The sequence below is a fragment of the Dermacentor albipictus genome, chromosome 9 (assembly GCF_038994185.2).
Source record: "Dermacentor albipictus isolate Rhodes 1998 colony chromosome 9, USDA_Dalb.pri_finalv2, whole genome shotgun sequence".
NCBI lineage: Eukaryota > Metazoa > Arthropoda > Arachnida > Ixodida > Ixodidae > Dermacentor > Dermacentor albipictus.
Window position 1 is genome coordinate 103,149,271 of NC_091829.1, and position 72,089 is coordinate 103,221,359.

General features: G+C 46.5%; 1 protein-coding gene across 1 annotated transcript; it reads left to right on the top strand.

Annotated features, from left to right (window-relative positions):
* Nucleotides 1-32,977: 32,977 nt before the first annotated feature.
* Nucleotides 32,978-60,251, top strand: LOC135896819 (ATP-binding cassette sub-family A member 17-like). Its single transcript, XM_065425305.2, has 4 exons — nucleotides 32,978-33,093; nucleotides 33,190-33,303; nucleotides 48,859-49,072; nucleotides 59,964-60,251. The coding sequence occupies exons 3-4, from the start codon at nucleotides 48,860-48,862 to the stop codon at nucleotides 60,144-60,146; spliced, it is 396 nt and encodes a 131-aa protein (XP_065281377.1). The 5' UTR covers nucleotides 32,978-33,093; nucleotides 33,190-33,303; nucleotide 48,859; the 3' UTR covers nucleotides 60,147-60,251.
* Nucleotides 60,252-72,089: the final 11,838 nt, after the last annotated feature.

Below are 72,089 nucleotides of genomic sequence, written 5' to 3' on the forward strand. Positions count from 1 at the left end.
CAGTGCCCTCCGCAACTGCCACTGACGTTTCAACATTCCTGCTGCAATATGTGATCCTGCGACATGGTCCGCCTCGCGTGATCATCAGCGACCGTGGACGACAATTCACAGCAGACGTCGTAGAGGAGTTGCTTCGTTTGTGTGATTCCCACTTGCGTCACTCGACACCATACCATCCACAAATGAATGGGCTTACGGAGCGCACCAACCGAACAATTGTAAACATGCTATCTATGTACGTGTCATCCGACCACAAGAACTGGGATGACGTACTGCCTTTTATCACGTACGCGTTCAACACCGCCAAGCACGAGACCACCGGCTATAGCCCTTTCTTCCTGCTGTACGCACGGCCACCCCGGTACTCAATCGACACTGTTTTCCCCTTCTGCAGTCACGAAAATCCCACTGTCGCCGAGACTCTCTGCCTCGCCGAAGAAGCTCGTCGTATTGCTCGTTTGCGCACTTTGGCATCGCAGGATAGATCAAAAGCACGCTACGACATGCGCCACCGTCCGGTAACCTATCGCCCTGGTGATTTATTCTGGCTGTAGACTCCAGTACGGAAACGCGGGTTATGCCAAAAGCTTTTGGCCACCTACGATGGACCGTTTGTGATTATTGACAGACTCACGGAAGTCACGTATAACATAGCTCGCCTCACGGCGAGTGGTAAAAGAGCTGCCAAGACACAAGTGGTCCATGTCACCCGCTTGAAATTGTTCACGTCAAGACACATGGATTGACTCGCCCGGCGGGCTTCGTCTACGACGAGAGGAATGTTACGCATGAAGAAAACGAAGACCAGTGAACGTGCTTGCGGTCCCGGGTGGAGGAAGGAAGACGAGGATGACGCTCAGTGGATAAACCAGCTGACCGCTCTTGCGCTCACCTCCGCGACTTCATGTAAACGGTCCCCTTCATCCGTAATGGTTACAAACGGTCTCCTTCGCACGCAACAATATATATATATATATATATATATATATATATATATATATATATATATATATATATATATATATATATATATATATATATATATATATATATGTGTGTGTGTGTGTGTGTGTGTGTGTTTGTGCTTCTGTGTGTGTGAACTAGAACAAAAGAAACCGAGAAACCGACGGGCCCGATTTTTATTAATCACAATTATAAGAAGCCAACAGGCAATGCACCAAGGATACTACTTGCCGATATATATCCCTGGAATAATTTTTACTATTATGACTGTAATATTTTGCCCACAAGATTTACGGCGCATTGGCAAGACACCACGGCAACCTAAACTGGTCATTACAATGAAAACTTCACTGGACACACATGACTTCCCAAAGGCAGTAACTTTTGCCTCGCAGAAGCTACATATTTGGTGTTTAGTTGATATGGTTCTATGAAGAAACCGAATAGATTCGTCTTATTAAAATACACGATTATATAAAACAAAGGATGGATATTTCAGTGCCAAAATTACGATATGATTACCGGGAACGCCGTATTGGGGGACTTCAGAATAATTCTGACCACCTTGGGTTCCTTATCATTCATCCAATGCACGGCAGACAGGCGTTTTGGATTTCGCCAACATGAAAATGTGACCACCTCGTTTGGAATTTTATCCCGCGTCAAAATCCATGAATATATGAATTCTTCTCACAGATTAACACTTATTTCTGCTAGCTTACGTTGTGGTTCATTTCTTTGTGGTTCATGTCTTTGAAACAAATTATAAATGTATCTACGTTATTGAACAACGTACATTTTGAGAAGGCTTAAGGTGGGGGGGGGGGAGCAGAAGGGGGTCGTGGTATGTTTGTTACTAAGGGTCACGTACTGCGAAACTTTGAGAAACACTGGTCTAATTGTTACGAAACTCGCTCGGTAAAATTTGCTTTCTTCAACCGGCATACTGGGTTTCTGCAGTCTTACGACGTCCACACCGAGTTTCTAGCTACGAAAGACGATTTTGCAGTGATAGCAATTATATCGACACTCCAGGTGCATTTCTGCCATCGTCGTCACCGTCGCCGTGAGGATGCGTATAAATTCCCAGGGCGACTAAATCGTCGGCGCGCGCTGTATGCAGCATCTGCTTGTGAAAGCCTGCGAGGGTGAGCCCGCGATCGCGGCTCGTTCTCGCACACGCAAGCGAGGAAAGCGGGGAGGAAGCGCGCCGTCTTCCTTCGTGAGCAAGGCGGCGGGGGGAGGTTAGGATGACGGGACGCGTTCTACTACGGGCGGCCGCATGCGCCCGCCCGGGCTGCTGTATCTCGAAAGCTATTTGAGACAAGAACAAAATGTCGTGTGCTGTTTTTTCACGGCTTAGTTCGCGTTGATTGGAGAGGCCAGCACGAAGGTGAATTCGCTCGCTGCTGCTGCCGCACTTCCTCACCCCAGTGTTTTGCCAGCGAATTTCCGCGGTCATCAAGCGAGATGCGTTCATGTTTTCTTTTGCGCGCGCGACACTATGCTTTGTAATTTAGTTACTGCGCTTATGTTTACACGTTTACACGGTCGATAAAACTACTATCTTCACTTGTTATAGCTTTCCACTAATGTTCAATCGCAATCGATGCTTCGCCTTTCGGGCGAAGCTGCTACTTTTTTAACAGGCTCACTGCGACAGTATTTTTTATGTCTCGATTCCTGTGCCTCATTACCCCTGTGGGTCACTGGCGATATCTCTCTGCTGCATCGTGACCCATTGCTGAGTCAACAGGGAGTTACGCTCCTTTGAAACTTCCTCTACGTGCACATAGATTACACTGGGACAGGTCAAACAAGAAGCAACAAGAATTTATTTATGGGTTTATTTATAGCAAATATGCATATTGCGCACTGCAGGAAAGTGCTGCACATCCGCAGAGTAAAAACAGCTGCCGTTACCAACCCATAACCTTTGCTGTAGTGAAAGTGTTAAAGAGGATAGCTCTGCACGAGTTGCCAGGGGATCCGCACCTAAGTCCACCTTGACAGCAACTACAGCGGCAGATGCAGCATATCAACAAAACGCAACAAATAATACTCCTTATAAGAATTAGTTTTCGCTTTTTATAAAATGTACGCAAACTTCTAGACTGCTGTGGCCTTTCTATAGATTCGTTATTTTCTCTGTGCAAAATCTACACTCTTGCTGTAGCAAAAGATGATAAGGTACCTAATACTATTTATCTACTCCTGTTGTACACCCGGTCTATAGACGAAACTTGATAACATGGTTATTCCTTTTTGTGTCTCATCCCACTCTATAGACTACTTACAGACAAACGTCAATGCATTATCTACTTCTTTTTGCTCATTATTAGTCTAATGACAATCTATAGACGGAAAACAATGATGTGTTGATTATTTTTCTCTGCTCCTGGTTATACATTGTCCATAGACAAAAGTTGATAAGGTGTATATTTATATATACGTATATTTCCAGTCTATAAGGGCCTCTAGACCAAAGTTACCAAATTCTCTCTTTCGTTTAATCAACATTGCGGACTACAGGCTGTCTATATAGAGAAGTTCTCCAGTTGTCTATTTCTTTAGCCAATTCCTAGTTTAGTGAATGCCTGCCGACAAAAGCTGTAAGAGTACCATTTCACCTGTCTTTGAATTACACCGTTCATAATTGTTATTTTATGAATTCGGTGTATAACATAACTATATCACATAAGAAATTACCATAATTAGGTGTTTAAAGATCTGTTCATAGAATTTCAACGAGGAGTGTACTGGTTTTAAACATATAACCTCTGGTTCAACATAAGCGGGGATGCTTTCCCGACGGTGAATTTTACTTGTCAACCACCCGAGTACTGAATATATGCATCCATACAACTGCACGTATTTTCTACAGTTTTTCATATCAACTCTCATTGAGAGTAAGGTGGGACGTCACCAAACGTCCTGTTAAGTTGAGCGAATGCCATGTATACCTCCTGTGGTAAGGTATGATCAGAAGTAAAAAAAAAACTGACACTGTAAAATACCTTTTTCATCAGGTTTACTGACCTTATATACATTGTCTATAGACAAAATTTGGTTATCTCGGACGAACCCGGCAACCCTGTAATCAAGTGGATGTGCTAGTGGAGCATGCAGAGCTAGATTAGATACGAGCCACTATGGTTTTAAACTGCTGAGATTGCTCTAAAACCTTTTTGAACATTGTTGTGACTTTATTACATACATTGTGTATACCTCCATAGTGGCTCTCAGTATCCACAAGACAGTCTTCACAGTTGCCGAAGCATGACTTTGCGACAGTAGGATAAATAAAATAAAACTCTGACCTTATCTTGATAATTGATGCAATGAGTACCAACTTCAGCGATAAGCGGACGCCAAATAAGCATCAAGCTAACAGCACAGAGCCTCATCATGTTTCTAGCTGCCAATGCAGAGTTTGTGAGCCTGGGATGGACTGATGTCTCCCATGTGGTGGGAACGTGTCGTGTCATTCTCAAATATTTTTCACGTTGTCCTCACATCTTGGCTGCATCACTAACACTGGGCGGTTTTTCGTAGATTGATATTCTGCACTAAAAATCATCAAATGTTCTTGTTCATTTAAAACATATGTGTGTGCCCAATCCTTTGCGCCCACCCGGCCCTTTGCAGGCGGTATGCATGTCCGACTGAGCATATGGGTACGCCATTACCGTATTGGTTGGTATGATGTATCACCGAAGCAGATAAATGCGCACTAACATGTGTGCAGGTAACTCATATAGCGGTACACTATAAAATGCTTACACTAGCGACAAACTGTATCACTCATCGTCGTTAGTGACAATGCATGCGCCTGACGTGCCTTCTAGCGGCTTTTAAAACAATGCCTTCATTCAAGTGGACGCTCCAGACGAGAGCCCACGGCGTTGAGAAAACAGCGCAAAACGCATTTCCTCTCTCCTTGGAAGGGGGAAAGGGGAATGGAATGGAAGGGGGAAAATAAACCAATGGACGCACATATAACGCAGACAGCAAGACAGAAAAGTCAGTTTACTCCGAAAGGCGAAGCATTGATTGCGATAGCAACTTATTAGTTAGTTAAATTGGGTTTATTGACACAAACGTGACTTGGGCTTTGCTGTGCCAGACACAGGGTGTTAGAAAATCAATGGTAGAAATATTGAAACCGGCATTATTTAAAGTCTGTTCAGAACACCTACTTCATCTAAAAAAATTGCTACATCTGTAAAAGGCACAAGTGAATCATCTCCCAAAATGACAGTGGGCTCTAGTGGTACGTGCAATACGTATATATCGTGGATGTGTTTTTGTCTTTTTCTTTCGGTATGTGGGTATGTAATTAGAATGTGTACTACTGAATGTGGTCCTTGACATTTATCACATATCGACTGTGCTTCCTTTGTGAGTAGATAATTTTGTGTGAAGTGTGTGTGCCCTATTCGTAATCTGGCTAATATTAGCTCAGTGAAGCGTCCTTCGTGATAGCATGTTTCCCATTCACCTATAGTACCCGTTTACTGAGGTGCAATTAGTTATTGTCGTTCATGCATTCCACTGACACTGATTGCCACTTGTTACTCAGATCTCTGCAAATTGCCTGAAGCCAATTCATCAAGGGCACATTTATTTTAGCTATAGTTTTGTGTTTCGCATTAGCAGCATATATATCCGCCTTTTAATTTCCCGGGATTCCAACGTTACTTAGAATCCGGCAGAAACGAAGTGAGTGATTTTGATTTATGCATGACAGTGGGCGTAGGATGTCGCGGATGAGGGCTTCTTGCTCTCATTTTAACTTGGTGGCTTTAATAGCACTTACAGAGCCTGTGAAAATGACAGCTTTTTTCGTTTTTCATTACAACTTGTTGCACTGCCGTCCACGGAGCATAACATTCGGCTGTGAAAACAAACGAATAGCAGGAGTCTAACAGTCCGTTCCTATGTTCCTCATATATGTTTCCTTTAATGGGCCGAACTGTCGCACTATGTGATCCTGTGGGGTACCCCATTCCTTAAGGTGTGTCAGTGAAAATGTATAACTCGTCTCAAGTCGCACCAGGGAACTAATCTGGATGGCTTATCTGCAATTTGAAGTGCTTGTTTTAGAATATAACAGTCGCGACGCTTGTTTTTCATACCGAAGTAGGGGAGGTTAGGTGGCATGGGGTTTATTCGCCTAGTGTATTCTTGCGTTACAGCATGTGACAATGCCATAGCGTATGTGTTCTGGTGATGAGTGAACTCTGAGAACGCAAGTCAGCATGAGTTGTGTTCTTAGTCCCAGGGATAGCTCCTTGGTTTCTGCGTTTAGACTAGGAACAGGGGAAGTTCTGTAAGCACCAGTTGCTAAGCGTAACACTAGATTGTCTTCTGGATCTAGCCGCCTGAGGTAAGACCGTCTGGCCTGACTCATAGACTGCACAACCGCAGTCTATTTTGCTGCGTACCAAATACTGGTGTATATGCAGAAGGCATTTCGGTGGAGAGCCCCAGTGTTTCCGTGACGAAGCTAAGTAGGTTCATTGTATTGTTCGCTTTAATCTTCAGACCGCTTATGTGTCCTAGAAAGTATAGCTTCTGGTAAAACATAATGCCTGGGAACTGGCGTTATTTTTTATGCGAAGCATATTACGAGAGCTCAACCCAGCTCCTCAGGCGCGGCGGTGTCGCCATGAAACCACGTGACACCGTGACGTCACGACAGAGGAGAAGTGGCTTTGTCTCAACTCTTGCAAGACGGGCTGGGTGGGAATCGAACCAGGGTCTCCGGAGTGTGGGACGGAGACGCTACCACTGAGCCAAGAGTACGATGCTTCAAAGCGGTACAAAAGCGCCTCTAGTGAATGCGGCGTTGCCTTAGAAACGAGCTGTTTCTAAGGCGTGCGTCTCTTGCTCAGGCGCACATTTCGTTGCCGCGCCGAACGCTGCTTTGCTCGACGCTCACCGCGTCCAATGCGGGGCGCGTAGTCGCTGCCCTGTAGCCCATTGTCTTACACCCCTTGGCGGGTCGACGGGAACGCTGTCGCGTTCCACTCTTGAAGGCGAAGCAGTAATGCATGAGTTGTTTCTTCGTCTAGCCGAACCAAATATAGCCAAGCAACAGCAGTTCACCAGGCTAAACAGTGGTTCAACAACTAAAATAAAGGCTAGTATGCTTCGCATCCTGGGCTTAACCTTACCTAAGCCACAGCCATTTTTAACTGGTAGGACATATTGGCACATGTTCAGGACCGGGACTAGATATAAGCAGCTTCTTTGGGAACCGATCACAGCGACATCTTTTAAAAGAACCTTTCTATTTCTCATTGAGCGCCGAAAACGCACTGCAGGAAAGCAAACTTACACATCTGCGTAGACCATTACAGTTTACACTCGCAGTGCCGCGCCAGCGTCGACTGGCCGGCCGGTCAGTGCCTCGTAGTGACCGGCGGGAAGCCCGTCAACACGTCAGACTACAAGCATACATCCCCCTGATTAGAACTAAGCTGGAATAAGCATCGTCCATCTGGAGCCCTCATCAAGAATATTTAACAAATGTCATCGAAGCTGTACAAAACTGGGCTACCAGATTTATTCACTCTTTCATACTCATACGACGTTAGCATATCATCTCTAAAATTGCAATTTTAGCATGCAATCAGGTTTGTGTGACCTTTCTGCTCGCGGTCACATTGCGAGTCTTGTTTAATATCACAAGTTCTTTTATTCGACCCAAAGAAAAGAACCGTACATCTGCGCACCCCCACCACGCAGGCCCCACTGCATCGGTCACCCTCTACAAGTTTTGCGTCCACGCGGCCGTACTGCTGCCTTCATGAACTCATTTTTTTGACGAACGGCAACTGACTGGAACGGCCTTCCCCACCATATCGCTGCCATAACCTGTCCGTCCACATTTTCGACTTCTGTAAACGCCTGCATCTTGTAAACCACCCCACCCCCTTATCTAAGACTCCAAAGGGGTCTTTAAGGAAAATAAACTGTTGTGATGTGATGTGATATGATAATGCCGCAAAGCGAGGAGCTCAGCAAGAGTTGCGCATGCACACAAAGTTCCCTGGAAGCGCAAGTTGCGTCTGCTACGCATGACACCGCCCCTGTCGCGATTAACTGAGCTTCCCTGCTTATCGGAGACAGCAAGTGCGCGTCCACACGGGTTCATCTTAGGACCTGGAAAAAAAGTCAAAGCCCCTTTCCTAAAGAAAGAAGGTTGAGCGCCACGCTGCCTAGACGAACTGTATATATCTGCATTACCAGCGTCACGCAATGCATTCCCCGCTATCACTATAGGTAAGCCACGGGTGCTGCTCACGGCAGAAGAAGAGGCTGCCGAACGCGAACATAAGCGCCAGCGCGATCGTGGCCGTAAGGCCCATAGCGTGTACCGGCAACGGCATGCAGAAGCCCTCTGGGAGATGCTTGTGCAGTCTAGATGCCTACTGGTCTTGTGATCATCAGCGTGTACGCAAACCGAACGCGTCTCATTGTGACGCGGAACGTTCTTGTCAGAAATGATGAGGACCCTAAAACCACATAGTACGCCGATCCTCGTGTGCGGTGACATTAACATCGACATCAAAGAGCACGCTAAATGGATCGAGAGTTTCTAGGTCGATACTCGTTGAAACTGAAGACGCTACAGAAACGCACGACGCAACGCCGTTCCTGCATTGATCTCACGTTTGTAAGCAGGCCGTGTCACGTCGCGATGGCAGAGCTTCTGACCTTCTGCCACAGCGACCACAAGGCAATACTGTGATAGTGTAGAGTCGTCAGTGAAAGTGAGTGTGTGCGTGTAATCAACGACTTCGTGGTATAAAATAAAGGCTATGCAACTTAACGAAATGAGTCTTCATACAACTTCAACGTTGAAAACGTACAATACTAAACAAGCAATCAAACATCACATATGCATAGCATCGGGTCGCTCAGCATTTCTTGGGTTCGTTGCGTGGTCGTTGGCTTTGGACTTTGATTCATTTTCCATTGGGAGAAAGCTTCGCATTGAACCATGTTTATATAAGGGGTCTTGTATTTTTTTTTCAATGGAGAAACAAAAGCCATTTTCAGTTGCCCAATGTGTGAGCTTATTTAATATGATTTCAACTTGTCGTTCGCAGGTTACTATGTTCGATCCTCACCACGCAATTTGGAGATCATCAACATATAATGAATGCATGAGAGAAGGTGGGATTATTTTATTTACGGAGTTCAAGCTGTGCTTAGTGTACGTCCTTGTGGCCCACCATTTTCCTGGACGAATATGCGTGAAAACGCTGTTCCTAGACAGATTTGACATGTTCGATCAAACGTAAAGTGGGCTAGACATTAGAGCATTTTCCCACAGATGTCTAGATCCGCAAGATCTCTTATTATGCCATATCTCCAAGCAGTGTCGTACGACTTTTCCAGGTCAAACAAAGCTTAAAGCAGTGTTGTTCATGTAGAAAAGCATTCCGTATTTCATGTTCCAGTGGGACAAGATGATCAGTTGTTTAGCAGTTCTCTTTATAACTGCACTGGCGGATGTCACATTCAAGAGTGAATGATAGCCTTGTATTTATGATAATTTCATAGGATTTTGCTGGAGAGCTTGTGAGGTCAATGGGCCTGTAGCTGCTGAGAGATGTAGGCGGCTGCCTGGCTTTCAGGAAAGGTACTATCATTGCGTTTTTCCGCGATCTTGGTATCATGCCTGTATCCCATATTTTGTTGAAGCATTCTAGAAAGCGATTTTACAGATGCAAGTGAAACGTGGGGTAGTATTGAATAATAAATGGGGTCATGGCCAACTGGCGCCTTTTCGCAACCAAAGGACCCTATTTATTTTTTAAGTGTTAGGGGAGCATTGTCAGTGGCTTTATATAGAAAAGAGCTTGAATTTGTGACATAGTGGGCACGTGGTGGTGTACTTGCGTGATCTCCGTGGCTGGGTATATATATATATATATATATATATATATATATATATATATATATATATATATATATATATATATATATATATTCTCAGGATATGCAATAAAATCCTTGTTGAAAGATAGCGCTTGTCCTGTCTCAACTTGTCTCTCGTCCTCACTGCGCTATGTTACTTGTACCACGATGAATAACCAACACGCCCATTATATTCCCTTTTGTGGAGTTCATTTCATGTCCATGCAATGGGCAATCTCTGTTTTTCTGCAGACTGTTTGTACTTTAGAAAGGCATCAAAGTAGTTCGCTGAGTTATAAACATTTTAACAGTATTCCCTAGTATGTGATCTTGTTCGTGTAGTGTTGTCTATGTATGCCTGGAGCTGTGAGTGAAGGCGCTGTAGATGATGAATAGTCTGCAATGAACATCCTGAGCTGATCCTACAATTTTTTGCATCTGACTTAACTATTAATTGAGGGCACATATTATTGCCATCATGACTTTTCCATGACTTTTGGCGCTCGTGGTGTGTTTGTTTCCTTCCGCTTGTCCTCCTTTGTTATATCTAAGTAAACAACTACGGCCAGTTTGTTGCTACGTTATGCGGTGTTTATCAGTTGTGTAAGGACCGGAACTGCCGAGGAAGTGGATCTTTGGGGTCGGAAACCGTGCTGATTTGGACAGAGGACAATGTACTTAGTTAAAAAGCTCAGTATTCGCTTGCAGAGCACCTTTTCGAATACTGTAATCATTACACTTAATACCACAATTGGCCTATAGTTTGATAGAATGGACCGTTCACCACCTTTACAGACAGGCGTGAATTTAGCGGCTTTGAGCTCATGCGGATACACTCCACTTCTCAGGGAATTGTTAAAAAGATACAACAAATGGGTACTTAGAATATCAATATTGTTTTTTATAAGTATCACAGGTATTGCGTCTAGGCCTGCTGCTTCATCTATTGAGAGACTGCTTACTGCCGCTGTCACTTCCTCTATCGATAAGTCAGGCAATGCGAAAGTATTGTCAACACGCCCAGGCATTCTAAACGAGGCTACGTCAATATTAATCCGTGAAGCCAGTGAAGGTCCTATGGAGGCAAAATGGGCATTAAATAATTGAGCCGTGTCTTCGTTAGCTGATTCAGGCAAAACATCCACTCTTGAACAAAGGAAAGTTGCGTCATTAACTATGTCCCACAATTTTTTCGCATTACCCCGAGTCTCCTCTACAAGTGACGGAAAATATTCTTTTTTCGTCTTCCTCATGAGAGACAATGGTTGTGGTAGCGTTTAAAGTGGCTTAGATAATCGTCAATAGTTCTTTAGCCATTAGCCCTCTGCTATTGGTCAAGCAATTTCGGCCTGCATTCACGTCTCCTGTCCGTCACGCGACGTCACAAAAGCATGAGAACTCACCCGGTGAAAGTGACGTATACACGTTAAAGTCACATTAAGGTGCCGAAAGAAAAGTGTTTTTTTTTAATAGTCGTGCAGTGTCCTGTTCCAAAAATAATAGAAGAGGGATGCCCGTCATCGCTCGGGCATTGGCAAGTCGGCGCTACTACGGAGCAAGGATTTATTTGCTGTTAATTAAAACATTTACGTGGCAGCATAACATTATCGAGTGCTTCCGGCGCATATACGGCATTGTTTTGTTCAATTGCATTTAAGTTTATTACACACAATAGGAATGATACATAGTTGTGCATATGTAGAAGGTCTCAAGGTTTAAACACCGCTGGCAGGACCTCCTGTGAAACAAAGCGTGTAACACTGCAAACTTAAAAACAAAGCAAACGAAACAGAGAATATATGTTGCAAAATAAAATGCATATACAAATGCATCAATAGCGTTCATTGGTAGATTGATTACTTATAGTTAAAAAAACTTAATTTGTTTCGGGTTTTTCTTAAACATATCCAAGGATTATACAGATTCCATATGAGTGTGTCAACAATTCCAAAATGTTACTGAAGAAAGCACAGTGCATCTACCACAGTTAGTACAGGTACTAGCTAAGATCAACTTCCGTTGGCTAGCAAAGCGAGTATATTTGAGATCAGAGATTGCTTGTTGTGGGAAAATGTCCGAAGTGAGGTTGTGGTTATAGATATTAAAGAATATAATGCCTATATGACGGAAATAAAGGCTAGGCGAAGGCAAAATATGCCTTTGCCTAGCCTTTAACTGAAAAAAGAAGGTAGGAAGTGTGGAGCGAATTTAATATGGCGAACTGCTTGTTTCTAGAGTATAATAAATAGGGAGAGGAGAACGGAGTATGTATGGCCCTATCAAGAGATGCAGTAGTGTATATGGCTGTGTATAAAGGCACAATATAGTGTTGTAAGTACAGGAAAGCGGAAATAAAACCTGGTTTCAAATAGGGCCCGTATGCCCAAAGGTATTCTAAGGCAGGCTAACGAGACACGACAAGAGGCCCTTAAGGCTATCGCATTAAAACACCGTAAAGGTGCCTAGCAGAACGTTTACGGAGGAATGCTGGCCCAAATTTTCTTGCTAAGCAATACCATCGATCTTGTGAGAGGTCACAGGGGGAACGTGGATGAAACAAAATATATTTTAAAAAGCAGTTCGCATAAGCAATTCGTAGGAATTGACACATGTACTTGTTTATGACGCACATGTTTATCGGGTGACCGCGTTTCACCGTTTAACCAATCTTATCGCTAAGCCCAGGGCGCATCAGCTTGTATCGGAGGTTTCGCAAATACTTTCGGTGGTTCTATCCGCTGTCAGCTGTCACCAAACCTTGTTTGATCGAATTACATGTATGTGCGACGTGAAATGTGTAGTACTCTCTGGAAGCCACGCGGGTACGCGCGATTACTGTAACACCTTCGATGACCCATGTATAAAAGCCGGCGTGCTTGACCCGCTGATCAGATTTTCGACGACCATCGACTGTGTTCGTCACTATCGTTCCTTGAGTGTAGCCTGTTTTTGATTGCACAGGATCGCCCAATAAAACGCTAGTTTCGTCATTCACAGTTTCGCTGTCTTCTTCACCGTCACTACTAGGCCCCCGAAAATCCGTGATCCAATGCGGCACCCGGAAAACCGCACCAACGTCGCCCCGTACCATCGAGCAAGCTGCGCACTACGTATCTTGCCACCGGAGCACTGTCTTCAACCCAAGTAGAGTAGAAGGATCAAGACCAAGTCAAGAACAATGGTGACAGCCGCATGGCCATGAAGGACAGTGCTTCAAGAACTCGGGGAGCCACCTACCTTCCGCGGAGCTTCACCAGAAGACCCCGAAATCTTGCTGAAGATATTCGAGAGGCTGTCAGCGCACAACGAGTGGAACCCTGAACGTAAGTTGCGTGACGACTATTTCTCATTGGAAGGCTCGGCCATTACTCGGTTAGAAAATCGAGAGCCCTCATTAACAGCATGGCAGCTGTTCTGCAGCGAGTTCCTCAAGAATTTCACAAGCATCGTCACAAGAGAAAGGGTCGAACTTCATCTACAAGCCCCAGCGCAGCTCTCTAACGAGAACGTCATGGTGTTCACGGAAGAGATGACTCGTGTTTTCGGTAACGCTGACCTACAAATGTCTGAGCAGAAGAAAGTATATCTTCTCCTGCATGGTGCAAAACAAGAACTCTTCGCCAGACTTATACTATACGGTAGCATACGGTAGCATACGGTAGCATACGGTAGCATACAGTAAAATAGCATACGGTATTCGCGTTCGAATTAAAACTCGTCCCTACTTTATACATAATACATTAATCTCGCTATACTACTCATTCATTCACTCTCATATTAACTACGGCATACTATGCTGGGGTAACACTTACAACACTCACTTGGCATCCCTCCAGGTAATCCAGAACCAATCCATAAGAATAATTACAAGCAGTTCACGCTTTGCTAATGGAAAATCCGTACTACATGAAAACAACATCCTAACCATTTCAGAACTGACCAAATATAATCTAGGAATTTTATTCTACAAATATATGACTAAGGAACTACCACCAATCTGCTTCTCATCTTGTGACCTAATAGCTCATAGTCACACTACATTTGCACTCAATAATAATTTTCTTCTACCTAAAGTGCGAACTAACTATGGTAAACAGACTGCGGAATTTTTCGCAATATCGCTTTGGAACACTTTACCCCCTATCATCAAAAGTGCAAAAAATTTATACCAATTTAAAAAAGAACTAAAATCATTCATAATAAATACTTACTGAAACTCTCCTCGTTTTTTTGTATTCCGTTTTTTTATATTGTCCTGCTGTTAACAAGTGTTCTTATTACTCATATGCTATAAACATGTTTCGATATTACTCTTAGTTCTCATCTATACTACTGTTGCTTTAAACTTTGTATAACATCATAAGTGTCTTTAGCAGGAGGTCCCGATACAGTCTTTGACTTTGGGACCTCCTTATGTATACTACGCACATGCAATTATCTGTATTTTTACTAATAAATAAATAAATTGAAATTGAAATTGAAACCCACCCACAACCATAGCCGAATTGCTGTTAAAAGCAACGCCGATACAGAAGACGTTAGAACTCCGCACCAGGCAATTCAATCGCCGCTCAATGCCATACTCTACAGACGTTCAAGCACTCTCTTCCGATGACTCGCGACACACAATCAAACAAGTTCTCTGCGAAGAACTCCAGAAGATGTTCCCAGCATCGCAGTCCCAAGTTAATGGGACTGCTGACGTAATTTGGGGTGAAATCCAGTGGTCGTTGGGAGTTCCCAAAGCGCAGCCGGAATCGCAATATCGTCAGCCGAAAGCAATGACCTGCGTCGCCGTCACGCGCCACCAGGTTCCAACTTCACGTCCATACCAGGGCCCTGTGATGCAGCAATACCGTAGCCAAGCGCCACCCCACCCCCCTCTCCCCCCGACCCGTCGGCAAGCTATACGCACCGAGGTAGACAGACATTCGGCGCACCCCCGACCACAGCCCACTCTGCTACCATTGCGAAGAAGATGACCATGTCTACCGCCGATGCCCAAACCGCTACTTGGAACTGCGAGGGTTAGCCGTCAATGCTTGCGAAGCGACCTCGTGACATCGCCGACTACCTCGCCGCCACTCAGTGTAGCCGTCACAAGGCCCCTACTTGACCCTACAACGCCAACCTTACACTGGCCCAGCCCGGGGCTGGTCTGCGACCCCATATACGGAAAACTAAAAGCAGCAACCGATGGAGGTACAGCTGCTGTACTTCGAACTGACGAAGATCCTCCGCCGCCGACGAAGACGCCGAGAAGACTATCTCGACGATGTGTGAACGTGATGCTGTCTCCCCGACGAAGCCTAGAAGAAAAGGATACGCCGGAAAATGACCTGACGACGCGATGTTCCAGACACAGTTCAACATGACGTAGCCCTGATCCGATGCCAAGGCATGATTGCAATGCAAGAGAAAAAACCAATGACCTCGACGTGCTTCTCGAAGGCCAGCCAGTCAACGCCTTAGTGAACACAGGTGTCCACTACTCCATCATCAGTGGACAATTCATCGCGAAGTAGAAGAAATTCAAAACAGCATGGGATGGCCCTCAACTTAGGATGGCTGGTGGACACCTCATAACGCCAACGGAAATCATCACTGCAAGAATTGTAGTTCATGGGCGGACCTACCCTGTAAAGTTCGTTGCCCTCCAACAGTGCTCACGACACTTCATTTCGGACATGGATTTCCTGAACCCACACTGCGCAATCGTCGAGTTTTGGTCAAAGTCGATAACGCGGTCCGCAGATCAAGTGATACCAACAAAGAGGCCTTAGAGTCAGTGTGCCTTGAGTGTGTTTGAACACCAAGTCCGCATCCCGTCTCATACCGCTTTAGCGAAATACCTGCAGACGCAGAAGGCGTCAAAGAGGGCGACGAACGTATAGTGCTAGATCGAAGAATTCTCGTCGCAATAGAGATTGCACGACTGCGCGGAGGAAAAGGGACCGTGATGCTAGCTGCAACCAGGACTTCAAGCACGTCAAGGACACGACGATCGCATGCCTCGAGGAAATTTAGAAAACCAGCGATACGGTTGCCCTGTCAGATTCTGCCGAATCTATCGCGACGGCCATAGTTTCCGAACTGGTTTAAGGCATCAATCCAAACTTCCCCATGAATAAGCACCAACCGCTCGAAAGCCTCCTTCGACAATACACACTGTTTTTCAGAGTCATCGAAAATTCCGCAATGACAAGTTACAAATCATCGAATAATAAATAAAAAATTGACTCGACTACTCTGCCAGAGCCCTTATCAAGTGTAAACGAGATAGAAACTATAGGACAACAAGTTGACGAAATGATGCTCGACCATATTACTCAGCCGTCAAAAAGCTGTGGTCTTAGTGAAGAGGGATGGAACTCCGTGTTTTTGCTTCGAATATCACAACTTTCATAAAATAAGGAATGAGGACGTATACCCCCTCCCGCGGATAGACGACGCCTTACACCGAATGTGCGATGCAAAGTACTTTTCATCGATGGATCTCAAGAGTGGTCTTTGAAGAATTGAAGTCGACCAAATATATCCGGAGAATACTGCGTTCTCACGCCAGATGGCGTCTTCAATTTCAAGGTGATGCAATTCGGAACTCACTCGGTGTCTGCAACGTTCCAGCACGCGATTCGCACAATCTTGGAACGATTGAAGTGTCAGACTCGTGTCTACTTGGAGAACGTTGTAGTCATAGCGTTTAATTTCAAAGATCATGTGAGCTTGCGACAGTACAAGAGGCCATCAAGTCATCAAGTAACACTGCGAAGCCGGAAAGTGCCGCTTCGCTTACGATGAGCTTCTGTTCCTGGGCCACGTCATCGGCAAATCTAGAGACCGCCCCGACTCGCAGAAGACAGCTGCCATCACATAGCTCCAGCAGCCGATCGATAACAAGGTGGTGCGTAGATTCCTAGGCATGTGTACCTTGTACAGGCGCTTTCTCAAGGACTTTTCCCACATCGCTGAGCCACTGGCCGATCTAACTAAACGTTATGTCGAGTTCAAGTGGGAAACGCCAGGGGCCAACTTATTTCAAGAACTCAAACGACGCATGCAGCCACCACCGGTACTGGCCCACTTCGACGAGGAGGTCGAAAGAGAAATCCGCACTGACGCCAGTAGCCTAGGCCTCGGTACCTTCCTAGTTCAGAGAAAAGATGGACTTCAACGGGATAAATTTTACAGTGGCAGGTCGATGTCAAAAGCGGAACGCAATTATTCTATGACTGGGAAGGAATGCCTCACTATCAACCGTGCTACAGCGAAATACCACCCTCCCCTATATGGCAGGCCTTTTAAATTCATCAAAGACCATCACGCGTTGTGTTGGCTAGCTAGTTTAAAAGACCCTTCAGGAAGCCTGGTACAGTGAAACCTGAGACTGCAACAATATGAAATAACTCTAATCTAGAAGTCTGCAGTATAACACGTTGTGAGGCTAGTTCGTTCATAGTTTTCAAAAGATGAAGCACCAACAGAGACAGTACACTAATGAAGCAAGCACAATAACTGCACAAGGCACTTTGTCCTGTCATTCTTTTTCTTCATCAGTGTGCTGTTTCTGCTGGTGCTGCCTTTTTTTGAAAGCTACAAATCCGGATTAAGGTACTCTGATGCCGACTGCCTGCCTCGTGCTCCCGTGGACCCGACGTCCTATGGTGACCAAGTTGAGGACGCGTTTCTCGCTACAATAAGGCAGACGAATTTTACAAGCAGCAGCAACCGGACTCGTGCTCAGAAAACTTGCTGAGTACTTGCAAGAGAAGATCGCCTTTGTCCCGAGACTATTTGCGCGAGGATTGTCTCCGTTGTTCTTAAGAACCGAGGTACTGGTGAAGTACTTTTCGTCAGCAGGCACAACCTACCTTTTCATTGTGCTTGAAGCACTCCGGTTAGAAGTCCTGCACGCCCTGCGCGATGATACGACAGCCTAGAACTTTCGGTTTTCCCGTACGCTCGCAGGACTCCAAGAGAAGTACTATTGGACATGCCTGACCACCACCGTCACCCGTCACGTCATGTAGAGACTTCCAGAGGCGCAAGACACAACAGACCAGGCTGGCAGGATTGCTACAGCCGATCGAGCCTCCTTGATGACCATTTCAGCAGATCGACATGGATTTGTTGGGGCCCTTTCCAACGTCATCTGGAAGCAAGTGAATTGTCGTGGATACCGACTACGTTACCCACTACGTGATAACGAAACCGCTGCCATCAAAGTCGTCCAGAGCCTCCTCCTACGACATGCTGCCCTAGAAGTCCTCATAACCGACGTAGGAACGGCCTCCACTGCAGAGCTCACCCAAACCATTTGCCTATACAGGCAGACAAACCACCTGCAGAGGACAGTTATCCCAAAGCAGCTGATATACACACTAAAGAAAGTTTACATCCTTTCGGGTGTATATCTGCAACAGAACGATAATCGTCATCTGCCTTACTTGGATTTCCTTTCTTGAAAACGCCGCGTCCACTACTTTCCTGTTGGCATTGCTATGACATGCTGATAACGAGCATGCTGGTCCTTGCTGGGAAGTACCGTGCTCGCAGCTTTAAAGAAAAGAAATGCGGACAATATAGATGACGTGTATTTTGTGGCAAGATATGACTCAAAGGGTGAAAACTTTTCTTAGAGTGATATATGCTTGCTATGTACGTCGACGTCGAACACAACACGTGAGATGCCGTCAAGCCATAGGCCACCTTCCATTACAAAAACGTGGTGCAAGAAACAATGCAGATCACGCCGTTCAAGCTGCTTTACGGAAAAGCCCAATGACGACTCCTGACTCCAATCTGCTTCACGTCACGCACGAAAAGAATGTCAACGTCAGCGCCTATCTACAGCCTGCCGAAGAAGCACGACAGTTCGCCAGCATGCGCATCAAGAACTGGCAGGGGACCGACAGCCGGCACTACCATCTTCGGCGATGCTACGAGAAATGCCAGCGCGGTGACCATATTTGGGTCTGGACTACGATATGCCGACAAGGACTTAGCGAGAAACTGTTACATCGCGTTACCGGACCCTTCAAGGTCTGCCGACGCATTGGTGGACTGGACTACGAAGTTGACCAAGACGGCATATCGCCATCACAGCGGCGCCGCGCACAACCTGAAGTCACCCCCGTGGTTCGCCTTAAGCCTTTCTACGCCCGCTGAGGAACTTAGTGTCACCGCCCGCCATGGTTGCTCAGTGGCTATGGTGTTGGGTTGCTGAGCACGAGTTCGCGTTATTCAATCCCCGCCATGGCGGCCGCATTTCGATGGGGACCAAATGCGAAAACACCCGTGCGGTTAGATTTAGGTGCACGTTAAAGAACCCCAGGTGGTCGAAATTTCCGGAGTCCTCCGCTACGGTGTGCCTCATAATCAGAAAGTGGTTTTGGCACGTTAAACCCCATAATTTAATTTTTTTAAACTTAGGGACATGGTTATTTTTTGCTATTTTGTTATTTTTTCTTTATTATGCATGACTTTGCTTTTGCTTTCATGTTTCTATCAACGGGACGATGCTTCTCAAGAAGGAGGTGTTAACATGCGTGCTTGTTTATTGAGTGATCACGTTTCCCCGCCTAACAACTGTTATCGCTCAGCGCTGAACGCAGCCGCATGTATAAGAAGTTTCTCGAATGTTATCGATGGTTCTATCCGCTGTCAGTTGTCACCCATCTATTTGGGATCTGATTGTATGCATGCGCGACGAGAAATTTGTATTAGTTTCTGGAAGACACGCGGGCACCAGCGATTATTCTAGAACATTGGATGACACTGCATAAAAGCCGACGTGCTCGACCCGCTGATCAGATTTTCAACGATCGCAGTTTGTGTGCTCCGGTATCATTGTACTTTTAGTGTAGCCTGCTTTTTAGAGCACAGGTTCGCCCAATGAATTGCTAGTTTCGTCATTCATTGTTTTCCTGGTTTTTTCGCCCCCACTACTACGTGACAGTACATTGGTGTAAACGACGAGATTTATACACCGTCCCATACATAGCAGCCAACGCTGTGGAGGCTGAGGACTGCTTGCAGTGTCTTCGTTCGCACTTGGACATAGTTCGATGTCTGTTTTATCTCAGTTGCGCGCAGCTATTATTTATACGCGCTCAGTGTTGAATGAAGGAAGTGTTACCACTTACAAACAAACACACTTTGTTATACGGCTGCTAGTGCGTTCTTATGAATCATTTTTATTTTTGTTATTCTTTGCGGTTTTTTTTTTATTAGCAACCCGTGCCGAGGAGCCTGGCATGTATGCTCGCTCGAGCGAACGCTGTTGGCGCAGTGATAACTTTTCTTGACCGAACTTCTTGCGCAGTTTCCACATCGTTGACTAATATGCATGGCACCAAGTAAAGGTAGAGTATAGAAGGAAGAAAATTCGGTTTTCGCAACTGTCTACTGATATATCATGAATATTTCATAGATAAATGTCGGTGTAGCAAATTTATATCAGTAACGTTAGGCGAGAACCAAACTAGGGCACAAACTGCAATACAATATGCTCATGGTGTTACAATATAAAAAGGAATTCGGCCCCATTTTACAGGTGTCCGTTATGAACGGTTCATACTGACCTAACCAATATAACCTATGAACACAAGCCGTAAAAAAATATTTGCAGAACCCATCTGAGAGTGACTGTCAACGGTAAGGCCATTAGCATTGAATCAAAGTAGCAACCCACCGTATTGCTGAAGTCACATTTATTGAAAAAGTGTTGGGCTCCTCCCGAAACTTCCGCTGCTTCCCCTACTATAAGCAGTATACACTGTGGAACACTCACTTGGCACCTGCTTGCCAAAGGCCATGGTCGCCCAAGGGCTTGACATAATGACGATGACTGCACGAGATGTACGCAGATGGTATAGCGTCGATGGAAAGACGATGGACGACGGCAGCATAGCGGCAATGAGGGGACCGTGGCATAACATCCACAGCGTTACAACGATGGCCCGAGTACAGGGAAATGACGATGGGTGAATGAAGAAAATGCCATGAGGACGACGGTATGTGGACAACCAAATGACGAAGTTGGAGTGACCACAAGGACACGACCACGGCGACCATGCATGATAGCGACTGCCTGATGATGTCGCAATGACGACGATGGTTTTGCAATAGCGGCAAAATTACAATTGACAGTAAATAACAAGATTATGGTAGAATGACGGTGAAGGAATGGCGCCGGTGGAGTGACCAAGGCACCATGACAATCACGGCATCTCACCGGTGGGATGACGAAGTTATGACAACGATGAAGCCACCACGGCGGCACCATGACGAGGTAGTGACGACGATGACATGACATCATAAAAGTACAATGGGATGATGGCGATTGTATGATGGCATAATTATGAAGACTGTATGGCCAGGACAGCGTAACGACGACTCAATGACGATAGTTGGACGACAAAGCTCGAGTGATGACCATGCAATGACCACGATGGCATCACGGCATTACGGCCCAAGCTACTACACAACTGGTTCACTACCTCGGCGTAGAAGACGTGAGGACGACGTCATGGCTTTATGTGGGAGTCAAACCACGCGAGGGAAGTCGATGATCTCGGCTAAATCTGGCACGCGCAAAGGAAGAAAGCGGATCGCAAACGCACTGTCTTCTGTCCCGCGAACGGCTGTGGGGAGATGGGAAGGAGGGGGGCGGGGGCGTGGCGGTCCGACAGTACTGCGCATTTTGCGATCGGGCGCAAGGAGAACTTACGATCGCGGCTCAGCCTCTCGCGCGTTATGTGGTGGAAAGCGGGGAGACAGTGCGGCTTTCGTTCGGCCAACAAGTGCGTACACTGAACGGCACCACTAAGATTTATATGTCAATACAGTCGTTCTTCTCGGGTGGTCGCGCGCGTCGTATCATGGAGGTGATCTGCAGACGGCTCACACCTTTGTGCACGCTGCGTTCTCGCCGCTCTTGCGTTGAAGCGATGAACTGCACGAAGGTCACTTCGCTCGCTGCTGCAGCCGCGCTTGCTCGGAACAGCGTTTTGACAAGGAGTGTCCGCGCTCATCCAATGGTCTCTGTTCATGTTTGCTTGTGCGCGTTGACACCATGCTTGTTAATTCAGTTAGTGAGATAATGTTTCCAAAAGTTTAGGAGGACGGGTATCCTAATTTCCTACAGCTGTCTACTAATTTGCTATCGCAATCGATGCTTCGCCTTTTGGACAAAACTGCGTCATTTTTGTTTCGTGAAGCTTCACTTACCGTGACAAGAATGCGCCTCAAGACGCAGTTATGCATCTAAACGCGTTCTCTCGTCGGCGAGCGCTGTAGCTCGTTATATCGCTGCGTTGTGCGGCCACCTGGGACTTGTTCAAGAGTCCGAAACAATGCCTCAAGGCACGACTCACACGCGTGCTTGTTAACCTGAACTAATGATGGGCTAGCCTTAGGTCGATGGATTATGATGTACGTGCGTAAAGTGTGCTGTCGGTCATCGTCTGCGTATTCTCCTAGCGCAGGGAGAGTGCGCAGATATATTTTCACAAAATTCGTCAATAGTAGCAGGGACCGGCCACATGGTCTTATTTGCGAAGTTCGCTGTCAACTTCTTCCAACGCTAGGTCACCATGCTCTGCCGATGGTACATCGTGATTGGACTCGTTGATGGAATCACCAGGTGGCGCGCATGTCCGGGTAGCCTGAAGCAGATCTACGGCGAAGGCGAAAAATGCAAATATGAGGGGAGAAACTCCCCGACAAAATGGCGGACTAAAGCGAACTTCCGGCATTACCATAGAGGAAGGAAAAAATGCGGAGAGACCCTGATATCATTGTTTGTGAAACTCGGTGACGCCTGAAGCTGGCGCTACTCCGCCTTCTTGTCGGCGCAGTTCTGCTCACTGGTTTACATTTCTCGCTTCCGGCGTACAACCACGCCGGGCTACGTGGATGTGTGCGCCGTAGTGACCCGACCAACAGAGCCTATCACCATGCCATTGCCTAAGTCATGCGGTCGTAGTACCGTGCTCTAGCATTGAAAGGAGTTTCATTTCATTCATTTATTATACCCTCAAGGCCGGTGAAGGCTTTAGAGAGGGGAGTGGGTTACAAGGGAATTAAAACAGTAAATTTGCAAAAGAAAAATATACAACATAAAAGTACAATTTTACAAATAATTCAGTAGGACTACAATGAGCAATGGGAGGACGACGACGAAGTTCGAAGGCGGCTTGTGGGCTTTTATGAGTCCGTCTTTTTCGAAGCTTCCGAGCCTTTTTTGGTCACCTAGTGGTGTAAATTTGATATCATCGGATCCGCGAAGAAGAGAAGATTCAGCGGATACCTGATTTTGAGGTGGGCCACCCCTTTTTTGGACTTTATTGGAACTTTTGTGCTCATGCCACGCTGGCCGAGAGCTAGCGTCTGGTAGACCTAGCGCGGCATGGCAGCAATGCACGTTGAAGGGGACATGCTCCCGGCGGAGGACTTTACTGAAGACCTGGGATGGCGGACAGTGTCCAACCGAAAATCTAGAGCTACGTCGAGGCATGGATTGGGTGATGGCGGTTCGCCAAGTGAGATGCCTGAACGACGGGGCGCAGGTGAACGGCGCGGAGGCTCGGCACTCAAGAATCGCATTGTGAAGGCGTCGCGCATGCCACCGAGGCCACAAGAACACATCAAAATAGTCAGTCGCCCACGGGGTGGACTGAATTTGGAGAAAGTTAGCTCTACAGCGGTGGGCAAGGCAATCGTAGAGGCGGCAGGCCTCGGTATTGAACAGGTTCGGGAAGATGTTATTTGCCCGAACTTTATGCAAAATATCTTGGTGGCTAGTACGCCAGAAAGGAGCAACGCTGAACGATATGTGAGACTCAAGTCAATCAGAGTGGCTGACAAGGATTTTGAAGTCAGTGCGTACGAGACGGCCCCACACACTACGTGTAAGGGGGTCATTCGCAGTGTAGACATTATGGATGGCCCCGCGACACTTGAGCGGAACATTGTTAACGATCGCAATCCGCTGGCTATGGCGGTCAAACGAATCAAAAACACAGGATCCGTCATCATTCTTTTCGACGGGTTAAAGGTGCCCAATTTCGTCAGATATGGGCCAACTCTGGTACAGTGCTTCCTGTATCGAAAGCAGTTGGATGTATGCTATGTGTGTGGCAAGCTTGGACATCGGGCGGATGTCTGCCCAGCGCCCGATTGTTTTGAATGCCGAGGATGCGGGGCTCGGAACCCTGAAGAGGATCACAACTGTGTGCCTTGTTGCAAGCTTTGTGGCGGACGACACCTGACCGCGGATAAACAATGTAGACAACGATACCAGCTTCCCTACGTCGTGCGTGTTCGACGACAGGAGAGAGCCAGGGCGGAGCTAACGGCGGAACAGGAGGCAGCCGAGATGGTGCAGCTGGTGAGCGCACGCCAACGCTCTAAGGGATGCTCGTGCTCTAGGAGCCGCTCCAGGTCGAGGCAGCGGCCATCTTCTGGGACTCGTACGACCAGGAGCCGATCCGTTTCTATGGAGGCGCGGGTGCGCTTTCCTGCAGCTGGTGGCGGCGGCGGCGCAGCTGGGAGACAGACCACCTGGGCTGACAAGGTCAAGGGTGGCATCAGCGCCGGCCGAGCGCGCGAGCAGCGCCAGGAGCATGTGGATGGTAATAAGGACAGGGATAGGATTGCGCAATTGGAGAGAGAGAATCGTAGTTTAAAAGCAGCCATTGACGGGCTTATCAAAGAGATAGCTGAACTTAGGAACGGCTTACCTTCCGGTAACAGCGATAGCTTAAGACAGACTAGGAAACATGATGACTCGGTTGAGGTACCCAGGTCTGTGGAGGTCGCGGAACAGAACATGGCGGACGAAGAGACGCCTGCTCCGAAAAAGAGGGCCTTATCCTCGACCGTGCGGATTCAGGGCAAAGTCGGTTCCGAGCTTAAAGCAATGATGGCGACATTGCAAGAAAGTGTAAATCAGATCATTAGTAGACTGGAGCGGATAGAAGAACAGGAAAGTATCACGGATCAGAGATTAGGCAAAATTGAAATATATCTAAACGAGACAGTGGTCCCTGTTATGGAGCGGGAGTGCACTCGGCCGCTAGCCCAGCAGGGTAAGTCGCCGAGTGGACTTGAGCTCAAAACTAGTTCACCAAATTTCCGTGGTCAAGATGGCTCTATTAAATAGTTCATTTAGTATTTGGCAGTGGAATTGTAGGGGGTTTAATCATAAGAAGGCGTCTCTGCAGCAGTTTGTTAGAACGCATGGTGTCAAGCCTCAAGTTATCATGTTACAGGAAACACTGACGTCTAACGTGACCTTAACGAATTTCAAAACGGAAGTTAAGGATAATGAACAGGGCAGAGGACTCGCTACTCTCATTAATAGGAGGTTGGCGTATATTAGACATGATCTTCACATGGCAGATTGCAAGATTGAATATATTATTATGGTGGAAGTAATCTTAGGTCGGCAAAGGTCATGTCAGAGGAGCGTTTACCTGCTAAACCTGTACAGTAGCCCCCGGGACACGAAGCAGAGTTTCAAATCTCTCTTGACCAAGGCAACCAATCTGGCTAAGGATGCACCGTTGCTCATTGGAGGGGACTTCAATGCACCATATCATGTGTGGAAGTATACTTAAAGCACTATTAAGGGGGAGAGACTATGGCAGCAGGTACTAGACTTGAATTTAACTCTGATTACAGACCCCTCGTATCCCACCAGATGTGGCACGTCGACATGTAGAGATTCGACACCTGATCTCACTTTTGTTCGGGGGGTGGTGGATTCGTCCTGGTCCAATTCTAATATAGATTTTGGTAGCGATCATTACATACTTATGATTACTTTGGTGGTGGCTAATAAAAAGGAGCGCACATTCAGGATGGTTGACTGGGATGCATTTAGGAAAAGAAGAGCGCAGAGAATCGATGATGAGGGAAATGAGTTGACCTTGGAACAGTGGACTAGTCAGCTTAAAAGTGACGTTGAGGCGTCCACTAAAGAGGCTAAGACCGATATTGACACGGAACACATGGATAGTCGCCTGGCACATTTGTTGGAAGCAAAGCAGTCGATGTTAGCGAGATGGAAGGGTCAGAGATTAAATAGAAGGCTTAGATAGCGTATATCAGTGGTTAATCAGGAAATTGAAGACCATTGTCGGGTACTGTGCAAGCAGCAATGGGATGAAGTGTGCAATTCTATTGATGGTCGCATTAAGAGGGGAGGCGCCTGGAGTTTGCTCAGACATTTACTAGATGAGACAAGCACTAAGTCTAATCAGAGGACTGTGATAGGTAAGCTGGTCCATCAGGCGTGTCGGGACTCCACGGAGCAGGAGTTGCTAAAGGATTTGGCTCAGAGATACCATCCGTTGGAGACCTGGCACGATACACCTGATGTGGTTTTGGAATATAGTGGAGACGAAAATGCAGCTATGGACACGGAATTTACTGAAAGTGATATAAGGATGGCGCTGCAGAATCTTAATGGTCGATCGGCATCAGGGCCGGATGGCATTACGAATAAAATGCTGCGGAATTTAGACGATGGGTCACTTGAGTTCCTTACGCGGCAGATCAATTGCCTATGGAAGGAAGGCTCTTTCCCGGAAGAGTGGAAACTGGCAACTACTGTTCTGATACCCAAACCGGGGAAGGCCATAGGGCATGAAAATCTCAGACCCATTTCCCTGACGTCGTGTTTGGGAAAAGTCGCTGAGCATGCCATTTTAAATAGGCTAACGCGTTATGTTGAGGGCAATGGGGTCTTTCCGCACTCGATGATAGGATTTCGGCCCGGCCTCTCGACTCAGGATGCTATGATCAGGATTAAGCATCAGATCCTTGACCGGCGAACAAAGGATACTAAGGCACTAACTGGACTTGATGTGGAAAAAGCTTTCGATAAAATCCGACATTCTTTCATTATACAGGTGCTATCGGACTAGAATTTGGGGCAGCGGCTTTTCAATTTTGTCAAGGCTTTCCTTACGGATAGAAAGACATGTTTCAGGTTTGGGGAGATAAAATCGGAAGTCGTTAAATTGGGTTGCTGTGGTACTCCGCAGGGATCCGTACTCTCGCCTATGTTATTCAATCTGGCGATGTCGAAGTTGGCTAGTAGACTGGACACTGTCCAGGATATTGGCTATTCTATCTACGCGGATGACATTACTATATGGAGTGTCGGTGGTAGTGATGGAGAGCTTGAGGCTAGGCTGCAGCAGGTGGTAACGCTTACGGAGGAGTATCTGGGTCTCATGGGGCTCAAGTGCTCCTCTAAAAAGTCGGAGTTGTTGATCTTCAAATCTAAGAAGCTAGGTCGTAGGCCGAGGGGTTGGGTACCGGACGTTGAGCCTTGCATTAGAATTCATACTAGGGAAGGGTCGGTGATACCCAAAGTTGAAGCAATCAGGGTCCTGGGTTTTGTACTTGAAGCGAACGGATCGAACATTAGAACCATTCAGCGTATCACCAAGAAAACGGAGGAGGCCATAAGACTTATAAGAAGGATCTCTAATAGGCATAGGGGTTTAGGAGAAGAAGGTGCAATGCGCTTAGTTCACGCATTTATTATGTGTCATTTCTCGTATGTGTCAGCTATGCTAAATTGGAATAGGGGGAGAAAAATAAATTGGATGCATTAATCAGAAAAGCCATCAAGGCTGCGCTTGGTCTGCCTATGACTACGTCAAACGATATGTTGTTACGACTGGGTTTGCATAATACTTTAGATGAAATTGCTGAGGCTCAACGCTCCGCACAGAGGGAGCGGTTGCTAGGTACACCACCGGGTAGGTATATATTAGAGTCAATTGAAGAATCGGTGGCTGTGTCGCATGATAGGGCGCCCCTACACGAGTTGAACGTGAACCTTAGGGCAAATATCATGGTTCGTCCATTTCCGCGGAATGTGCACCCCGTGCACAATGTAGGGAGGCGGGTCGCGAGAGCTAGGGCTTTGTTACGAGAGGCAAAGGATCAGGAGGAGGAGTCTGCGTTTGTTGACGCCGCATGGATTAATGGTAAAAATGCTTATTCGGTGGTGGTAGTAGATGGCAAAGGCAGAGTTAGAAATGCTGCTTCCATTTATACCAAAGATCCGGGGGTTGCTGAACAGGTGGCTATTGCTCTAGCACTAATTGATTCTAGAAGAGTTTTGGTGTTTAGCGACTCGCGATCTGCGATTACAGCCTTCTCGAGAGGACTTGTTGCGGAACCGGCTAACAGACTGCTGCACGGTAGGGATATCACTTCGCATACCGTTACTTGGTTCCCGGCGCACATGGGGACAGTGGAGGGAGCCCCGCGTAACCTCAACGAGGTGGCGCACAGGGAGGCACGAGGATTAGTGTGCCGTGTACTCCCTGAAGGGGCTGGATCTCCCGCTCCTGAGTACAGGGACCAACTGTTAACCTACAACGAAATCACCAAGCACTATTACTTAGGGCGCAGGGCATTCCCGTTGCCACATCCTAAATTAAATAGGCCGCAGGCGGTTACATTAAGGCTTCTGCAGACACGGACGTACCCTAACCCTGTCATCATGAATAAAATTAATCCGGACTGCGGGGTTTCAGTCTATTGTAGTAAGTGTGGGGGTTTGCTCGATTTACAACACATGCTGTGGCGCTGCTTGGCGTTGGCCGGTGATGGTTCTCGAAGTGAACAGTGGTGGCAGCGAATGCTGCACAGTGAAGTGCTGGCGGACCAGCTCAGGGCTGTCCAGAGGGCCCGTGTGATAGCAGAGGGGCTCGGCCTCTCTGTACCGACGTGGGAGCGGCCCGCATCAGTCCCAGACTGATCCCTCAGGACCTCAATAAAGTTCTTCATACCATACCATACAATGAGCAATTACAAAATGTGTTACAAAAAAGGGCAAGATATACAAGCAGATTAAACAGCATTTTAGCAAGTAACGTTGGTTAAGGCATCGCGAAACAAAGGATTATCATTGATGGACACAATGTTTGCGGGAAGGTGGTTCCACTCTAGTGATGTCCGAGGTACGAATGACTGGGAAAATGTCTTTGTGCTGCAAGAAGGGACGTGAACCTTGTAAGAATGATCGATGCGATGAGATACATAGTGTGGAGTGTGGATGAATACATCACGTAGTTTTGTGTGGTGAAACATTTTGTGAAATAATGATAAACGGAAGACTTTACGTCGAGCTGCAAGAGATGGAAGGGAAAGGCTAGTTTTCATGGCTGTTACACTGGCAGTTCTATTATAATTCGAAAGAATGAAACGACCAGCGTTATTCTGAAATAATTCTAATGAGTTAATTAAGTTTAGATTACTAGAGTCCCAGACAGATGCAGCGTATTCTAATTTCGGGCGTGTTAGTGTTTTATAAAGCAATATAATTTCAAGAAGTGAGGAGCCCTAAAAAAGTTACGCCTTAAGTAACCAAGAGCGCGGTTAGCATTGTTCACTATATTAGTAATGTGAGTTGCCCAGGTAAGGTCGTATGTAATATGTATTCCTAAGTACTTATACGAAGTTACCTGTTCTAAAGGAAGACAATTTAAATAGTACACTCCAGATACGTTAGGTGTTCTAGATACTTGCATAGCTTTACACTTGTTAACATTTAAATCCTTTAGCCATAAACTGCAGCAGTTAGATATTATATCAAAGTCCGATTGAAGACGGTTAGTATCACAATCCGTAGTTATTTCTCTAAAGATAACACAATCATCCGCGAAGAGATGAATGTTAGAAGTTACTTGTGAAGGAAGTTCGTTAATATATATTAAGAACAACGAAGGACCGAGAACCGATCCTTGGGGCACTCCGGAAGCAACAGAGCCCACCGGTGAATTGCAGCCATTAGCAGTAACGTATTGTGAGCGATGAACCAGAAAACATTCGATCCATTTTAAGAGATTAGCATCAATATTCAAACGGGTCAGTTTGTGGACTAGAAGTTTGTGACAGACTTTATCGAATGCTTTTGAGAAGTCTAGAAATATGCAGTCGGCGCGTGATGAACGATCAAGAATTCGATGCAACTGATGAGTGAAGGATACGAGTTGAGTCTCGCATGAGTATGATTTCCTAAATCGATGCTGTGCAGGTGAAAAAAATGTGTTATCCTCAAGAAATTCCACGAGGTTTGTGAATACAATGTGTTCTAGAAGTTTGCAGCACGTGCTGGTAAGTGAGATGGGGCGATAGTTTGTTGCTATGTTTTTGTTACCAGATTTATGGAGTGGAACCACCTTCCCGACCTTCCACTGATAAGATAAAGTCCTGGTGTTGAGTGACTGTTGAATCATTTTTGTTAGTATTACAGAACTGTATGCGGAAGTGCTTTTTAGGAACTTAGTGTTAATTGAGTCAAAGCCAGGCGAAGAATTGTAGTCGAGCTTGTCAATAAGTTTAGCAACACCAGATGTGTGAACTATTACTGGAAACATGACTGGATAATTATAGTTACGTAACTCGGGAAGTTGTTTATTTAGAGCTCCGGAAAAAGTTTTCAGAAAGGCTTCGTTAAGGTGAGTTGCAGCACCGTTTTTAGGAACAGGCTGCCCAGTAGAGTCGTTTAATAAAATTAAGTTATCAGAAACAGGTTTAATTATTTTCCACATTTTTTAATGCTAGTTTTAAGAATAGATGGAGGAGTAACAGCAAGAAAAGTACGTTTAGCGAGTTTTAAAGCTTGAATGTTTTCGTTAGAAGCCGCCTTGTATGCCGTCCAACGAGAAGCACTTGAGGACAACTTAGCTGAGCGGTAGATACGCTTCTTACGGTTAGAAAGTCGTTTAGTGCGAGTGTTATACCAGGGGGCTTGTAGGTTAGAAGGTAAGATACGGCTCGGAGCCTATATGTTCATTAGTTCATTTACATTGTGAGCAAACAGGTCCCAATTAGTTAGTACAGAACGGTCATCACAGTTAATTAGGAATGTGTCAAGAAACGTATGTAACTCGTTATTGATGGCCCAGAAGTTTGTTCTACTATAATCTAGTATCGTTTTCCTTTTCTTGATATTTTTCGGATGTTTGGCACTAATAGTAAAGTGCATTGCAGAATGGTCGCTTAAAGGCGGAAGGAAGGTAATGTTGGAAGTTAGTTTGGGTTCAGTAGTAAGTACGAGGTCGAGAGTGTTTGATATAGTAGCAGTATTCCGAGTTGGTTCAGTGACCACTTGCGAAAAGGAAAAAGTGGAACACAAATCTAAAAATTCCTTCGCCTGAGACAAAAATGGGAGTAATGAAGGAGGCTCAGAGTTCCATTTAATGTTCGGAAAGTTAAAGTCGCCTAACAAGTAAAGCGGCGATGATGGAAAGCGTGATGATACGTTATTAATTACATCATGCAATTCACTAAGGAATGTGGACGATGAAGAAGGAGATCGGTAGCATACGCCTATAATTGCCTTCTGGTGATGAATGGTAAATGAAGCCCAGACGATTTCGAGGTCAGTAGCGACAGAAATTCGTGAATAAGGAATGTCGTTAGAAATGGCAAGTAGGACGCCGCCTCCACGACTCACAGTAAGATCCTCCCTATAGATAGCGAAGCAATGGGCATCCTTGAAGATTTCAGAATCATTAATGTTGTTCGAAAGCCACGTTTCTGTTAAGGCAACAATGTGTGGAGAACAAGTGTCAATTGCTGAGGACAATGAAAAATATTTGTTCAGTACACTTCTAATGTTACTAAAAAAGATGGACACATGGTGTTGTGAAGACTGTCCACTTGCCCTCTCGCTCCGCTAGGTTAAATTGCCTGCAGGAAGTATGTTCTTTGCGTGTTGGCCGTGCGACGGTTTTTCTGTCACGCATTTCGTTTCGGCGTCAAAAACGTAGCACCTGTCATTCATAAGTAGTTTGTCGTATCTGAGTTTAAACGCAGGTGCGCCGGGCTGACTTTTTCCCAACTCGATAAGATTTCCCCGAGCGAGACGGGTTGCTGGGGAGTAATCTTCACTAAGAGTGATATTGCTTGTTTTAAGCTGATTACGTAGTGAAAGAATATTTTCTTTTATTTTGAAACTCGAGAAGTTCACAATTACAGGTCGGCATTTTCCCGGTAAAAAAACGCCTAAGCGATGGGCGCGTTCGAATGAGTCGGATGAAAAAGATGGAAGTACGGTTTTCAAAGCAGACATAACCTTGTTCTCGGTTTGTTCCCAAGTTTCTTTAGCGTCTGGAATGTTGCGAATGATAAGGTTATTTCGCCGAGATCTGTCTTCAAGGTCATTGGCGCGAGCCCGTAGAATTGCGTTTTCTTCTTTTAGGGCTCCGGCAGTGTTCTTCATAGTAGACAGTACTACACCCTGTGCCTAGAAATTATTGCAGTTTTCTTCCATACCGTCCATCCGTTTGCTCAATACAGTGAATTTTGCTTCCATGTTTTTTTGGCCATTCTTTATAGTTTTAATATCGGCGGCTTGTTCGGCTAAAGCTTTTGAGGACTGGAGTGCGCGAGTGTGTATATCTTTGATAAAGCGAAACATTATCTTCATTTGTTCTGCAGGGTCGTCAGGCAGTGTTTCAATATCAAAAAGTGCGTCCGTCCTAGTATTAGGCCCAGGGTTTGTCTCAACATCCCCTGAACAGATCAACTATAAGGTAAACGACGAAGTCAAGCATTCACAAATGGTCTCACACAACACCCGTGGGCACGGGAACAGCGCTAAGAAGCGGTCGTCACTTTTTCTCGCGTATAAGGAAAGTTTAGTACACACCTGCACAGGATAGAGGCAGAAGTTACGGGCCATGCCGAAAGTGCTGCTCGAGTGCCCACTGAAGGTGACGATTCCAGGGAAGCCGTTTAAATGTGCCGTGATGGATGATGCTGTGGTCGATGTGGTTGGCGCACGGAAGACGAGTCTTGTTGATGACACCACGGCAGGAAAATGCGCGTCGACGTCGATGTAAGCACAGGTTGCGTCAGGAAGATGCGCCGAAACGCATTCGAAGCCGGTGGGTGTGTCCGTTGATAGCGCCAACAGGAGTCCGATAGCAGCCTGCACAGGATAGAGGCAGAAGTTACGGGCCATGCCGAAAGTGCTGCTTGAGTGCCCACTTATAGGCAATGCCACATGTTTGACTGTGAGGTGGTGCTACTCCCCCCCCCCGCCCTCGCCGCCGCTACTTTTGCCAGCTTCTCCGCAGATAAATATGTGTATTCTCATTTCGCTGCAAGAAGGCATAGGTGATGTGTGGCAGCAGACTTTACGCTCATCGCAAGGTATGATTAGCCCTCCTGCGCTTTATGAGAACAAACACGCATGCTAGTTGTGGTGTTATAGGAAATGTTTTCCTTTATTAAACGTGATTTTGGCAGCCCGCACCACGGAGATGGGACCAGTGGCAGCGCGCTGCCGAAGAGGCAAGCAGAGGAGAACGTCGTTAGGCGTTTACACCCTGTGACGGCAGCCTGAGGTGTATTGTTTTCATGGTAAGTGAAGCTTCAATGGAAACAATGTTCTGGGGTAAGGTCTGCACGTTGCCGAACAGCAGTCGCGTATACGCGCGCATAGCGCGTTGACCGAGCCTTCGTGCAACCATCAACTTTCGGCTATCAACCTTGTTCACTCTTGCACCGCATCCGCCAACCATCACTGCCCTGCGTCCCACGAACACATATCTCAGGTAAGGAAGGTTCGTCCCTTAATTACACACAGCCGCTTTTTTACCGCCTATTCACAGAGCTATCTTACGTGCCACAAATGCATCGACAGCTGCCGAAAGCAGGAACACTATCCAGTTGTCAAGGATTTGCAAGGCGTTTGTCGTACGTATTCTGAAGTACACCAGCATCAGTCTTTGCCGGCACTTTAGCACCACTCAACCGAAGACTGCAAATAGATTCCCAAATCGTCCTTCGTCCGTGGCATAGTGCGTGGTGTACGGCGTTGTATGCACGCTGGTTTCACGCTTCCCACTTTTTCCAGTCCCACCCGCCATAACACAGCCGAACAAAACACGGAGCCTAAAGCAATCCTGCACACACGCCGCATTTACTATGGTACGAGACCTACGGGGCAGCGCACGTATGACCATACAGCACAATAATGAAACCGCCAATGTGCCCTGAAAGCATGGCTGCTACAGAGAAAAATACTAGGTGACTCATTCACACTTTTCTCCTACTTCACGGAGAGGGTAGGGTCTCTGCTCCGATTTTAAATTCATACGCATTTCTTTGTCTACCCAAAAAGAAAACCTGTTCGTGCGTTTCTCACGTAACACGAATGGATATGATGAAAGGAATGTGCTAAGCAAATTCCAAACCACAGACGTCGGAAGTGGTGAGTTTCGAAGTTACGATGCCACATTCAGAAGCCGGATGCCTTGACCACTGGGCTAAACCTCCGCGTTTGCACTAGGGGAATATGTCTGAACCATATGATTTTGTTGTACCGGGATTACAGGAACGTTACATTGACGTTTGACTTCGTGTACACCAGTTACACGCAAGCATATGAGTGCTATTCCCTTTTTGTACATTGCGCGAAGAATGTTCTAGTATGGACGCCACGAACATGCACAGAGAGCACCGGGGCGTCGAAACACATGGGAAAGGGCGCGAACGCGGTTGTGGACGATGTATTGATGTCGACGGTGCGATGCCTGGTATGTCACAGAGAACATGGCTATTTCCTGCTACACCACCAGGCACCTTCCTCTTTCAGCGCTTTTTCCCTCGTGGCGACACACATGACAGAGACAGAATGTGGTTGTGAAGAGGAAGAGGCACTATTTTCTGCGGCCCTTTAGAGAGCATGACGAGGAACGTGACAAGGAACGTGAGAAGGTGCCTGAAAGCGGAGCCGTGGTGACGGCCGGAAAGCAGCCGCAACGATGCGGAGACCGCAGGGAGCCACAGACGTCGGAATGAGGCGTAGAGAGAAGCCCTTTGTTTGGAGAATGCGAGAAAAAACGAAGTAGGTCTTCAATGGTTCCGTCCTCGCCCCACTGTTAGCAGGCCGGGGATGGAATCAGGCCTTTGATGTACCTCCAGGATACCGTCCAGGAGCGACCAGTCCGTAAGCGCAGCAGGACAGACCGCTCCTGCCTTTTGAGGCCGCCATTAGGAAGTGGATGGGAAGGGCGACCGTTAGCGATTCGCCTATCTGTGTGAAGCGCCGTAAGATGCCGCTGCAACAAGTACCTTGTATAATAGAATGTAGTTACATCAGTGCTGACTGGAACAGTGGCACCGTGTGCTGCCTTTGCCAGTGTGTGAGCCTCCTCATTGTCCTGGACACCAATGTGAGAGGGGTGCCACTCTAGCGATACCTTCAAGCCACTCGAAAGAAGGGCGCGAAGCTCTTCTGCCAGCAGGGCAGCGTCAAAGCCGGCGCTTCCCGGTGGATGAAGAGTCAGGAGCACCGTTTTCGAGTTGAAGATGATGAAAACTGGAGAATGTGGATGCTGCTGTGCTAGCAGGTTTGCAGCGAGATGGAGGCCAGCCACCTCAGCAGCAGTGGAGCTTGCTGCGAAAGGCAGCCGGCAGACTCCCGAGCGCGGAAGGGCAGATACCACGCAGGGGGCTGCATGTAGCGGTGCCTGCATGGGCGGAGTCGGCTGTTTAGATGTTAGTCGCGCTGGTCCTTCATCAGAAACACCGACGCCTTGTACAAGATACGGGATGGGAACAGCCTTTTCGAGAAGCCCTTCAGCGTGGGAGAAACCCCCAATGGCGGATGGTGCGGAAGAGGTAGCCGGATGGCTAGCGTAGGAGGACAGCCGACAACGTCCTCGTAGAACTCACAACAGCTGCCCATGTGCGAGAGAGATGGGCACCGTAACCTTGATAGCAGAACCGTGCCAACCAGGGCACGAGGTACACTGCGAACCTAATGGAGGCTGCGCTGCAGCAGTAGCAGGGACAGTGGTCAAGTGTTTGCCTCTGCTAGGATAGCAGCAATGTGCGAGGTCCCTGGCAAGCGAATAATTATCTGGATGCCTTTTTGGTGCTGTATCTGCAAGCGGTCAACGAGAGCACGTGTGGGGGCCAAGAGCGGAGCACATAAACAAGCCTGGGCGTATCCGCTGCGGCGTATAAATGGATAGCCCACTGTTATGTGCATGCACTGCAGCGGAATAAGAGACGGCCAACCGGTTTTTGCTACTTTGGGGATGAGCACCATAGCCACTGGCACTCAATTATTATAGGTGTTCTAACTGCAGGCTCAAGTAGGTCACGGCTAGTTGCCATTGTATGTGGCTACCACCAAGGACCAGCGGTACTGCTGGATTGCTCGACAATGTATGACAACGCTCAGGTAGACGAGGAGTGCCTCCTTCTTCGTCGACGATACGGGGACGCCCACTTTATAGATGTAGAAAACAGAAAGAACTCCGGCCAGGGTTCGCTGCAGGCAGAACCGAATGGCTGGATGGCTTCTAGTAGTACCCTGCGTCCACAGAGCTGCACCATCGAGATGTAGTTGAGATGAAGCGCGATGCCCGAGGTCTGCTGCGAGGGCGGAAGAGAGAGATGAACGCGGCAACTTGAAAAGGTAGGGGCTCAGGACGGATGTATGTGGCACTCCGGAACAAGCTGCCCGTGGGGAGCTAACAACATTTCACACCCTTATGCAAAGGGAGCGCCCTGTGAGAATGGGCGTGACGAAACGCCGGAGACCTCCTGTGACCCCAAGCTAATGTAGAGAGCGCTATAATGACCGTGGAGGACAAGCCATGAAAAGCACTTCCCACATCCAGGAGCACCATGATGCCACTTCGCCAGGACCTGTAACACCCTGCAGGGATGACACAACGCTAGCGATGTAGTAATCAGTGCACCTGAGACGACAGAACCCAGTACGCTGTTCCCGGGAGAAGTCGAGAGCTCGTGAGATCCACTCGAGGTGCGCCAATGCTACTGACTGCAACACCTTGCAGGCGGCTGAGGTGAGCGAGACGGGCCTTTGGAGGGGAGCGCCTTGGCAAACAGCGCTCCAATCTGCTCCGTTGTGCAGGAATGGCGATGGCTCAGCAGGGAGCAGGAGGCTCTGGTCTGGAGTCTGCCCCGGTCCAGCGGTGAACAAGATTCGCCAAGACCGGTATCAGAAAAAAGTTCTATAGTCGCTTTGCCAGGTCCATCTCGTCGATCCTCAAGGTGACCGTGAAGGACAGAATTGTTGCATCGTGGGACCTTACAGGAGCGAGCGTAGATGTAGCCACTCCTTCGAACTCTGACGAGCAACCGGGGATGGCTGAGCAGACACTCTGCCAACTCTGCCGACTCCTCAGGCAGGCCTGGCATTGGTTAGCAGCGTCTCTCCGCCGGAAGGCAGTCCAGCGCTCTTATGCCGGTTGGTCTCGATGGCACGGCGCTCTGCTTGACCTCGTGCGGCCCACATATTAAGCAGCGGCAGGTCCCGTAGGGGATGCAATGGCTGCTTAGTCGCCCGTACGATGGCTGCTGCTGTACTGTCTTGAACTGCCCGCAGAAAGTCTCCGCTGGATTTGTTGGCGAGGGTCTAAGGGAAGATATCCCCGTGGATCGATGTGCAGTGCCTTGACCTGGAGGATCGAGCGGATGAGGGCGCTAGCAGTATTGGAAGGTGATCGAACCGCCAAGTTTCGAGAGCCATGGCCCAAATTTAAGAACAGCATTCTCTTGTAATGGCTACGTCGATGATAGTTCTTATGCTGTGGGTGGCCCTGCGCAAGTGTGTTCCCCGGTGTTTACGGTGACAAGGCCGGCCTGAAGTGTAGCATTTACCACAGGTGTTGCCACGGGTGTTACAGCTACGGCTGCTCCAGGCTGTATGACGTGCATTGAATTATTCGCAGAGCACATGCCGTTGTCCCAGATGGACAGACAGCGGTAACAGGCAGCGAGCGTGTCAAGGGCGGCATGGGCGCATATAAATGCTCACCGCTGTAGTGTCTCTAGATCCAAGCCACAGAGTCATCGCACAGCACTCCATTTGTCCGCTGGTCAGGTCAGCACCAGGGATCTCGGCGTTACGAATGCAGCGGCGCACGTAGACCACAGAGCGTGGGGCAGTTTGTGTATTGCCGGCGTCCAGGCAGACGGTCACAGAGCAGGAGATCCTGGAGCACGTCTTGACAGCGGAGTACCCGATATAGCTGGGGAGTCGAAGTGCCTCGGCCGGCACCCCAACTTCCTGCAGGGCAAGTACATCGTAATCGCCCTGCAGGAGAGGCTGCGAGAGGCCAGCTCGCCGCTGCCACAGCGAGTGCACTGCACCACCTTCGACTGGCGGCGGCAGTTCCCCCTGCGGTTAGCCATGGCGACCACTCTGTTTGGCTGGGTCACCTGCGACAAAGTAGAATACTCGTAGGGGGTTGTCCGGTTGGAGGGCGGTGGCAGAATGCAGAAGCAGCTTCAAGCACTCAATAAACGCCTGAAGAGATGGCATTGGAACTGCCGCATCTGCAGGCGAATCGCTCATGGCAGCAGATGGAGTCGCCGCTGTCAGGATGCAAGGGATGGCCTAGACTGCTGTCGGATGGTGAGCACCGGCAGTAGGTTTGCAAGTTGGAGTGGGGGCATCCGTGGTTTGCGCCGCAGACACTGAGGCATAAGACAGCATGATGGAAGCCTTCTGATTGCATCTCCTTCTTTAGTAGCTCGTGGTTAACAATGGGCCGGCACCAGATCCACTGCTGCAACGGTTATTTAGTGCTTGATGAAAGATTCTGATCCTGAAGCCGATGACCCGCAAGTAACAGCGGCTATTCGTCACGCTTGGATAGCGTAGAAACGCGAACAGGGCAACTGATCGCTTTAGTCCCAGAAGCTTCAAGCCGCACTGTGCCTCGTCGACGGAGACGACCAAGGGCAGCAGACACCAGCGTTTCCACTTTGCGATCTTCCTGTCAGCGCGCATACCACGCTGTGTTTGCAGAGTGAGGTACGCCGTAGAGAGAGCATCGAGGCCATCGCTGCTCGCAGCAGTTTGTGCAATGCTGCCCGCCTCACCGTAGACACCTTTCCGGGAAAGCATAGGCCACAGTAGTGTGACCATAGAGCCCACAGAGCACGCACTGAAGAGGGCGTGGTCGAAACAGCTTGACAAGAAACGGCATCGAGTACAGGTGAATGCATTTAGGAGGATTTTTTTGCAGCGAAACAAAATGACACTTTGGCCCTGCTACGCCTGACGGAAACGTTTCTGTCGACGCCGTGTGCAAAGCTCGTGCACTGGGCACGCTCGACGGCGGGGGGGGGGGGAGGGGGGTGCGAGCGACAACTGTACTTCCTGCCAGCTCCGGTGTGGCAAGCAGGTTTTCCAGGCATCCGGAAGAATTCGCATCCACGACTACGATGTCCAGGCGCTGGTTCACCCGCACTTCCACCACAACAGGAAGTGGAGAGAGCACCTGGGCAAACAAGATACAGGAGGTGTGGAAAAAGGACACGCTCTCTGTGGCAGGCCGGAAGAGTGCCGCGCCGGCAATAGAGAGGTTCAGCTTGTCCGGTATCCCGGTAAAACGCAGGCGGACGGGGAGTTGGGGTGTTCGGGCGGAGGCGTAAACCTGAGCGGTCTGCACGGTGCAGCCGCCTGGTGGCGTAGTGCTCAAACACACAGAAACAGCTAATATTGCATTAACAGAGCGTATTCTTCTTCGCTGCTGGTGTAAATATTCGGCACTGGTGTAATCATGTTGTTGCCAAAGGTTTACACCCGCACTAAAGTAAAACACACTTGGTTACTGCAATATTAGCTGTGTCTGTCTGTTTGAACACTGCGCCGCCAGGTGGCCGCACCATGCAGACCGCTCACTTTTACGCCTCTGTCCCAACGCCACAACGCCCCGTACGCCTGCGTTTTACCGGAATACCGGACAAGCTAAACCTCTCTAATATCTCTAGAGGGCTCCTTATTCGTCGCCGCCAAGATGAAAAGCGGTGGTTTCTCGTGTTGGGACCTCGCGGCTTACAAAGCTGCAAACGCGGAGTGAGCGTGGTGAAGCCGCCTTCCGGGGGTGATGCGGGTCCGAAAGAATCCTGATCGCTCACCGTAGCCATGTCGCGGGAATTAAGGACATCGGCTGGCGTCATGATCAGCAAGGCAGCAGATGCTGCAGCAGAGCTTGGACGCGGCTAGCGTGCTGCTAGAGTCTTTCATAGCAAAACGCCATAAGCTGGTGCAGCTGCCATGACTTGCTCACTCGATGGAGCGGCCTGTACACATGGTGACCGCAGCTTGGCGGCTGCAGCTGCCTGGTTGGTCGTTCCCTCGGAAGAGGGTTAAGGAAGCTACTTACAGGGCACTGCATTGTCAATGCCGTAATTGCACTCCCTTCTACGGCTGCGACAGGTCGTCGTGACCATTCCTTTGCTGTCACTCGAGGGCGGGAGGGGGACTGACAACAAAGGGAGGGCTGTCGCTGGTTTTACGAAAAGTATGCTGGGCTCACTGAAAAGCGGAACGCTCTGTCCAGTGGTGGTCTCCAGTTGCCGCAGCAGGCTCGTGTCTCCCGTTGGCAGTCTGAAGTAGGGGTGGCGGATGGCTTGACTGATATAATATTGACGAGGTGTATTGCTAAGTACGGATAATGCAGATGCAAGCGAACATTCTGCCTAACGATGACAGCGTCGACTATAGCACATGAAAGAGCAAGTATTTGCGTCCGCTCTCGTTAACTGCTGAAGTGGAAGTGCCCCACATAATAATATCAGTTATTTCTTCTTCCCTGTTGTACGTTGCTTAATAAGTAAGCGTCTTAAGGAATCTTGATACCGCTTCAAAAAGTGAAGAGCTTCCATTTGAGCTATCATAAATTGTTTCTTTCTTGATTTCAGCCTTTACTCTCAAGCAGTTATTCATCGCAGCTTTCTTTTTCATCGCCACAACCCACAAGAGTGTCCCACCCTCTCTGACTTGCACTTGACGTTCTTTGTTGCCATGTTACTATACCGGTCGCATACTTGCAGGTAACCTTTCAATTTCTTTTACTCTACTGTGAGTGTTTTTCTTGCGCAAATATCTAAATGCTCCTGTAACCCAGTTACTGGCTTCCATATTCCTCAGTTGTTCTTCAAAATCAATTTCACTCTGACATTCCCTGAGATCAAAACTTGTACAGTCCCTATCACCGTGCACAGCTTCATCTGTAGTCGTCTCATTGACCTATGGTTACCATGGTGTCCTGATTGCACCCCTGACTTCCAACAAACCGCATTTCCAATTCTAGGTCCTGGGAACATTATACCCTTACACGTGCCCTGGAGCTCCTTAGAGCTATCGTAGCATCGTAACAGCTTGTGCTTCATTGTGGCTTCATTTCTCTTGCCATTTGCACTTATTTTTTTCCTGTGTTTATTTCCATATATGTATTGCCTTTCTTTATCGATAAACCACGGTATTCTCTACACGACGTATTTCCTCTCTGTCTACGGATCCTGTCTGTTCACTACTTTCATTGAATACAATAACACCTCATTTTCAAACACTGAATTTCAAGCCTAAATTGTCGCCTTCCTCTCCACAGATATTAGTCAGACGCTGCATGTAACTCTACCTGTTAGCAACCCATACAATGTCGTCCGTATAAAACAAACCTGGAAGTTGCTGCTGTACTATCCGGCCAGCTTCTTTAATGATAGACTAAACCCAATAATGATTTTTCTAGCGTCCGTTCCGTCGTGACTGTGTGCATCATAAGCAACAGCGGGGACAAAGAGCAGCCCTGGCTCAGTTCCTTACAGATATCAACTCGCTCCATACTCCTCATTCCTTCCCTTTCAATGCAAACCGTATTTTCTGGGCAAATAACCCTCAAAATTTATAGGCGGCCGGAGCATAAGCCTCCTCTTTTCAGAATATCTCTCTAATTGTCATAGGTTCCAGTAATGTCTAAAAGAGCCACATATAACAGTCTTTCTTCTTGGGATATTTCAATACACCGAGCAAGGTTAAGTTGGTTATACTCCATATCACGCACGTACCCAGGATTTTTTTCCGGGGGGGGGGGGGGGGCCGCCACCTTCATCATCATCATCATCACCACCATCATCATCATCATCAGCCTGTCAAAGCGATCTCAAATTACCCCTGTCCTGCGCCAACCGATTCCAACTAGCGCCCGGGAATTCCCTAATTTCATCGCTCCGTCTAGTCTTTTGTCGTCCTCGATTGCCTTTTCCTTCTCTTGGTAACCATTCTGTAACCCTAATGGTCCAACGGTTATCTAACCGGCGCATTACATGACCTGCCCAGCTACATTTTTTTCCTCTTGATGTCAATTAGAATATCGTCTATACCCGTTCGCTCTCTGATCCAAACCGCTCTTTCTCTCTCTTAACGTTATGCCTAGCAATCTTCATTCGATCGCGCTTTGCGCGGTCCTTAACTTGCTCTCAAGTCACTGCCCCATATGTCAGCACTGGCAAAATGCAATGATTGCAACCTTACTGTTCAATAATAATGGTAAGCTTCCAGTCAGGAGCTCGCAATGTCTGACGTATGCGATCCAACCTATTTTTATTATTCTGTGAATTTCCTTCTCATGATCAGGGTTGCCTGTGAATAATTGACCTAGGTAAACGTGCTCCTTCGCAGTCTCTAGTGGCCGACTGGCGATCCTGATCTCTTGTTACTTTGTTGCTATTGTTGTTGTAGTTGTTGTAGCCTGTGGCACGTATGGCTCCTACCCACGATGGGCCAAGAAATGGGTGGATTATTCCAAAATAATATAGAGCATGAATTTCCTAATATCTATGCGAATAGCATTGAATAGGATTGAATTACCGGCTAAAATGAAATCAGGAAGGTGCTGTTGAATGAGGAATAATTAATTTAAAAGTAATAAAAAATAGAATTTAGCAGGGCATTCGTTTAGATTCTATAAGGAATGTTTGGACAGCGAAGCATGCATCCCTCTCATTGAATCCCAATGTGGACGCCCCGAACGAAAGAATTGCAGGTTCTGTCAAGTCCAGGCCAATTCTTCGAAAAGGTATCTCCAACAATCTTTTTCTTAACGCAGCAATGCGGCGGCAAGATAGAAGAAAGTGCTATATCGTCTCCTCCTCCTCGGAAAAAGAACAAAGGGGAGAGGGAAGCAAACCCGACCTGTATAAATAGAAATTTAGGGAGGGAATGCGGCAGCGTAATTTGGTGAGGCACACCTCAAGCATCTTTGTGCAACAAGATTCGCTATGCCAGGGAAATGCCAGGTGTTTATACTCTGGAGAAGCTGTCAAATGTGGGTTTCTGTGGGTTTCAAATCTGGTTTCTGTCAAATAGGAGTTTCTGTATCCTGTTCATTACTGTTTCTAAGTGAGGTATCGTGACTCCTCTTGGTACTGTATATAGGTCAGCTTAGAATTTTTCTGCTGCTTTTACTATATCTTCGAGATTGCTGATGATATCCCCCCTTTTTATCTTTTAGTGCATACATCATTGTTTGTCATATGGCAGGTTTCTTTTTTACTGATTTCAGGCCGCGTTCATTTTTTACGGCTTCTTTAGTGTTTCTCGTGTTATAGTTTCGAATATCAGTTAATTTCCCCTCGTTGATCAGTTTTGACAATTCTGGGAATTGCGTAAAGCTGTGTGGCCGCCAGTCCCATACAAGCGCGTAGATCGCAGGACTCTGCGATTCTAGGCGTACTGCGCTCACCGCGAAAGGTTAGAAAAACACCAACATAAGCGCAGCAGAGAAGTGGCTACGTGAGGCGGTTCGACCGATAATTGTAGAAGCGTCATTCAAAACAAGTAATTGTTCTCCACTTCCGGCGGCGTTTTCTCTACTTCCTTTTTCAATAAAAAGATGTTGATCCATAAATAGTCTCATAAACAACGCTTAACTTTCTTATTATTCACTTTTGCTTGCAGTTTGGTTGTTGCCTTGGCTCTCTCACTTAGTATATCGCTTAATGTCTCAACTCCTTGCGATTTTTGTTTCCAGTTGCCAATTTTGCACGAAAAGTGCTATAGAGTTAGGGGAAAACAGACGAGGTAACGGGCGACAGTCATCTTGCTTATGGCTGTAAGGGTTATTGCATGGTATCATGATGGACGCTCTTTCACATTATTTTATTTCCCACCTTATCTAACCCATATCACGTGTATATGGTTCCGGGCATCTGCCAGCGTAGCGGCGAGCCGTAACTCAAGAAAATAATGAAGCAAAGGGAAAAGGTAAACGCAATTGGCGTTTTCTCCGGCCGCAACTCGTTCCATGAGAGTACAGACCAGCTGAGTAAGAGCCGCATCCCTCTCCTGGTCCCAGGATCAACCTAAACAAAGAAGGTTGAACTAACAAAAGCAACAGCGATGCGCGTGACGGTTGAATAGTTGGTGACAACTGAACGCATCTCGAGGCGCGGGTGCGGAATCTATGAGAAGCCTGTCCTTCACATTACAAGAGGTGCCGATAACTACCGCCGTCTAAAAGGAGTGAAAAAGGCAGCACGAACAGCTGTCATGAACAGCTGTCGATGAACAACCGTCAAGTCTCAACATTGATCTGGTGGCGCTTTAGGAATGTGTGAGGAGTGGTGGCGTGGGTGGGGAGGGGGGGTGGCTATGTCACTTGATTTGGGGGGGGGGCCGGGCCCCACCGGGCTCCCCCCTGTGTACGTGCCTGCTCCATATGCCCACCATATCTGCAGCCATCTTGAAGTTCTCTCAATATGTCATTATTCTCTGCCCATGCTTGGAATTTTAATTCAATCACCTGCATTGCATTGCTAAATACTCATTAATGGTCAACAGTTTCTTTGAGTGTATTCCATCTTTCCCCTCTAACTTTATAAATTGAATTCATTCTACTTTGTCGCCAACTTTCTGGTATTCGTCTAGCTTTTAATGCTTTTTCTCAAGCTCAGTTTGTGGCCGCTTCAAAGTAGGTGAGGCTTTCTCCAGCTGCTGCCACCGTGCATTCCATGCATTCCGCATGCATTCTTCGCTGTCCCAATACCGTCACGTCGGGAAACGGCGTTCCGTCGTCCCTACCATTTCCGCTACTGATGTCAGCCCTATGCAGTTTTTCTTCGGTTGCCTGAAGTCTTTTTTCTAGTGCCTTCGGTGCGTCCCGCTCCATGTTGAGCTCATTTTTGAGCTTTTTGATGCGTTTCAGAAGCTCACCCTGGGCATCCTCGACTCTCTTTAGCACATACATTAGAGTGCCTGTCGATCGACTCGATTTCCTCTCCATTCCCATCGTTCCCGTCGTCTACCTAGAAGGGCCTACCGCACGCGCGGTGGAACCGGGCGGCGTGCGTCTCCCGCTGTGATTGGTGGAAAAGTTTTGCTCACCCTCAGCGCCCGGTCAAGGCACGGTCAACGCACGAACAACGCCGACGATGCCTGATTTCCTATGTAACGAGGCCAGTAGAGCTATCGCTTTAGAACAAGTGTAAATACTTTCTTGAAAAACTTGATGAGGGGGCAATAAAAGCCAACTCTAGGATTACATCTAGACCTGACTTGGAGCATTGCAGACTGCAAGAAAATTGTGATTCTGCGAAAATTGATTGTCAAACACGCGAAATTGCCGATGCATTTCGGTGGTCGCGGGGTGCGCCTTTCGTTGGGGCGTTCCTTCATGGACCAAAATGCTACCAATTTCTTAGAGCTTACTCGCTTCACGTCGCGCAACACAGGCAGATAAGAAGTTAAGTAGTCGAGAAGGAAGACGAAAAGTGAAACGGGGCTATATATGTGTTATGCTGCTCAATAATGATCTGATGCGGATGTACAAGGCGCTATAGATCGGTAAGGGCTTAGTATGGCCGGAGCGATTCGGATAAGGTTGATAAGCGAAAAAGGCCAACAGGACTGGGACTAGTCCCATGAGGTTTGCAATAACCGATAAGGGTTGTTAAACCGATAGTTTATACTGATCGGATCAAGTTTGATAACATTGATAATAGCACCTGGCAGCGTGAGATGAGTAAGTGCCGCAATGCTTCTGCATAATTAGGCAACTTCCAGAGGAGTTACTGCGTGAATTCTTGCTTCCACCATGGCAATACTTGACTACTATCTCACTCCGTCTGTTGGGTATGCACGAACTTACACGCGCCGCGGAGTATCCCGGACAAAGTTCCTGCTGGTGGCTACATTGCTCTAAATTGGCTACGTGAGGACACTGCCTGGCAGCATAAAGAAAGGGTTGGCTCTCTGCTACTTTCTGGCTGCTTTCGACTTGCATTTTGGCGCATTTCCTAGCCATCGTTTATTATTGATTTCAAGCCAGATAATCAGCAGACATAAAGTCCAATTATTTTCCACCTTTTCTATCGGGGTAGTTGCAGAACTTATCTGAAATATTATGCACATGAAATCACTTTCTCTGGTATGTGATCGCACTTGAGAAGCCATCGTGTAAGGGCCCTAAAATGTTTTTAGATATTTATCTTGGGCACTTATCTATTATCTATAGACTTCGTAAATATGAAGTCAATCGAACTGCGCCCAGAGACAGCGGATATGGAAGAGTGAGCAAGAAGATCGGGGATGTATATGCCTGAGGATCTGGGCACTGCGAATTTCCAGTTCTTGAGGCTCATGGCGATGCAGCTTCAACAGCACCTTCCCAACGTCTAGAGAGCGCTTCGGAGGCTGAAGGGCACGTATAATCAAGCAACAGGAAGCGCGAATAGCCGTGAAATTAAAATGAAGCTCAGCTTCATTTTTTTCTGTTCGTTAATCGGGGTGGAACAAGAACGTGCAGGCAGTTATCAGTTTAGCGCTACATGATGCCTTAGTTTCTGGCACGCAGCGGCCACCTTGAAAAGCAATTGCGGTGACTGTCAGTGTCTGTACCTGGCGCCAGGCGCGCTCAAAAATTTTGACACTTCCTCTTTCAAACACCGACCAAGGTCAATTAACTTTGCGTGAAAGCGAAGCTAAAATGCGCTTACAAGCCAATGAGCAGACACATTGATTATGGTCGTGGGATCGAAGTGCGGCTACATCTCGCTAGGCAAAACACTAGTTGATGATAATTATGCATCCAATACGTCACCGATGGGAACATTCGAAAAAAGCAGTTTCACCGGAAAGGCGAAGCATAGATTGCGATAGGAAATTAGTAGACAGCTAGCTATAGGAAGTAGGGACAACAGTTTTATCGGCCGTACAAACATGTAAACATTGGCATACTAACTAAAGTATTAAGCACCGTACCACGCGCGCACAGGCAAACGTGAACACATCTCACTCGATGAGCCCGGAAGCTCACTGTGAAATCGTTGGAGTGAGGAAGCGCGGCAGCAGCAGCGAGCGAAATGACCTTCGTGCTGTGTCTCGAATCAACGCTTAGTTCGCGCTGAGGCGAGATAAGCGCCGGAAGGGGCGTTTCGGCGCATCTGGCAGTATCCGAACTGGATTTCGCGTCGCTGTAGACGTCGGATTCCCCAGTGTGAACGTGTCGTCGTTGTTATGGTGACATGCAGCACGCCGGACGCAGAAGTGGTAATATGGCGCAATAAGGAAGAGTCTGCTGTCCCTCCTTACTTTCTTTGCGAAGACGTTATGCGTTAGCGAAGGCGAAAGTTGGAGTGAATGACGCGCCACGTCTTAAAACCTTACATATATATATATATATATATATATATATATATAAACTGGAAACTGGGACTAAAGAGCCGCGCTAAACGTAGCAGCGTCCGTACTCAATGCATCAAAACTGTACAGACTTGAACTGGCCGGCTAATACTTGAGCCTCAAGTGCTGGTGTGTAGTGCTCACAAAGAACGAATTATTGCAATGTAAGGAGAAATAGCGTAGGTATGATGCTCTAGGACAAGCTCATCTGAAGCGGAACTCCTACATTATTTGGCAGTAGACTGATATAATTTTTTACATAGCTGCCGCATAGGTCGATAAACAATGGTCTTCGCGCTGGATGGGTGCCCATGGAAGGGACGCGCAGTCACTAGCTGACAGCCGATAACTGCGGATGCTTAACATCGGCGTCATTATGGCCCATATTTTGGGGTACTAGCACGTGGAGAAACTGCGCAAAGAAGAAACGTGGCAGCACAACAGTGCGACAAGGGCGTCTTGCGGCGATCGACAAAACTATGACAATGACTCGCTGATAAAAGGTCACCGTCAAAAAGGAAGGCAATCTGCCGGTGGTGATGTAGTTACGTCATCGTGGTCACCATGTTTGGCTACTGGCATTGGGAAAAATGGCGTCTCTGACGTCACGTGAACGCTATCTATAGGTTGTATTATGATATAACACTCTAAGCACAGTTTACACCCTTTGGCGTGCCCCTTCTGCCACACAACAAAAATCGTCATCTGCCTTGATGCGTTTCCTTTTTTTCTTGATGCCCGAAACTTTCCAGTAACGAACGGCACGCGCGTTACCAGCACAGAACAGTTTACACCCTTTGGAGTGCCCCTTCTGATAACGCGCGTGCCGTTCGTTACTGGAAAGTTCCGGGCTCGCAGCGTTAAAGAAAGGAAACGCATCAAGGCAGATGACGATTATTGTTGTGTGGCAGAAGGGGCACGCCAAATGGTGTAAACTGTTCTTAGAGTGAAGGACATCGGAAAGCATACATCGCTGCCGGCTGACAGAAGACAGGGACAACTGAAGATTGCCGGGAGATCTTCGAGTAAAACGAGAAAATGGGCTCATATCACGATTTATCGCTATCATTCAATATCAACAACGTGACAATATCAATCGTGTCCGTTTGAAATGATATATCCTCTCCAATTTACAGAATGATGATATAATTTCATTCGGCAGAATTAAGGATGACATAAGTTTCATGCATGTAGTTCTTAATTTACTAATTCTTGGCAATTCTTTCTAAAAAGAGTTATAAGCTCTAAAAGGAAATTTGACTAGCATCAGTCAGTAGAGATGAGCTTACTCTCTCCAACACCGTTCATTTCATACAATCGCATAAAGCCATAAAACCATTTCGCCTCGTATGTGTATATGAAAAGAGAACATTGGAGTACGCACCAAGCTCAAGCTTCCTATAAATTCTAGCACATACGTTTACTAAAATACAGTGATTTTCACGACTCTCGCCAATTTGCAGCATGGATGAATGCGACTTTTCATGCGACCGGATCACCATCATGGTCAACGGCGAAGCGACGTGGCTGGGCACGCTGCAGCGGCTACGCGAAAAGTTCGGCCAGGGCTACCGACTCGAGTTCCTGCTCAAGCACACGGAGGCGGCAGATGCGCCCAAGCTCAAGAAAGCTGTGGCAGAAGTCTTCCCCACAGCCCAGCTCAAGGACGACAACAAGGTATCCTTATTTAAATGCTATTACGGTTGTTTCGAAATTCCATCCAATTTGCGCTCTCTGTATGTATCCGCATATCATTGTACGTGTTTCTGCTACTTTTAATGCGTTAACGCTCTTGAGAGTAATTCACGTACTTACGTACTTTTCGTAATCTATCTATCTATCTATCTATCTATCTATCTATCTATCTATCTATCTATCTATCTATCTATCTATCTATCTATCTATCTATCTATCTATCTATCTATCTATCTATCTATCTATCTATCTATCTATCTATCTATCTATCTATCTATCTGACCTACCGACCGACCGACCGACTTTCCTGGCTACCTGAGACATTGGGTAGTCCGTTGTTGAATAGAGAGCGCTTTGGGCAGCGATGGGGTTCGAAAGCAACCGTCGGACAAACTAGCGCCACTGAGTGCGCTGTAATGTGCACATGCCATTCTTCAACGACCCTCTTTCACGCAAAGATGGGTCTCTGTAGATGCGGGACTGAGTATGTGCCGACGTTCAATGAAGTTATTTGCTGCCAGCTTGGAGCGCTGGGCATATGCCTGTAGGTATGTGCCACTCCTGGTCTACCCAGTGGCATAGATAGCATGGAACACCAGCACAGATAGATAGATAGATAGATTCAGAGTACGCTGAAATTGTGTGAGCACCATAACAGTGCCGACGAAACAGTAAATACGTCGTCAATCTTTTTCAAAGGATGGATTCAGCGCCAATTATTGTTTATTTATCTTTCGCACGAAACAGATATGCTTAGCTGGTGGCTATTCCACTCAGACATCAATGCAGAGAAGCTTCATTGCCTTTTGTTACAAAGGAGGGAGTCGGGGCTAAGGACTGAAAGGCCTGACGGATGTGTCTGCTCTCCTTCACAATTTAGGACCATAGATTGCAACAGAAGATACCATGCTAAGATAAATGAAAAACATAAAATTCACTAGGGAACTCCAAGTGGTAATTAGAAACAGCTTACAACTGGAAGGTTTCAGAACAAACATATTGATGATGCTCGTTTAGTTTACAGATGAAGGCTGGCAGAGATGATAGATAATGAAGTTTATTTTACCTAATAGGTACACTGACACACGTAAGCGGTGGGGATTACAGGATAAAAGCTGCATAACGATAGCTTGAATAGTCCCACCTCCCCGTGAAGAGGCAGTATCATGGCAACATATTCGTCGTACGTATTCGTCTGAGAATTGTGGCATGCTTCCCTTTGAGTTCTTATAAATTATTTCTTTCCTGATTTTCCTTTTTTTCTCTTAAGTATCAGGCAGGTTTCTTTTCCATTTGCACCACCCATGAGATTATTTCAGCCTCTCTGACTTTCCGCTTGACGTTGTTCGTTGCTGTGCTGCTCACCGTACTGGCCGCATACTTGCTCGTAAGCTTTTCAGTCCTTTTCCGCCAGTGTGAATCAATACTTTTCGGTACAAATACCTTAACACTCTCCCAGCGCATTAGCTTTCTTCCATATTACTCAGTCGCACTTCATAATTAATTTATTCTTCGATGGATGGATGGATGGATGTTATGAGCATCCCCTTGGGAAAGGGGCGGTGGGTTGCGCCACCAAGCTCTTGCTATTACACTGCCTAATGTCCTACCTAGGTTAAACAATGAAAAAATAAACACTATGTACTACCAAGCCCAAATCTTCTGATCCCTTATTGCAAACTGTGCTTTTGTACGTCTTCGTCTTTCGTCGTTTGCCTACTTTTCTTCCACCAACCCTCCAATCGCCTCTTAGCAATGCCTATTGCGGACGTGTTTGCTTTGCCACTGCTCCCGCTGAAACCAAGGGCTTCAAGGAGGCCAGTGGTAGCTAAATCGACCGCTGGGTTGACGTCTTCACATTCTAATAAAACATGCTCTGTCGTTTCCCTAACTTTACCGCAGGAAGCACATGCTTCTTCTTCCTTCTTATATCTCGCTTTATAGTTGCGTGTTCTAAGGCATCCCGATCTCACTTCGAAAAGTAATGAGCTTCCCTTTGAGTTATCATAAATGGTTTCTTTCCTGATTTCGTTTTTTCCTCTTAAGTAGTTACTCATGGCAGGTTTCTTTTCCATTGCCGCCAACCATGAGATTATTTCAGCCTCTGACTTTCCGCTTGACCTTCTTTGTTGCGGTGTTGCCCACCCTAAAGGCCGCATAATTGCTGGTAATCTTCCTAGTTCTTTTCCTCCCCTGTGAATCAATTTTTTTCCTGTACAGATACATGAACGCCTGTTGGACGTGTACGAACTAGCATCCCAAGTGACCGCGGCACGAAGCTAGGGCGTTTTCAATAAAACGAGTGGGTTTCTCGCGAATAATAAAGCTGCAGGTCGATTACTGAAAAAGGCAGGTGACAGACGTGTTCTAGACCACAATCAACACGAGACAAATGCCGTGATGAGGCTGTGGAAAGGAAGAATTTTGTTCCCAGAGTAGTTAAAGATTTAGCAATGGAAGCCTATGAAAACGACGAAAATTTGTAGTCGATGTTATAGACAAAAACTGCAGCTGTGATAAAAGCACGGCTGCCACTGTAATAGCCCCTACAGCGTATGTTGTCTGGAAACTCAGCTTCCGATTAGTGTCCAACCCGACTCTCTACAGTGGGCGTAACACGGTTCCCACAGTCGATTTTTGAAATACACTCGTACACATTCACGTAATATCTATAGAAACGCGAACATCTCATTTGCGGGGCTGTTGGAAGCCGTGGTTGAGTCGTTTAATCGCCGGCACCTATCGTTCCGCTTCATGCTAGCAGCGGTTCGATGTCGTGCTGCCTGCAGTTTTGGTTTTAGCGGCACGTACGACTGAGTTCGGTAGTCTCACCCAAGATGGCCGAAATGCAAGACTGAACTGTCGGGCTTGGTTTTCCAGGAGTGCTCTTGAACTAATATATTTTTATTTTTTAAACGTAGAAATGGGTTGCTCGTTTGTTAAGTCACCGCTTTTATTATCAGATTTTATACCTTGCACAACATGATAACAAGCATGCGCGTGTCCTTGTATTAGGTTTAAAAAATTATCCTCCTTTGTAGCATGGACATACTCAGGAATTCTGGACCTTGTACCTTCACCCTTCCATGGAACTTCACGGCAATGCACATGCGTAACTGAATCGGCAAAATGTTGAGAATATATATTTAAATATATAGGCCGAGTATCAACAAGCTTCAATAACTGGGCCGAGAGAATAATCCCGTCTAACAACATATGCATTTATGGCACTTAGTAGAACATTGGTGGTGCGTTAAAGCAGTGTTTTGTTCAGGAATGGGCGGTTGTTTCGTACCACAGGAGCAAATGGCTTTACATCCTCCTGGCAGTGGGCACATTTACTTGAAGAAGCGCCAAATTTAAACGGTAAAGTGATTTATTATAACAGGAGCTTGAACGGTAATCGCAGAGTGAGTGTCATTTGGTCTGTTTGCACTCGCATGTTTTTTTTTTTGAGGCAGCAGGACAGGAGACGCACATGCGCGTGCACTTGTATTTGCGTGAGCGCGCATGTTTGTGTCTCCGTATTTGAATCTGCACGCGCACTAGTGCATGTATACGTGTGCGAGCATACGTGCCTGTGTGTGTGCGTGCAGTTCGCGGTGTACATACGTGCGTACATTTTTGTGCGCATGTGCAGGCGTGGGCGCGTGTAAATGCGTATGCGGGTGAACATGCTCGTATCTCTGTCTCTCTGTGTGTGTGTACACGTGCCCCTCTTTGTGCTTATCCGCTAGCAAGCGAGCGAGCGAGCGAGCTTTCTAAGCTTATAGCTACTCTCGGGAATGAATAGGCTATAGAGTTAATTTAAACCCATATGTAAATCCATGAAACAAGAACGAATCATATTGTATCTATAGTATTATCTCTTTTTGAAAGCGAAATGAACGCAATAAAGAAGCCTGGAGCCGTCAATATCGTTGCCGCAGATTTTATCACGATGGCACCGTCACGATCGGCACGACTCCCTGAGCAGCTGCCGAGCTGATCAATTTCGTCATCTTTCTTCCCTCAGCGGAAGCGCATTGTCTTGATACCAGCGATGCGCTAAATCTGCACCATCATTGCGTCATGCATCGCTTCTGCGACCAAGCAAGCTTTCGGTGGCACACGTTCGCTGCTATATTGACACAAAAACTTTCAACTGCTTGCCCTTGAAAAACAGCCTCAATAAAAATCGCAAGCCGGCAGGCCACGAGGAACATTCTCACAGAGCCACACTTTTGATGACATCTCAAAAGCCTAGGTGCGATCAGGTTGCCTCTACTGGTTTGCAAGGATTGACTGACTGTTGGTTAATTATCACAGAAAGAACAACGCTTCAAGTTCTTAGCGCAGTGTGTTTGTGGTTCCTCTATTGTGGTCCTTCTTGAAGCGCTGTTATTTCTGTGAGTTTACAGAAGCACTTTTTCTGAGTCAGTTACACATTCAGAGAGCGTTTAATTGCGAATTATGTGTTCGGTTAGTACTTACAGAAGAATCTTTAATCAAAACTTTTTTCCTCAGCTAGATAAAGTGGAGGGCGGGCTCCTATCTACCCTCTAGCTTTATTCATCTAAGATGAATCATTGAAATGTTAATTACCGTAGCTACGTTAATTACGCACATAACTTCTCAACTTACTCCGTACCTAAAGGTTATCAATTTGAACACTCCAATGATAAAACGATGGATGAATGGAAAAATTTGATTGAGGGGCATCGGACCGTGCACTAGCACGTGGGGGCCGCACACACATCGGGACAGAAAGGGCTAGCTTCTCCGCCACGTCGCAGGCCTTTTGGACTGCCTACAGTTGGGTTTCAAAATTAGGACTGCGTAGGGCAGTCTCCCGCTTGCACGACGTAGCACATCCATCGCAGTGTTACTCGGGGCACCACCAGTGCATGTGTTCTAAGTTGGCAATCTCCGAGCAAAGCGCGGATGTGTGTGACGTTTGAATTTTGGGATAGATCTGGTGTAACAGTGCCGGGTTAGGCTATGCCCAGACGTGCAAGTGTCAGAGTGTCAATGCCTGAGGCCTGTTCAATTTCTTCCAGTGCCACCTCGCCTTATGATGAGTTAGATAATGAACTCACTCTTTTGGAAGTGACTTCTTTTTCGCATCACTACGATGTGACAGAAAAGGCGTGCTACATTTTCACTGAGTCATTACTGGGACTGGACTAGGTCTTTTTTTTGCGTTTGACGTCTGTTGCACACTTAACGCAATAATTTATTATTTACAACTTACATTTTACTTCATGAGGTTGGAAAAGACCTTTTAATAGCAGGAGGCCTTAAGAATCAAGAAAATTTAAATGCTTATAAGTCAGCTTTCACCTCATGGAAAAGAAGGAAATTTCAATCAAAGATATCCTTATTATAATTAAAAGCCTATGCGCTGGAAAGCGTTTCATCTAAGTTCCCCCCTTTGCAAGCTGATACCGACTTGAAGATGGTTCGTATCGTGGGGCCTTGACATATGTCCAACCGTCGAACCAAGGGTTATTCCAAATAGAATGTGCAAGCGTGACTAAACGAGCACGTAGAATAAAACATATACACAGAGACACTGCTAGCATGGGTAAAACACGTTGGTGGTTTTGAATCCATGATCGGCGTATCTGTTTCTCTCTAGGTCCCCATTCAGTCCCATTTAAACAGTATATCATGAATTCAAACCAACTAGTCCACCAACGTGTTTTATCACGAATGTTTTATTTCGGGCAGGCGTTTACCATCGTGCCCTTCACTCCTGTTCAAAAGCACGCGTAAGACGAAAGTGCTGCGTAAAGAGCGTCATTAGCACGTGGTCGCGGGATCGCATCACAGCGACGGCTGCCGCGTTTCGATGGGGGCGAGACGCAAAAACGTCCGTGTATGTAGATTTAGGTGCATGTTAAAGAGCCCCAGGTGGTCCAAATTTCTGGAGTCCACTACTACGGCCTGCCTCATAATCCGCTTGTGTCTTTAGCACGTAGAGCCCTACAATTGTGCCAACACTTCTGCCGCAACGTGATGTGCCCTGTGAGGCAATGGCAATGCTCAACCTTCCAATAGGTTATAAACAAAGGTGCGCAGCGACACTCACACAAACACGTCTCCCGGTATGTCCTGTCTACTACGCAAACATCAGTGGTACACGCGAAGTAACGTTTAACATAAACTCACTACACTCGTATTGTACAAAGCGCTGACGAAATGAAAGATTCGCAGTCACCACCACCATAAATATCCTCAATATAAGGAAACTGCACAATGAGCTCCGCTTACATTGATTTCCACAGTGCGTGGAATCCGCATAATCTTCTACACTGGGAAGTTGTATGCTTTAGGATTGCGTTCATTAATGCAATAGTTATATTCCAAGTGGGAAAAAGCGGTTGTCACCAATAAATGTGATTCTATGGCTTGAATCCAATGGCCGTTGACTGATTGCTGACTTCCTTGGGAACGTAGTCGTCAAAATGACTTTAATTCATAGTGAATTCAGGAAGTTGATGAACAGCAAAAATACATAGTCTTGCAGAGGGCCTCAAAAATTTTATGACTTTTTGAGCAGCATGGTCAGGGGGCCGTGCTATGGTTTGAAGGTCTATCAAAAATCCCTCTAAAATATGAACAGAGGCCGACGGAAATAAGGGCACCTTCAGAAAGGTGAAACCGATTGAAATCCCAGGACAGCACTAACTTAAACATAAAGATAACTTGAAGCAAAAAAAAAATAGCGTACGTTGGCCCTGTCGCCAAGTTTTCGGACAAATAAATTAGTTCTTGAAAGAGTTGAACGGAAACCCGATGGTACAGAATAAGGCGAAAATGTTGGCAAGTGTTCAAGAGAGGTGCAATAGGTCCTATGGCCGACGCTAGCGCCCGGCAACTCTCAGGCGACTTCACACAAAAGTGAGTGTTCGGTTTCTGTCTTCACCGCGTCCCATATCAACCACCAGCGGTAATGCAGGTAGTGCAGCAAGGCCGTGGCTTGGCGAAGATCTGTTGGATGAAGAGTGGTACAGTGTGGCCAGGTCATCCAGCCGCCACCAAAACGGTGGTGGATTGCGCGTCGTAGTTTACAGATGAAGGTTAGCAAGGTTGATATATCGGGTAGATAGCCGTTGCAATCCAGTCGCTTGCCTCAGATATATTCGTCGTTTTCTCGTTCAACCTTTTTTTCTCGCAACATTATAATACTATCGTACATTGAAAAACACTAATTTGAAGGAATTTATTAGTGTTTAGCTGCATTTATGAAACTCCAAGACGCACAAAACTGTCTTCCTTTCCACTTTAAAAAAAGTTGTGACAAAGCGATATTTTATCTTTTCTCTGCTATACTACGAAATTTAGTGACCACTAGCATTTCTGACCGGAGAAGATATTCGTTAGGAATCGTGTTGTCTTGAGTGAATACCCTACTGGGGCTAATTTAGCGCAGCAGGCGAAAATAGAAGACCTGTTTCGCTTAATGCAACTCATTCGAGCTATATAGCTGCTGCATGGAAGAATATTTTCTTCTGCAATAATAACCATGCATGAAGGTGCCTTAAAGCTCTCTCGTGGAAATTGAGCAGTTTCTGTTGTTTGTTAGTAGCGGTGGTTTCCCCAATAACATGCAATAAGATAAATAATGTAATTAAGGGCATAATACATCTGCAGCATCACTCCCACTGGTGCCAGATTGGCTACTTTGCAGAAAGAGCCAGAGCTTTTATCAGATACAGAGGCACATGCTTTTATGCTTGTGTGTTCCAGTAAAGGCTTTGGCGGTACCAAATACGAAAAATATCAGTCAAAGCAGCCATGTACTTTTAGAGCTCTGGAAGTGATAACCAAAAGCACACAAATGAATAGTATTGTTGGACCGGCTAATAACGTACTTAATTTGTTTTCGATAAAGTAAAGAAAAATGTATTTTATTGGAACGTGAATGGCAAATTATAGAAGTACCTTTCAACCACTGCCTCTCCTTTCATTAAAACATTAGAGCCATTGCTGTCAAAAATATGTTCGCTTTATCAGCATACGTAACTAGGTATATTTGATGTTAAATGTATCTGGTTAATGGTCCCTTACCACGAGGTTTCTTCATCATTTTCACTCGCACCCTATATGGTTATTTGAGACGTATGTGTCCGCACGGCAACGTACGTTGCACCAGATAGTAGCATGGTATGCCCGCTTTATTCTTTAATAGATAATTCGTTACTGGTATGCTAAGCTGGCATTATGTGCTTGAGCGGTTATGTTCTATATCCATGGTAACAGGTCAAGCACCCTGGTTTTATTATAAAATCTATCTCTCAGAACCGCCATGCTTATCTGGCGCGTATCTGTTCGGTCAGTAACGTTTAGAGTACCTGATAAGAGCGTCGTACCACGATGGCAATTATGATAGTCTTCGTGTACCTCTCCCTAAAACAATTTATACAATGACAGAAATATTCTCTTACGGCAACAGTGCGACCTACACGTTGCGTCCCCTCGACTTTTTCGCACACAGCGCTGTTTTGAACTCACTTTAGGCCAAGCCGCCAAACATCGCGTCACTCGCACATCGGGAATGGTGAATCTGAAAAGTGGCACACGTCTGACATGATTGCGCATTACCGTTAGAAATACGCGCTTGTAATAAAATCAAGGACACTTTCTGTAAATTATTCAGCTAGGCCGTAATGTCGCTGCAGCCTCTTTCAATACGCAGAGTCCTTATAATTGTAGGTTGGCAGTTTTTCATTTCACTTTGGGCATTTTTCATGTACCAATTTGCCTTTTTCTGTCTAAGCCCTTACTAATTGTAATGCTATATTCTTGCAAGTGTTCCTGCAAAGCTCCAAGTCGTGCGTCCACAAAAGAACATCCTCACGCAGTAATTCTATTTGTAGGCGCAGATAGCACGACATGGTGATGTTGGACACAAAATAAGCCGAAGGCATTCGGCTGATGGTATTAGCACTACGAACAAAAAAGCTTTGTGAGTTTGATCCCGGCTGCGAAAAGCCTGCGTGGCGGCATGTATGCATGTTTGACACGTCACAAATGAGGTTTAACCTATTTCCTCATAAAAGTTGTAGAATTCCATTTAATAGCTTTTAACTGCCACTTCATTCCTCATTATAACCATTGGATGGTATGTGCAGAAGTTCAGATATATCTCTGCCTCTATAAAAATGAGTAACTATGTATGAGGATATGTCTATCTCGAGGCATAATGCTATGGTATTGCATGTCAGGGTAAACATATGAAGATTCAGTGCCAGATAGACGATTATCAGAAAAAATACATTGGGACACCGATATCCGGAGGCTTCCAGAGCAAATGCTACCTTATGTTATATCTCATGGCTTTTATACACGATGTAAAAAGTGTACAGACAGGTGATTTCTGCTACGCAGGTAATAAAAACGCACGCTTTGTGGAGTATTGCTGAAAAATGCCAGTAATTTTCCATTTCTGACATCTCGTTAGGTGCTTAAGTATGATTGCCGAGCTTTCCAGTTCCTGTCATAATTAAAGAACATGAACTGCGGGAGTGTAGAGCTGCGTAATGGCCGTCGAAACAAGGCGAAATGAGGGGTCGAGCACGGCCATGATAACAGCACTCTTGTTTTATCCAAGGTGCGCCAGCAACTCCCAGCGATTATCGTGTATCAACATCAAACAAATGTACCAAACTCACTTTCCTGAGCCGCGAGCTTTAAAGGATTCGCTAGTTTTTTTTTGTTCAGACTGTTTTGTGGTCTAAGCTCAATCGCTGCCGTTCTTTATCAGGCTGTTTGTTTACCGGCAATGAATCGCTAGATTTCCTGTTCAGAGTGTTTCATCACCGGATGTGGATAGCTTGCTTTCCTTTTCAGACTGTTTGATGGCCTGCGATCAATCGTTTTCTCTCTTAATCACACGGTTTCATGGTCTGATATGAATCGCTTGCTTTCCTATTCAGGTTGTTTGATGGCCTGAGATGAATTGTTTTCTATCCTGTTTAGGCTGTCTGATTGCCTGAGATGAATCACTTGATATCCTATCCAGACTGTTTGATGACCTGAGATGAATCGCTTGCTTTTCTATTCAGAATGTTTGATGACCTGAAGTGAATCGTTTGCTTTTCAACTCAGACTGTTTGATAGCGCAATGACCGCGGACAACCTGCTTTTGGCTTGAAGCGAAAGATATGAGCGTAGATGTTCTCCACATCCGCTACTGTGCTAAGGAGTCGCACCGCGTTTGACAGTCTCCTTGGTTTCTTGGAGCAGACACTGGAATGGGTTGTAGAATCACGTGTAATGGGTTCGCATCTACAAAGACGAGGAGGACAGAAGCAGAAAATAAGTCATAATTAGCGCTCAGTGGTAGGTTATGTATTATTTTCGGTTATGTTTAGAAGCGCTCTCTTTTGTACGCGCTCCGTAGCTTTCTGCAAGTTGTCACAGAAAGCTGCCCGCGAATATAAAATCCCGTGCGTGGTCACGTGCTATTTTTTGTGTGTAGTGGGCATGTGTACCTTGCTGAAAACGCACAATTTTAACGTGTCTAGCGATTAGCTGCAATTCTTCGATTGACGTCTTGAGAACTTGAAGAACGGGTAATGAGTATGTTACCTATTTTAATTACTTGATTGACTGTAACGGACTAAACAACGTCAACTGGTGGGTTTTCATCAAAATTTTGAAGAATATTCACTTGGTAATATTCGCATAGAATAATCCGTCTTTATCTTTTTTTGAACATTGTGCTGCATAACACCGACACCTTGTATGGGATCACGTAGGCGCCTTACGAAATTATCGAACATCGTCTTTCATTTTTCTCACGATGACAACGGTAACATTTCTGCTTCATTTTTGTGCGCGGTGCCTGTACGTAGTACGTGAACGCCTGCTTTTTGCTGCACAGAATCTTCTTGGCTACTACCTGATGGAGCAAATACCTTGGAGCGAGCTCTTTACCAAGGTGGGGCAACTCCAGCAAAATTTTCCCCTTGAACACGTCCTGGTCGGGGAGAACACCCTCGAAGACATATTCTTGAACTTTGCCAGATTGCAGGGATGTCCCTCTCTTCCTGGCGGTTTCGCTTAACTAGACGTTGGTGGGAGAGTGTTGAGCAGCAGGGCCACGTCCAGCTTCTAGACGCAACTCCGGCTGCTGCAAGTTGCTTCGCGAGGCAAGCAATAAAGGCCTTTCTGACATGGAACGCTTGGAGTTGGATAATTTTTTTGCACTGCTTATGAACACTGGCCATCAAAGCCTGATTGAAACATAGAATGATGAAATAAGGAATAAAAGAGTGAACGGAGTCTAGGCGATAAAAGACGCAAAGAGAAACACTAATTTGGGATGCGTTAGTGTATTACCTTTCCGCAATAACAGACTGGTCATGCTTACGACAAGGAGATGCAGCAGGAACGAAGCAAGGACGAAAGTCAGGAGGTGACGCCGCCTTGATACTCTCGCACTAGCGCGCTGTGACGTCAGAGATTTGCCTGTTGCGGATGTCCGTTGCGGCCTAGTAAAACTTGCATTGGTCAGAATGGACTGCGTCATATTCTTAAAATGGCGAACAGTTGCAAGAACGTGTACAAGTTTAAAGTGCGCAAGAAAAGTTTCAAGAGCGTACACTGAACCACCATGGCCGAAATGGGAAAAAAGGATTCTTCGCAATCCGCGATTTGACGCTGACGTATCAGCCCTCAGGTTCTGGCTCGAAATCCAAAATTAAAGTTTAGCCGTTATTTTTTCTTCTAATTAACGGCGAAATACCGCCAAATGAGCGATACTAGGGTTCTTGGAAAATACTTTATCAATCGTAACAAACCCACAGTTTGCCTTTACTGGCCCTTTATGGTTGTCGCCATTACATGAGCCACATTTAGTGCGAAATCAACATGCTGCACTAAATGTGGTGGTACAGATTAGTGACAGGATATATGAGGACTAGTTATATATCGTCTAATGTGTTGCAACGTGGCTCAGGCGAAGAGGTTTATTGCTGGGCTACTTCAGGCCTGCTGCAATGTGGGTCATGTTCGTAGAATAAAAACATTTATAATCTGCAGAAAACAATAGAAACGGGTCAAGTTTCGTGCACTTGTCGTTGACTCTTAGATAAAAAGAAAAATACTTCTTGCAAGTATATTCGAAAAGTAACAAGTTACATGTGGTTCATTGCAGTTAGGTTAATGTTTGTCAAAAGGAACCTTGAAACGGTTTTTGCCCTACTGAATACAGCCTAGATATAGGGAGCGTTACTCGGAGAATGATTTCCAAGAAGAAAATAATGTTAGCGTGATCTATTTAAAGAGTTACAACTGGATAAACATTACCTCCCTCTCAAACCTCTGAAACCTGAACTTTCATTGTGTGCTGCCATGGCTACGTCACGCCTTCTTCGTGCAAAACGTCGTGTGGTGACGCGAGTGCTTTTTTACTTCCGATGTAGTCGAATCAAGTTTTGTTCCGACGTCTCTTTCAGATCCAGTTTTTCTCATCGTATGACATCGTATGAACCAACATCGTATGAACGCACCGCTCCGACCTCGGATGCTACGTTGTGGGGATAGTGCCCTCAAATTAATGTTTACGCGGAGTGCTCTCATTTTTGACAGCTTGCAATCGCTGCAGTTTCCGACGAGCACCATCGGACCCCTGCAGTCGTAGCCCCAGTGCCGATTACTCATCTCTAGTGGTGGCGCGATCATGCTTACAGGCAGCAGCTGCAGCAGCAGCAATGCCAGCATCATCATAGGTAACGCGGATAGGTAGCACGTCGGTTTGCTTTATTCTGGAACTCATATTGCAACAGAGAGCTGAGGTTCTCGACCTTAGCCGCTGTGGGTGCGTGTGCAAATCGCAAAACTTAGGAGTGTCGTCCGGCGCAGCAGTGTTTACAGCAATGCTGCTATCCGAGATTGCAGCCGACTTTCATCGAAGAACCGGCGTGGTCCACTTTTCCGGCCGATGCTTTTCTGATATGTCGGAGAAGCAATGTCCAGAACTCTGGACCCAGTAGGTTCGTGCAAGAAAGTCTGCAGTATGCTGGCTTTTCATGCAATATTACAGCGGAACGATTAATGTATGAAAAATGTGCAGCCGCAGGTAGTCATTTTCGTGACCAATAAATTGTTTTCGAAAGATTTTCACGACCATCAGGGTACGGTTTGGTAAAAATAAGCCTACAGGAGCACAAAGTGCTTTCTTTGCCATACTGTGTGTAATATCTTATTAGGCGCATGCCTACACGTTGAAGTACTCACAAGAACCAAATCAAGAACCAAAAAAAAGTGCAGAGATCGGTGTTGAGCAAATAAGGCGCATTTTCAAGCTACATAAAAATGAGGGACAGTCGAATCTTTGATATCTGGCTTAGCTAATCGTATTTTGTTCACCCAACCTTATATATAGGTCACCTTCTGCAGTGATACAACACCGAAATCTTCTGAAAAGTCTTGCTGTCGCTGCCTTGAGCAATGTCGGTTAAATGCTGCGGCAGACTTCAGCTATATCTTCCTGTAACACTTCTGGAGTTGTCGTTTCTGTCGTGCACAGGTGATCTGTAATAAAGCCCCATTATAAAAAGCCAAGAGGGTTGACGTCGGGTGAGCTTGCCGGCCACATGACAAGTCAGTTTTTCCCTATCCTTTGCCCTGGAAAGGTTGCGACATCGCGTCAAGCTGGGCTAGTGGCAAGTTGCAGCAGAAGTCTTCAACCGACCTTTTGAGAAACTCAGATAGCTCTTGCCGGTCAGAGTGTTGTTAAAAAATACTGGGCCAATAATTGTGCTGTGATATTTTCCGCACCAATCTTTTAAAGACGATTGATTTTGGTGGTGGGATCTTCCTAGCCAGTAGAGATTTTACGCACTCCAATATTGTGCGTTGTGGATATTGGCACTTTGGGTAAAAGTTTGCCTCATCAGACCAGAGTACCTTGGTGAGAAAGTCAGAATCCTGCTCCTCCCGAATCAAAATCGAATTCGCAAATTCAAATCTTCTTTAGAGGTCCCTCGACTCCAGGCATTGATGGAACCGCAGAAGATAGGGGTGCAGTCCAGCTCTTTTCAAAATCCTCCAGGCAGTTGAGTTGGATACATCGAGCTGTGCGCTCACACTACGTGTGCTAGCGTGCGGATTAGCCACCATTCAAGACAAAACGTTACAGCGAACCTCATTATTTATGACTGAAGCTCTCTGCCTCTTTCTTGTGAAGCAGTGGTTTGCTTCAGCCACTCGTAGGTATTGGATATTCCCATCGGCCTCGGTAGCGTACCCGGGCGACAGCTTTGAAATATTCTTGCAGCGTGCCGTCTCTGTTGGCCTGCAACTCCTACGGCAAGGACCATGTCTGTTTCTTCTTCGTTCGAAAAAAAGGCATCACGAAATTGCTCGCGCTTTAACAACCGATGCACGATAGTCGGTTTATCGTGGCCTGGAACTAGCACCAACCCCCGTAAGGCGAATGCTAGTTTCGGTTTCAAGAAACATGCGCACTTCAAGCGGTCGCCGGACATCCTAACATTTTTTATTCCTCTTTTGTGAATGTTAAATCGCGCGAAGGGCGGGAAGTCATTGTCTTCGTGCGTCTGTCGAGCTCACCCCCGCTCGCCCTTGCGACTCGCTCAGCGACATAAAAAGTCGGATCGCACTTCGTCATCTGCTTGGGTTGTCGTCCGAAGTATGCAGATGGGAAAGATAAGAGAGAGAGGCTCGATCAGGCGGGCACCCAAAGGAGGACGAAGGGAACCAGGGCAGCCAAGCATTAGACGAAGATGGCTAAATCGAGGCATCGCACGTGTTGCGCGGCTTTGTGGTATTCTAACACCGGGAATCCCAGTTCTGCGAACTTTTTCAGATTTATTTTTTGAGCAGGTATCCATTTTGCACGAGTAGACCAGTTCTGTGCAAGCGTCAGTGGACTGACATAGGAGCAGTGTCGCTCGATCCATTCGTCATGATAGCAGCCCATCTGCATGCTGTCGGTAAAATACTTCTACTGAAGGGTTTGAGGGCGTGTTTGTTGGGCTATACATATTGTGCATTCTTTGTCGACACATAAAACCAAAGCTTAATTACAGAAAAAAAAGACATCTGTGATATTTTATCAAACTTCAAGAGCAATGACGGCAAAATGATGGACGCATGTAATTTCTTGTTGCGTTTTGATGCACCGTTATAATATCGTGCCGAAGAAGGATGAAGCTCGCTATTTTATCTGAAGTTTGGAGCTTAGACGGTACCTTATGCTCTGTTACCTTGTTGCTTTAGGTACAGCTTGGCGGTGTGCAAGTTCTCGAGCTCCTGTATTACAGACGAGACGCAATGTTATATGTTTGGCCGGCAAAAATGCATTTAATAATATCAGTAACACAAGTGTATAGTATTTAATGCTCATTAGGTGCGCAATGGTAATACCCCTTGCAACGTAGAGTTCTATTAGGTTTCTTTTTGTGAATTGGTGCAGTTCTGTCAAAATAATGTGCTAATACTCGACATGCTCTTCTGTATATATGAATATGACGCAAGGTATAGGGACAGCGAGATTATATTCGCTTCTAAGCGCTATAGAAATATGCTTCCTCATTCAGCATGTAGTTCAAATAATGAGAGCAGTTGTACGCTACTTCCTGTTCGTGCAGATGCATGTAGCCAGCTTAAAATTCTGTGGCTTCTTACGTGTGATACTGTCAATGAAATACATGTATCGTACTCTACCTTCTTTCTGCAAGCCACAAAATGTGTCGCCGTCATAACATATGTGATAGTCAAGTTCCGTGTGACCAGCCCGTGTTGCTTAATTTTCCCATTATTGTGGATCTTCTGGAATCGATGTTCGCTTATTATGTACAAGTTTGAGGTATGAATAAAAATTGCTTCTACAGATTGACGATTTCGCTCTGTGCGTAGGTCAGCCTTTTTCCAGTACGGAATATGTGAATAAATGCAATAACGTTAAACTTTTACTTGTGTAGAGTATCGGGTGACTGAGAAATCGGCCAGCTTTGCTCGATCCACTTCCCAGCACGCTAACAAAATTTACGATTGATGGCGCCAGGAAGTTATTGTCTTCACATTACCCCTCCCCCCTCCCTATATCTGTCGACTAGTTGAACTGTAGCCCTGAATTTAATCACGTGTTAAGAATTTCAAAGCGACTAGTTTCACGAAATGACGAAATGTGATATATTACATGCGAATATTGGTGCTTAACGACAGCTTGCTAAACAAATATTTTTCATTATACTGGCTTGGCACTGGTGTGTACGAGCGCTGCCCCAGGGCGTTAAAAAATGAACAGAAGCTTCCAAGATAAACGTGACAGAAAAATAAGCGTTTCGTAAACACGGCACAGTTCAGTGGGTTCTGCTCCGCGTTTTGGCCAATGTCACTTATGTCAGCCTATTGCTCGGTGAGCTCTCTTCTTTCTTCTTCTTTTCCCGTTTCGGTTATTGACAGTTACGCCATTCTGACGTTCCCCTGGGTACTTTCTTCATTACTGTTTATCCTGGCCTCGTGAGCGCCTCTGGCACCTCAGAAAAGCAATTAAACGACCAGCAAGTCGCCAGCCCAGTTCACTCCCAGCCTGCGATTGAACTGCATTCTGTCTCGTTGAAAACACCCCACCATCTCCCTTCCTTATTTACTTCCACAACATCGATATCGTTCTGTCTGCTGTTACGCCATATAGGCTAATTAGTGGACGCACCCACTATTTGTACGTTAGCGTCAGGTAAAGGTACCTCTGGAACTCTGCTGTGTGGCAATCAGCACCCTACGGGACATCTCGCGCAAATCTACACTCTTCGTCAAACGCTGCACAATTCCCGACCATCTTTATATTTAGCACGTTTTAATTTAGCCCACCTGCTACTACTGCAATGTTGCGTCCCTGTGCACTATGCGTGAGCTTTTTTCTAACTTGCTCCATGACACAGCCCAATCTCTACTCAGGAAATATCCCTACCGCAACTTTTTGTCGTCTCTTACCCGCTACACTATCGCCTCTGAGCACCTAGCCAGATTTCATTGTGCAGTGATTAACACCTTTTCACTCCCTCCTACTGTCCAGGCCTCTTCCCGCCTCTGCTGACGTATTGTCGCTTGATAGTGCAATATTTTTCAGGCAGAGCCACCCCTCGGCAGGAGTGGTCACGTTTCATTATAGGCGCTCCACGGCAATGCTTGAAAACCTTAGCGTCTGTGGCAGTCAAGGGGCAGCGCTGAACTCAGCTCCGTTGACTGGATGGGGAGGACTTCTTTGAGAGTACGGGAGTTAGCGTGCTTCTGTAATGGATGTACGTTTTGCGAGAACGCTGCAAAGTCTTAATTGAATGTTAGTTTAGTGCGAGATTTTGAAGGCGCATCTGACATTCCAACGAGAGACTTCCCTCAACGAGAAACTGCGATTAACTCTGGAAGTGCGTAGTTACTCTGTGCCGTCATGAGTGATGCACATTCTGAAAATCCTGTATTTTTTTTTCTACCCGTAGATATATTCTCTTGAAATTTATGGCTCCAGAGCGCGCGTGTGTTGCATTGTTGTTGCTGCTGTTGCATCAATGCATGGCTCGTGCCCTGCCTCGTATTTCCCAAGACGCCTTGTTGTCTCGTAGCGAGCTATCTGCTCTTTTTTTTGTCGTTCCTTTATCACTTTAATATTTCTGAGTACAAAAGTATTAAGCCAACCAATTTAAGATATTTAGTAGCAGGATTTATTAGAAGGCAGAAGGGATAAAATGGCAATAAATTTATAAAGTATTAGGATATTTGTTGTCCTAACATTTTTTATGCGAGATAGTTCCAGTCGCAGTACTTTTTGAACGCATACAGAAGTCACAGGATTGCAGCGAATGTGCATTAAAAGAGATTTGGCATTGCTACGTTCTTCGGAGTTTGTAAGCGATGAGGGTAATATTTTAGCACCCAGTGTCAACAGCTGTCATTTTATGGAGCATCGCTTGTGGAAATGTTTGGCACTGCACGCCGCGAAGAGTAATCGAAGTGTAAAAGACAAAAAAAAGAATGCACATGGCAGCGTCATTCTATTAGAACTATTTCCATTTCCTTTACTGCGGACGAGGGTTTTGTTATGAGCACTTGGAATCATGGCCGCGTGAGGCCAGCTGAGTAACTGTAAAGAAAACGAAGAAAGAACCAATAGGTCGATGCATACTCGCAAAATAATTCCCCCTGCTTAAAAAGCAAGGAGCGGGAATGAATATAGATTGTATAAGGCCGATCGAACTAACTTCGAATGTTGTGAAATAATAGAAAGGGCATTCGCATCATGAAATTTTTAATGGGTGATACATTCTTGGCACCATGTCAGATTCGCTTTAGATGCGAATGCTCGATATGGTGGGCCCATATCGATCTAAGCTTGCTCGACACTGGCGGCGGTACGCAACTTCAACTAGCATCAGTTTTTCTCGGTATAATAGAAATTGGATATACGAATTTTTAAAGGATAGGAAATTTTATTGTTCGCAGCACGGCTCGTTTACGCAAAAATATAATCAATGAAGAGGAGTTTTCCTGGATCTGTCGTTGTTCTTATTTTGTTTCATGATTTATTAAGCTTGTTTCTATTGTACCGTAGCGTACAAGTATATGTACAAGTATATGTCTATACAGACGTCATAGCATTCTTTGCGTCTACGAGTGACATTCGCTCATTACAAAGAATACAGCAGTCATACTCATGAATGCTTGGAGCTCGGTTTTCAGATATTGGAATGCCACCTAATCATAAAAAAAATTCCGTGACTTTGTTTTCACTGAATGTACCGGTCGACATCTCTCTCCAATGGCGTCAGGAAATAATTCGGTAAGTTCACTTATTCAAACATCTAGGTGTAATATACGAGGCGAAATTGAGCTCGCGAAATCACATTGATGATGGTAAATCTAGGGCGGCTCGCGCTGTCGGTATGATAAGCAAACTTGGCCGACGTCACATGGGATACGTAGGAAAATTCTATTAGTGATTTATCGCATGTACGTTTAACCAATACTGGAATTTGGGTGCGTGATATTGTGTGGTGAGCCAGCGTAACATCCTGGCTCATTTAGACAGGGATGCTCTTCGCAATTGTCTTGGTTTACTAAGCTTGTTGTCAGCAATGTTTTACATCAAGAAGCACGACAGCTTACTCTTCCTTGCCGATTCGGCATTCTAACCGAAAAAGTGTACTTAAACATTTATGAGTCTTCGTTGGGATGATCTCAATCTGTATTTGTTAGTAAAATGAGGGCATATTTCGATGAGCACTGGTCCAGCGTAGATAGACTTCTAGTTGTTTTTATGCAAGCTGAGGTAGACCCACTAAACGTTCATGTACGATAGATCATTTGCCTAAACAAGCCCACGCGTAATATACACACTGAGTTTCACGATATATTTCTCCCAAACGCCAAAGTCCTCCCAACTACGTATTTAAATGGCATGATACTAGACTATTTAATGCAAATGGGAATAGAGCACGTGAATGCGACTGACGCGTCAATGAATGGGAAGAAAGTTCGTGCGGGTATATATATTGAAATACCACGGTTGAGACGACGCTTTATTCCAAGACGGAAAAATGGCGCCGACGCAAAACGAACACGAGCCGATGATTGATGATGACTTTGTACAGATGAAGATGAAGTCCGCATAAATGCTTACACTAATTTCCCCCGCGGACGGAAGCGGCCAGCCTGGCCGCACATTAGACGGTGGAACGGAGATGAAAGGGCTTCAGGCGAGAAACGTGCACGATCTCTGTTCCGCGGCAGCGTCGGTCGGTTGGGGTCTCAACAGGTGTAACGCGATAGTTCACCGGTGAGGTCTGCTCTATGACTTTGTAGGGGCCAAGATATCGAGACTCAAGCTTCTCACATAAACCGGGTGTTCGCGCAGGGGTCCATAGGAGCACATTGTCACCAGGGTGGTAGGAAACGACGCGATGAGAGGCATCGTACCGATGTTTGCGATCGTCTTGACTGGCTGCAGTGTTCATACGGGCGCGACGACGACATTGGGCAAGACGAGACACAAACTGGTCGCAAATGAATGGTGAAGCGTTGACGGGGCCAGAGAAGAAAGAAACGTCAAGTGATGAGGTTGGGTGGCGGCCGTATACTAAGAAAAACGGCGAGTATCCGGTGGTCCGTTGAACAGATGTGTTGTACGCAAATGTTACAAATGGGAGAATCGCATCCCAGTTACGATGATCAGGTTGAATATACATGGATAGCATGTCACAAAGCGTGCGATGAAATCGCTCTGTTAGGCCGTTGGTTTGAGGGTGGTAGCTAGACGTTGTCTTGTGCACGGTGTTGGACGCTTGCAGAACTTGATCAAGAGTGCTTTAAAGAAATGTCTTGCCTCGGTCGCTCAAAAGAACGTGAGGCGCCCCATGACTTAAGTAGACAGACTGCAAGAAGATGGCCGCTACTTCTGAGGCAGCTCCTGAGCGTATTGAGGCTGTTTCAGCGTACCGGGTCAAATGGTCAACAGCAGTAACGATCCATCGGTTGCCATCTGGAGTAGGTGGGAGTGGCCCGAAAAGGTCAATGCCGACGACAGAGAAGGGTTGTGCTGGACAAGGAAGTGGTTGTAGGGTCCCGACCGGAGCAGTAGTAGGTCGCTTACGGTGTTGGCAAAGCGTGCACGAGGCAACATATCTAGCTATGCTCGTGGAAAGGCCTGACCAATAGAATCGGCTGCGTATGCGCTCGTGTGTTTTGTTGTAACCCAAGTGGCCTGACGTAGGGTCATCGTGTGAGGCCTGCAGAACTGCAGCGCGAAGAGAGCGCGGTAGAACGGGAACCCATCGATGGCCTTCCGGGTGAAAAATGTACCGGTAGAGCACGTCGTCTTCAAACTTGAACAGTTTGAGTTGTTTCCGTAGCCTGGCATTGGGTGGAGATGAAATACCGCTAAGGCGATTGATGATACTTTGGCAATAGGAATCGGCGCGCTGGTGAGTGGAAAGCACTGAAAGGCGGTTTGATGAAGTCAAGGAAGAAATCGGTGTAATAGACGAAGCGTCCTCCGTGCGGCCAATTTGACAAGGTGATGTGATGTGCTCCGAGGATGGTGGTAATGGGCATCGTGAAAGAGCATCGGCATCTTGGTGCTTCCGTCCGGACTTATATATGACATTGAAATCATATGCTTGTAATCGGAGTATCCAGCGGCCAAGACGCCCGGACAAGTTTTTGATCGTCGACAACCAACATAGGGCATGGTGGTCGGTCACAACCGTGAAATGTCGACCGTGGAGGTATGGACGAAATTTCTGAATGGACCAGACAACAGCCAAACACTCTTGTTCGGTTATAGAGTACTTCTTTTCCGCGGAAGTGAGAGTGCGGCTTGCATATGCAACAACCTTTTCGCAAAATGCGTGGTCGCGCTGCAGCAGTACGGCACCAATTCCGTGACCGCTGGCGTCAGTATGCACTAATGTGGGCGCCTTGTCATCAAAATGACAAAGAACAGGTGGGGATGTTAGTGCGCGCTTGAGTTCTTGGAACGCGGCTTCACACTGATCGGTCCAATCGAAGGAACTGGAACTAGTAAGGAGCTTGTGGAGGGGCGAGGCAATGCTGGCAAAGTTCCGGATAAAACGTCGAAAGTATGAGGCGAGTCCAATGAAGCTGCGCAGTTCTTTTGCACGAATTGGACGGGGAAAGTTGAGGACCGCGGAAATTTTATCCGGATCGGGTTGGATGCCGTCTTTGCTAACGAGATGACCCAGGACTTTAATCGTTGTGCTAGCGAAACGGCACTTCCTCGTGTTTAGTTGAAGTCCGGCATTAGAAAGGCATGTGAGCACCTCATCTAAGCGTTGCAGATGGTCAGTGAAAGTCGAGGAAAACACGACGATGTCGTCGAGGTAACAAAGACACGTTTTCCACTTGAGGCCGCGAAGAACCGTGTAGATCATTCTTTCAAATGTGGCGGGAGCATTGCAGAGACCGAAAGGCATTACATTAAACTCATAAAGACCATCCGGAGTAGAAAAGGCGGTCTTTTCTTTGTCCGCTTCGTGCATTGGGATTTGCCAATATCCGGAGCGAAGATCAAGGCTGGAGAAATATTGCGCGCCTTGCAACGAATCAAGGGCGTCATCGATACGGGGCATGGGATATACATCCTTACGGGTGATCTTGTTTAGCGCACGGTAGTCAACATAAAATCGTACCGAACCATCCTTCTTCTGCACCAAAACGACGGGTGATGACCAAGCACTGGCGGAGGGACGTATTACGTTTCTTTTCAGCATATCGGCGACGTTCTCCTCGATGATTTTGCGTTCGGCCAAAGAGACTCGGTAGGGACGACGGCGTACAATAGCCTGGCCATCGGTGTCGATACGATGGAAGGCAACGGAAGTCTGCCCGAGTGACGAAGTATCCATATCGAAGGAGGCCTGGTGCTTCGTAAGCAATTTTAGCAACGCTTCATGTTGAGCAGCAGTAAGGTCAGGGCTTATCACGGAAGTAAGGGCAGATGAAGCAGGTTTGTCCGGTTGAGGAAGAGCTTGCGAGGCAGCAAGAGGAAGCAGGGAGACTGGTTGGGTATCCGCATAACAGGTCACTGCGGAGCCTTGAGGTAGGAGGATCGTCTCAGTGGTCGCATTTAAAGCGATGATTAACGCAGAGTTTTCTTTGAACCGCACCAGGCAGGAAGCGAAGACAATCCCACGGGCAAGACATTGACCATAAGGAGTGATGAACACGTCGCCATTGGTGATGTCCGTAGAAGAGAGACTTATGACTTGCTCGTGGCCGGGAGGCAGTACAGAATCGGCAGCAGTGATAAAACGCAGTCGGGGCTCATCGGTACTCCCGCTGCAATGAACTGTCTCGCTCATATGTACTACACGTTGTCGGCAAGAGATTAAAGCGGACGCTGACGAGAGAAAGTCCCAACCCAAAATGAGTTCATGAGCGCACGGGAATAAAATCGCGAACTTAATGTGATGACAGATACCATCAATGAAGACGCGTGCTGTACATTGGGCTGATGGTCGAATGA

Bases quoted from the DNA above. Each gene is read 5' to 3' on its own strand.
- LOC135896819 (XM_065425305.2), top strand. From the start codon at position 48,860: ATGGATGAATGCGACTTTTCATGCGACCGGATCACCATCATGGTCAAC. The intron at 49,073-59,963 runs GTATCCTTATTT...TTTGCTGCACAG, and splicing joins AGCTCAAGGACGACAACAAG to AATCTTCTTGGCTACTACCT.